The sequence below is a fragment of the Salvia hispanica genome, chromosome 3, assembly GCF_029641045.1.
Source record: "Salvia hispanica isolate PSC_SH4W2 chromosome 3, Shi_PSC_v1, whole genome shotgun sequence".
Lineage (NCBI taxonomy): Eukaryota > Viridiplantae > Streptophyta > Magnoliopsida > Lamiales > Lamiaceae > Salvia > Salvia hispanica.
Genome location: NC_142694.1, coordinates 54,806,348 through 54,878,436, shown reverse-complemented (window position 1 = coordinate 54,878,436; position 72,089 = coordinate 54,806,348). Strand labels below are relative to the sequence as shown.

Genomic DNA, 72,089 nt, shown 5'->3' with positions numbered 1-72,089 from the left:
ATCTCATTTCTCTCTATTTTTATCTATATTAAATACTCCTCTCTATCATTACTTACACTCACCTCATTTTAGTGTTAACAACTCAATTTAAACTATCCATTTCCTTGTTCCAATTTATTTTATAATTTCAAACTATATGGCAAAAAAAAATTAACGGAAAAAACCGTGAAACCACGAAACCGAACCTAAACCGCTACGAACCGTCCAAAAACCGGCGGTTCCGAACCGAAACCGAAACCACCGGTTTTCGAACCGAAACCGAAACCGTGAAACAGCCTCACGGTTCGGTTCCGGTTCCATATTTCCCAAAACCGGAACCGGCGGTTCCGAACCGAAACCGTCGGTTTATGAACCGTGGGCAGGTCTAGAGTCCAGATTCATCCCTTCATATTTTGTATATAACTCTCCCGTCCCCAATTAACAGTCCACTTTTGTTATTTTCGTTCGTCCCCTATTAGTTGTCCACTTGTACTTTTATCATAAATGGTAAGTAGGCTCCACACCACTAACTTATTTCATTCACATTTTATTATAAAACCAATAAATAAAAGTGAGACTCTTATTCCACTAACTTTTTTAACATACTTTCCTTAAATTTCTGTAAACCTGTGCCGGAATGAAATTAGACAATTAATGGAGGACGGAGGAAGTAGTTGTTATTTTATCTAGACTTCTGAATTTGAATTTTGTTACTTTGTCTATAGGTTACTAATATATATAAATTTTAGGGATTGAGAGTAACTCATGTTTAAAATTCTGATTTTTGATATCCAAAGACTATATTTACTTTGTTTAATTATATGGGATAATGTTTATAGTTGTTGGACAAACAATATATGTATACTTAGATGACATGTGGGGAATCGATTATCGATCTACATATTAATCTTGAATTGACAACATTATAATTATTATTTAAAAAAAGATAGATCTAAGACCAGTGGCAATATAAGGATTCAACTAATTTATTTGAAGTTATTAGCTAAGATTAACGATAAGTTAGTAATCTACGTTCACATAATACACGTACGCATTATATTTCAAAGCTTGTTATATTTCGTGCTCTATTTATATGTGTGTTTGAAAAGTCGATGATATTTTGGCAATATTGTATGTTTGAAAAGTCGATGAAATTATATACAATCGCGTAACCTTTTAAATTACTATTTCTTTTTGATGATTGGTTAATGGAATTGACATATGAAGCATCGCAAGTCATAGCATTTAAATAATAGTCCAACACATAGTTGACTTGATAGTTGCCAACTTGCCACGCACATCTGCTCAATTGTATATTTACTGGAGCAATATTAACACTAATAGTACTATTATTATCCATAGTTAAACTATACTCTCTCCATCCCATAAAAGTTGAGTCATATTTCTTTTTAGTCCGTCCCAACAAAGTTGAGTCATTTCCTTTTTTAACAAAATACAAAACATCTAATCACTCTTACTTTTTTCCATCATTTACTTTACTCTCTCTTATTTTTCCTACTTTTTTCATCTATCCTATTTATTTAATATAAATTCTTAATCTCTATGCCCAAATGTTTTGTCTCAACTTTTATGGGACGGAGGGAGTACTATTAATGATGTGGGGTACATTCTCCACTACCACTACTTATATTCTTTTATCTCTTTTATTTTACCAATTACTCCGTACTACTTATTAAAATTCGTGCCAAATCAAATGTTTATAATACCTTTTTAGCGTGGAGGGAGTAATTTTCTTTGTAACTGAATACCTCTGGTCAATAGACTTAAGATTGGTAGCTTCCTAACATGTGAGATTTTCAGATTTTTCATAAAGAACAAGAAATTGAAAAAAATTATTAAGTCAATATTCCAACGAAACTTAAGTGATCTTGTCGATAGTTTAAAATATCTTCTACAAATTGAATTTAAATATATACTTATAATATTTTTCCTTGATTAGATATTACTAACCATTAAAACGCTGAATGTGCAATGCCTAAACAAATCTTTGAAAAGGAATTCTCCAATTTTCAAAACTTCCAAATTCTGTTGTAATAACACTTTAGGTGCAACAACTTTTGTCTTGATTTTGTGCTTGTTCTAGGAGCGTTCTTGCATGAATTAATGTTTTAAAACGGTATAATTACTTTATAGATGTGCTTAGATTACTAGCTTTAGCTTTCCTTAATCTATTATAGGGAAGATATAACCTTTATGTTTATTTAGATTTTGTGCGAGTATTGCATGGGGCCCCCACTCCAGTGTAAACACTGATATGGTACTCTCTCTGTTCCATTAGATATGAAATTTTTTCCTTTTTAGTTTGTCCCATTATAAATGAAACGTTTCCTAAAATGAAAACATCTCTATCTCTAATTTTTCATATCTTACTTTACTCTCTCTTCATTAACTCACTAAACAACATTATATTAAAACTAGTGTCGATTCCCAAATGTTGCATATTTAATGGGACGGAGGGAGTATTTAATTATTGCCAATTTTCTTTAAATACACTACATTAGTTTCCCATTAAATATATTAATCCCTTCGTCTACCATTAAATATCTCAATTTACGAGTATTCACTATAAAGTACTCCCTCTATTCCTTAAATTTAGTCATATTTTTTTATTTCCGTCTGCCCTACAAAATTTGTCATATTTCATTTTTTACCATTTTTAGTAGTGAACTTCATGTTCCACCAACTAATTTCAACTCACATTTTATTATAAACTAATATACTACCCCATTCCACAATAAAATTCACATTTTGTCATTTTGGTCAATCTCATAATAAGAGTCTCATTTCACTTTTACCATAAATCTACTAACTCAATTCACTCACATTCTATCAATATAAAAAAGTGGATCTTATGTCCCACTAATTTTTCTAACCCACTATTTTTTACGGTTCTTAAAACACATGTCCACATAAAAGGTGACTCCTAATGTGCGTGGGACGGAGATAGTATAAAAGTATGACCCACTCGCCACTAACTTTTTCAATTCACTTTCCATTAAATTTCTTAAAATCTGTACTTGGTCAAAGAGCAACAAAAAGGAGGGAGTATTCAATTCAATTTTAGATAAATTTTCTCAATTAATAAAATTATTATTACAAAAGGCGAAATTCATATTCGATTGCCATAATTACTTATAACAAACTCAAATAATTTTTTCAAATTTACACGAATCCAAATAAAACCTATGGAGTACTGTATTGACGAGAGGAGTGAATATTAATTAACATGTTTTTGCTTAGCTTTAGTGGACCACTATATCTATATGCAATAATGCTGACATTGCGATTGTGTGCTCTGAATATTTGAAGAAGTCAAATAAAAGTAGTACCGCCGCTACCTATTCCTTGTTCTATTATTCGTCAAATAAACCATTAAATTCGATTGAATTTTACTCGATTTTATATTTTCAAAATTGGAAAAGTACTCCATTGTCAAATTTGAACAATCTGATTCAATTTCATCCAAAATTTTCCAGTAGAATGTGTACAAAATTTAATTGCATGTCTACAAATTTTAAAGATGCGGTGGTGGTGTACATGTGTACTTACAGAAAAAAAAATCTCGCTAAGAACATTTTTTGTGCTATTAAAGACGCTAATTTGTGTGTCTATTTATACCACCAGTGCTTCATACAATATTGTACTAATTGTTGTGTCTCAGTTAAAATTATGGGACACAAATAGAAGTGTCCTAAAATAAACAAAAGATTAAGATAATTTACCCTTAACTTAAGAACGTTTTCTTTTGTATCCTAAATTATGGTTATTTTTAAAAAAAATTCAAATGCTAGTAATTAGGTCTCAATTTTTGTATCCATAAAAGATAAATTTTTGTAGTGATTAATTAATAGTCATTTAAATTATAAGGTATAATTAAATTTGGGTATGTTCCATAAGAATTTCAAATTATGGAAGATTAAATTACGATATTTAATTTTTTTTCCATTCTCTGAAATACTCAAAACAATGTTTTTCATTAAAATAAGTATATATTTTTTCTTTTACATTCTATTTTTCAAATAAAATATATAAACCTTTCCGTCCTTTCTCTCACTTGCCTCAAGGCTCAAAGTCTCAAACTATCTCCTCTAATTTGCCATCCAACACAATCAACAGAGAAGAAAGAGATGTGAAGGTGATAGATACAAATACAGATACATGCAGGCAAAGTAAGAAAAGAAAAGTCAAAGAAAATAAAATGAGAAAATAGCATTACTAGATGACGACGTTATGTACTCATAGATATTTGTGGTTACCCAATCTAAATATACAAGTTCTTACCAAGAAATTTGGTCTTGATACTTCTCCTCGCAATTGGTACACATGTGAAGATCTTAAATCACTATGATTCTATGAATGCGTCGAAAACATTATTGTGTTGGTGATCTTGAAATGAATGACTCAAAAATATGATAATTTTAAAATATTTAAATATTTAATTACTCCAAATTAAGCGCGTGGTTGGGCTTCGGTTCGATATTATGGGTTTAAGTTAGAGCATAAATTTGGTTTGTTTTAATTACAGAGAAAATTAATAGCACTACAATTTGCTTTGAAAACGTACTGCAACGTCCAAAATGATCTACCCTATTTAATTGGCGTGGAATAATGATCTACCCTAAATCTTAGACTCTTAGGTGATACTTTATAGTATACTAGATAAGGGCATAATACTAGAAATATAAAAGCGTGAGAAAACCAAAACATCCAAAATGACGAAATAAAAGTAGTAGGACTGTAGGAGTATGTGTTAATATTAAAAAGCTAAAAATGAGTATGATTTTAATTTTTTTATCCCCCACAGGCCACACACCCTTCAAGTATTCTCAATTGCAAATTAATGACTTTCAGTTATTTATTTACATGAAAGAATATTCCCATAAATTCGTGGTTTTAGTTATACTTACTATGAGTTTATGAATATGGTTAGTTATGAATTAATTCAACATATTAGCTATAATTCAAAACTTTAGTCTTTATATATTATCAATTGTGGATTAGTATTTCTTAGTTGTGAATTACTAATTCACAATTGAGAATGGCTCATAATTTTGAATACGCTCATTCGAAAATAAATTGTTTTTTTGTTTATAATTCACCATCCAAATATTTTCGGTTGGTACCTTGCACAATATTTTTATTTTATTTTTTTCATTTGTAGATAATTTTTACCTTTATTATATAATGAATAGATAGTTTTAGATTTTCATTTCTAGAAATACATATACTCCATACTAAAAGTTTTTCTTTATTGTTGATATCACAGTTAAAACTAGATTGACGCAAATGGAAGTACTAGTAAAACAAAAGGTTAAGAAAATTTGTCTCCAACTAAAGGACATTTTCTTTTACGTCATATATTGTAGTAGTTTTTCGAAATTTTTCAATGCAAATATTTGTGTTTCTCTTTTATATTATAGGATAAGTTTTTTTTAAGTGATAATATAAAATATACGTGACATTGATCTAAAATATACCTGTGAATTGTGATATCTCAAATTTGATTTCCTTCAAAATACAAGCCCAAGAGTATAAAACAAAGAACCAATACACATTATATTACATAAATATTTTTGTGTAATTTTATATAGTACCTCAGCTGATGAAATTACTGGACTACATTTACAATATTTATCAATTTACCAAATTTTAAAATGAAAGATATTTAGGAATATACTATATGGGTAGTGATAAAATGCAAACTTATATATTGTACAAACTCAAAACTCCTCAACACAGCTTCAACACAGTTTCAACACAATATCAACACAACATCAATCATTGACTACCGTTGAAATTCTGTTGATATTTTCTTGTTGATGTTTTTTTATGATCTATTGATATTTTTTAATGATCTAGATCATAGTTTTGAGTTTGTACCATATTTAAAGTTTTCATATGATCACATTCCTATATTATAGAGTCACATTTTTCTAACTCTTATGTTGTAGTAACATATAAGTATATACGTACATCTGATATTAAATTTTCATTGTGCGTAGACGTAAGTAACACAGAAAAGTCTGACATGAAATGAAGTAAACCCAATCAATAGTTGTCCGACAAGTAAACCCAATTTGACTCGCCTATGAAACTGAAGCACATGTTTTAAATTTTTTTTTGTTCTTTTATACAGTAAGTCTTTTTATTATTTTAACAATAATTTAAAACAATATTAACCATACTATACTAGTTTAACACTTTTTAAAATATTGTACATAATTAATTTGTGGAATCTACTAAAGCTAAATAAATTACACAAAATAAACAACTAAACTAGCTACTCTTTGTTCACTTTTGTCATTTTCGTCTGTCACTCAATAATTATCCATTTTCACTTTTTACTATAAATAGAAATAGGTTGCACATTCTACTAACTAATTGCACCTATATTTTATTATATACAAAAGAGGGATCCATATTCCATTAACTTTTTCAACTCACTTCCCATTACATTTCTTAATCATATCAAAACCAAAGTGGACAATTATCAAGGGACGGAGGGAGTATACTTGTATAAAATAAAATTAAAGAGATTTCGCAAGGCTTTCTCCTCTCTTTTTATTGACTAAATTTTATTCTCAACTTAAAATTTCCATTCTTTTTCTAATTTCTCTGACTGCCTTACGTGGGGTCAAGAGGTGGAGTTGCCGTCCATCGGCATCCGATTATGGAGCTTCCCAGCAGCACTTGTGGACCGGCAGTAGGGTTGCCGACCCCACCTGGGTCCTTCGTCAACATACTAGCTTGCACAATTTTTTTTCTATTTAAGGAGGTTCTTCTTGCATATGATCACATAACCTCAACTCGCAAGCTTGTTTCTCCAACAAAATAGGATAAAAAATGGTATTCCTTCCTATATTCATATCCGTGGTGGTGATCCTCATTGCAAAGTGGGTTCACAGATGGTGCCATCCCAAATGCAACGGCACACTCCCACCGGGCTCAATGGGATGGCCGCTTCTCGGGGAGACTCTCCACTTCCTCACTTCAACCACCTCCCTCGACATCCCTCCCTTCATCCGTCAAAGGATGAAAAAGTAATCAATCATCCATAAACCTTTAATTAAATTATACATTATACTTTTTTTAGTTATGTGAACTTATACATGCATATAATAGGTATGGAGCTATATTCAAGACGAGTTTGGTTGGGGAGGGTGTGATCGTGTCGACCGACGCAGATCTCAACTACTTCATCTTTCAGAAAGAGGGAGTGTTGTTCGAGAGCTGGTATCCCTACACATTCACCCAAATCTTCGGGACCAAAAGCCTAGCCAATCTGCATGGCTCCGTATTCAAGTACCTCAAGAACATGGTGCTCAGTTTAGTCGGCCCCGAAAGCCTCATGACCATGCTTCCAGAAGTCGAGGCCACCTCCAATCGCTACTTGACCATGTGGTCGACCCAAGACACTGTTGATCTCAAGGAAACCACAGCTCAGGTACAGTCAATTTTGAGAATTACTATTCTAAAAAAGAGGAAATAAAATGCACATTATTAATTAATTTGTTTTAATTTGCAGATGATATTTGATCTGACTGGGAAAAAGCTCATCAGTTATGACTCACAAAAATCGAGTGAAGACTTGAGGGGATACTTCGAAGCTTTCATAAAGGGATTGATCTCCTTTCCCCTCAACTTTCCTGGAACACCTTTCCACCGATGCTTACAAGTATATATACATATATATCATTTTTAATAATTTTATCTACTAATTTTGCAACACCTAATTAATTAAGCCATGTTCATAAATTTGATCAGGGAAGAAAGAAGGCGATGAAGATGCTGAAGGATATGCTTGAAGAAAGACGACAAAGGCCGCGACAAACACAGAGTGATTTCTTCGATTATGTGTTGAAAGAGGTGGAGCGAAAGGATACGATGCTTACAGAGGATATTGCTTTGGATTTGATGTTCGTGATGCTCTTCGCTAGCTATGAAACTACCTCTGTGGCGCTCACTTTAGCTATCAAATATCTATCCGAACATCCCTCTTTTCTACAACAATTAACGGTCACTACTAATTTCTTATTACATTTTTTTTATCCCTATAAATGCATAGTACTAATTTTAATTTGGGACGTCGCATTGCAGGAAGAACACGAGGCAATCATAAAAAGGAGAGAGAATCCAGATTCAGGACTAACATGGAGTGAATACAAATCAATGAAATTCACATTTCAGGTGAATATATATTTCAATCTATATATCATAAAATACCATTGAAATTGAATATTTGATGACTATGTGTAGTTTTGCTTGCATGCAGATCATTAATGAAACTGTGAGGCTGGCTAATATTGCTCCTGTGATTTTTAGAAAAGCATTGAAAGATATTAAATTTAAAGGTTAGAATTATAGTATTAATTGTGTGTAATTAAAAGTTAGTAGTCCATTAAAATTGACCCTAACTATATATGATTTGCAGAGTATACAATACCGGCAGGTTGGGCTGTTATGGTATGCCCTCCAACCGTTCACTTAGACCCAAGCACATACAAACATCCACTCGAATTCAATCCATCGCGATGGGAGGCAAGTCGAGCAACTTTGTTTTCAAATTTCAACCATGCAAATTGTAACTATAAATTGAAGCATGTAAAGGAGACGAAGGGAGTACTATAATATATTGTTTGAACGATGTAGGGAGTAGACACACACGTGGCATCGAGGAAGTTCATGGTGTTCGGAGGCGGGTTGAGAGTGTGCGTGGGAGCGGATTTCGCGAAGCTACAGATGGCCGTGTTTCTCCATTGCTTGGTCACAAAATACAAGTAATTAATACTAATTAATAAATCATTTCAATTAATTTGGTGAAATCGTATTAATGTATATATGATATGCAGGTGGAAAGCAATCAAAGGAGGGGAGATTGTTCGAAGTCCTGGTTTGCAGTTTCCAAATGGATATCACATCCAAGTCTCTCAAATTTAGATCATAAACAGAGGGCAATTCTATTTCTATGGAATATTATAACACTAATCGAATAAGTAAAGTATAAGTGTGTGGTAAATGGGTGCTCTCATTAATTCGATCAGTTTATTCAGTACTAAAGAGTACTTATAAGGTGTTTCAGGATGTTTAGGGTTCCGAGTAATGAATATGGCTTTCTGTATTTGTATTTCTATAGATATACTAGTAAGTAGCGAGTTTCAGTATCTATATGTACGATGTTTGATTTACACTTATTTAATCATGCGGCCAGTATTGTAAAAGAAATGCCTTCGTTCTTCTCTCCGTCCCATAAAAATATGTGCACTTTTCATATTCGGCTGTCTCATAAAAATATGAACATTTCCATTTTCGGAAAGTTATATATCTCCAATTCATAACTCGCATGCATTAATTTATTTATAACTTAATTATATGATTATATCACTATGATCAACTATTATAACTCATTAAACACTAATAATAATAATGTGGGTCACCCCATCCACTATTATAACTTATATGACTATGGTCAACTATTATAATTACTCATTAAGATAGAATAGATAGTTGAGGAAGTGGACCCAAAAATGGTTAATAATAGTAAATGAGGTCGTTATTAGTAGGTTTAATCCTGCTAAGTGACACAAGAATAAGATACTGTGTTGGAGTAGACTCTCTTTACGGTCTTGCCTCACAAAGGACACCTAGTCACTAACTAAACTCGTCGCGCGGTCAAAAGATTACATTTTTTAATCAATTAGACCTTGTTTTTTATACCCCAAATCTACCGGTCTTTTTAATCATCAAGAGGTGGTTCATGTCAAATAATTTTTAATTTGCATAACTAACCAATCCTTAATATTGAATATCTAGGCACCCACTTATAAATATATACAACTCTCCTTTTATTGTGCATGCTAGCAAAATACTTATACGAATGTTTATATAATTTATATAATTATATAAATTATATAATTATAATTTTTGGCTGTGATGATTCCAATTAGCCTAAGAAGAAACATAGGAAAGGGTTATGGACTTATGGTCCCTGGATGAAGACCTCAGAAACTATATTTTGAAACACGAGCATGACAGCTGGAGCTCAATTCCTATAAATGCCGGTCAGTTCACATTCGTATACTACTATTATCTTACACTATTATCTGATAAGTGAGAACATTTAGGTTCACAAAGAAATGGCAAGAGCTGTAGATTAAGGTGGATTAATTACTTAAGACCGGGGCTGTAGCGCGGCGCTTTCAGCACGGTGGAAGAGGACACTATTTTGACACTTCATAAATTATTATTTATTAGGAAACAAGTGAGAATTTCATCACATACAAACATGTAAAATTAAAATATGATGGTTTGGTATATATTGGAATCTGATCTGATGTGGGAGTGCAGGTGGTCGCGGATACCGCAACATTTACCGGGAAGAAGTGACAACGAGATCAAAAACTACTGGCATTCTTATCTCAAGAAAAGAGTTGCGAAAATGAACGTTGAGGAATCATCCGACCCTTCATTCAAACACACGGAACAACTGTCATGTGAAAATTTGAGTTTGCCAAAGGTTATTTTTGGAGAGTGGCTTTCCTTGAACCAAGATTTGGGTGATTCTTCTTCCCATATTAACCATACCTCAAATCTTGGAGATGATCCTTTTTTTGATGATTATAATGTCGATGACGTGGCATTCAAGTTTGATTGCCAGATGACCAAATTCCATTAGATTATATTCATAGACACATTAATTAACATGTATACATGAGACAGAGAGGGAGAGAGGGTCACAAGCGGTTTAGTAATTTTTTATATTTATCCATGGCATAATAATTCATATATTGAGTGTAGAAGACAAAAAGAATGATGTAATTAATTTCCTTTTTTCTGGTGAAACTGTGCATATGATGTTCATAGACCATATATAGTGTACTTTTTTTGTTTCCTTTGTGATTTTGTAAGAGGTTATATCATAGTCAAAGTGTGGGTTAAATGTAGGAAATGTGTTTCGTTACTTTCGTATTTCAGGTCAAATAGTACTACTATATTTGCGATGACACCGAAAACGAAACTTGATTAATTCCTTAATTAAAACAGCAATACAAGAGTGTGACTCAATTGAAAATCGCAAAAAATAAAAAATAAATAAAAATAAAAGAACTGAAAAGGAGCAGAAATGAAATGAGAAAGTTTGAGAAGCCAGGGAAGGGAAATCAGATATATGGCAAACGTTGTAAGGTTAATAATTAAGTATCATCTCACTATAAATTAAAAAGACTTTCAAAATAAAACAATGTTTGATTTACACTTGTAAAAGAAATGCCTCCGTCCCTTGTTTATTTCTCTCCATTCCATAAAAATAAATGCACTTTTTATTTTTTGTTGTCTCATAAAAATATGGATATTTTCATTTTTGGAAAGTTATCCTCAATTCGTTACTTATATGCATTAATTTATTTAACTATTTTTTTTCTAATTTATCTTATTTTATTAATTATACATTAATTCAGGTGTCATTTAAATTATCCATATTCATACTGTCTCGTGAAAATGACACTTTGTTTTGTGTCTCAAGACTCAAATGAATTCAAATGGTTTTTTGAATTGAAAAAGTAAAAAAACACTACATATTTTTTCCTACTACAAAAATATGGCTATATAGATAATGTTCCAACCAAAAATAGAAACATATAGATTTTATGATTCAGATAATATGAGAAAGCTCACCGAAGGATAAGATTTTAGCATTGAAGAGACTGCCAAGTAAACAAGGGCCGAAGACGAAGACTTCAAGATTCACTCATTTGGAGTTCATCTTTTGATTGTTTTCATGTTTTCTTTCGTTACTATAGATTTTTGTTACTTTGTCTATAGATCACTAGTCTATAGAATTTTAGGGATTTGAAAGTAAAACTCTTTATGTTTATTTTTATTTTATTTTGGTATGCAAGAATTCATTTATTTCGTCTAATTCTGTGTGTTAATTATGTAGTATGCGTGGGGGATCAAGAGAGTATTCATATGTTAGATTGGAATTGATGGCTATATATATATAGTTAATATCCCCAAAATGATAGACCTAAAAGTGGGGTTTTTTTTAAGGATCTACTTAATGTGTTGGGAGTTATTGTTTAAGATTAAAGTAATCAACGTTGTCCTGTCAACGCCAGTAATTAGGTGACTCGCCCTAATAACCCAGAAATTGTTGCTTAGATATCATAACAATGTTATAAATAGATTAAAGTAATGAACTCATATCCATGGAATTCTCTTATCTCCAATGTTTCCTCAAACTCTCTGTAATAGCTTTTGTTACTTGAATTGTTTACTTGCTATTCTTTCATTTTAGTTAAAACAAATCAAAACCTCATTTCTCCAAATAGTATATGATGCTAAGTATTTGATCACTTGACACTAACATTTATTTATACTAGATTAACACTGTATACTTGCAGTAATAAAAAGTGCATCAACGATTCAAGATTGAGTGTCGTCACGACACGTGAAAAAGGTGTGAATCACGTTGATCCTTTGGATGATCAAAAGGTGTGAGTCACTGTATATGATGCATCATAGATCTATTAATTTACACAAAAATAGATTAATCCACATATTCACGATTCACCTAATGGATCTGACGAGGGACCCATTTGTTAATTTGCAATTTTTGTTGTGCAACTCTAACCCATTCATCATTTATTACTGGGTATTGGAGCAAGTTAAGAGAAGATAAAGACTCAAGATTCACCCCTTCATATTTTGTTTATTGGTTGTTATTACGTATAGACTTATATTTATAAATTTTGTTTTTTTTTCTACGGATAACTAATTTTGTAATGAATTTTAGATATTGAGAGTAACTATTCATATTTATTTAAATTCTAATCATTATTAATTGTTTAAAAAAATTGATAATCATTATTTTTATAAAATATAATGCAATAAAGTAGTGATGTCTTTATTAATTAAGTTAAATTGTCCTTATTGAAATGAAACTGCCGCCCACTCTTCCACAACTACGGCAAATGTACAATTCTAATTGCCTAACCACAGATTACTCAAGAAGGAGAAGAAATTTTGACAGAAGAAGACCACAGATTACTCACAGTTCGTCATTCAACATCTTTAATTTAATCGAATGCAAGGTGAATGTCTTTTATGAAATTTTGACAGAAATTTTTGCAGTCGTAATTTTTATATTCCTTTTTGGAATTGTAGCGCAACTGAATCTAGCCTTCTTTGCAAATGTGTGAATATAAAGAGCCAATTTTGATAGCTGATTGCATTTGCCCTGCTTTGCCGAATGCCTATATGCCGCAACCCGCAATCATAAATCCTACGCGAAATTGCAGTGAATCAACGGGTTTACAATTACAGCTATCAAATTAAAGGGATTAACTTGTTTTTTTACCTTTTCTCTTGTGTTAATCTAATTTATGGAGTAGTATTTATTTGGTATTGTTTCATTTTTGGACTTCTTTTAGATTTTCATGCGTCTCTCATCGGAAAAAAATCGAAGAAGTTGGTGTAGTCAAGAATGACATCTTCTATCTACAGGTATTTATAGAGCTTATCTTTAATTCTCTAATTTCAACTGTTCGATTCTTATGTGAATATTGTACGTAGTAGCCAGACAAGGCGAAATACTTGAATTCACTTCGTTATTCTCTCACTCTATACGACGCTCCTAAAAATTATCATTTCCTTATTCTAGATCTTGGTGCCTTTATTTTGAAGTTCTCTTTTTGAATTTTAGTTAGGTTGCAATTCCAAGTTAAGAATTTGGATGATTTTGGTGCAGGTTAAGTTTCTAAAGACTGTTACATCTAACTGGACTTGGAGTTGTAGAAATAATTTAGTTGGACATGTTTATGGATATCAAACATTTGGATGAGGTAAAATTCTGATTGTCTACAAATGTTGAAAATTGTTTAAAAATTGTGAGGTCGAAGTTATCTCTAAGGATTAAACCGCATTAATTGGGAGAGTAATTTGTTTCTTACTTTCTTTTTATTCTTTTGTAAGTTTTCTTATTGTGACTATGGCTGTTGTTTAATGATTGACATTGTCTTACCTGAGTTTAGTCTTTGTTTGAATATTGCAGTGTAATTGTTGACTTTGGTAGATGGTTAAATCATGGTAAATATGCTCATTTGGATTATGTTTAATCTTTAATCTTCTTCTTTTATTCATCGTATTTAATTTAACTGAGTATATTTTTATGGTGTTTTGTGTATGTGGTTCATCTAGTTCAATATGAGTTTGGAAAGGACTAACGATTAAACCCTTCCAATATCAGTAAGACTTACATGGACAAGGTTATTATATTTGGTTAATCTGCTTTTCATGAATTTTGTTTTTGGTGTCAATTTTAGAAGTGTGTTTGACATGCTATAAGGACTGTGAACTATTGATGATTCTGTTTGGTATCTGAAACGCGTAGAACTAAATCTTACCCATGAAGTTGCTTTATTTGGTTCGTTTTCTATTGCACTTTCGGGAATTTGATGCTGTTTCTTTTTCACATAATGAGCCTGAAAATTTAACTTGCTTCTAGTTTTATATCTATTGAAGATGGATTCAATTTGTATTAGACTTTACAAATATCAATAAACCAATTGAGAATCTTCGAAGCAAGCTTCGTTGTGGTACCACTTCGTGGCTCTAGCGAATATTGTATTAGCTTCTACAGCAGACTTTGTTCTACATGAACTATATTGTTGACTGGCAAACTTTACTTCTAATGGCTACATATTTAATTATGCATTATATGCAGTGAAAATATGATGTATTCAGGAGAAATGTCGAGAAGGCAACTGAAACTGATGACTCTATCAACGATGATAGACCTAAATTAATAAAATATAGAAAGTTTATTTATCATGTTTCTATTTGTTAGTTTCTCAATTACACTAAAGTACGAGATGATGACTATTTGTAGCAGACACTAATTTTGCATCTTTGATGTTATGATGCATTCTCTTAGTTTCTTTTTCAAATGGTTCTTCATTTCCCATTGCATTCGAGGCAACCAATGATAATAAGAAGAATATGAAGAAGCAATAATCAGACTAAACTGCCACTTCTTGTGGATGTAACTGAAAAACGGCAAACTCATCCCCACCGCTTCAACGCTGTAGCTTTTAATTCCCTTGTACGTCTCTCTATGTGGCTGATTGAGTTATAGTACATGATGCATATGATGATGTTTGAATAGAAGGTGCATATATTATTAACTTATTTTATTAATTGCAGCTTCGAGTGTCAGTAATAATGAGCAACGACCCTTATGCAGCAGTGTTGGATGACATGCATTGCAATAAGATTATAGTGTATTTATGGAATTAATGAATTATTTTCTTCTAGTCTAGATTTTTATAAAAGATATGAATAAAAGTGATTTCTAAATAATATTATATGAAATATTTATATATTCATGGAATTAAGAGATAGGAGTCATTTATATGGTTAAATAATGAAAATCATTTAATTGTAATTACAAAATTAATAGTTACATATAAGATTAAAAATTACTCCCTAGAGAAAATTAACATGAAAATTTCTTTATGATATAAACTAAAATTATTAGCTATAAGATTATAGTGTACAGTTACTAGAGAAATTAACAAAAATGCATAAAAACTAATAATATAGTTAAAATGCTAGACATGTGACTCGAACCCATATCAATCATTGGTGGACACAAGAAGAAGGGATAAGGGGCTTAAGCCCCTCCCAAAAGATATTTTTAATCATTTTTTCTACTGCTGTTATTTTCAGATTGATTGAAAATCTTGTTTAGCCCCTGCCAAAATGTGTCATTAAAGATTAAATTATTGGAAAGTGATTAGTTGGAAGGGGCTGAAATTTGAAATTAGAGAATGAGAAAGTATCAACTATCAACAATGGCTGCCAATCGTTTGATGAAGAAGTAGCAAACCAAAGTTACTTAATTGGAGTATAAAATTATTATTTAAAGTAATTCTTAAGCCTTTTTCGCGCTATTTCCCTCATGTGTTAGACACGTTTCTCTAGCATTGTAATTTCTTACAGTAAATAGTTTTATCAATTTAACTTGTTGAAATATTTATTAAAAGATTTAAAATTTGTTTCCTCATTAGAGTGCATTTATATTTAAACGGCTTATTACTTATTAGATGTTTTAATCTCTTATATTTAACAAGTTCTTTGTTTTTAATATTAATAAGAGTGCCATCCTCAATTTGTTTCGATAATAGAAATTTAGGAAGTACTTCCACAAAAATGGTCAAAACTAATAGATATTTCGTTTTTCATTAGTCCATGTCCATTGAATTATTGAATTAATATAAATTTTAATCTATTTGTTATATATTACTCCATAGGTTTGTGTTAAAATGACAACCCCTCTTAAAGTGACACCGTGACACCACTTATACAGCAATATTATAAACGCTATACAGCAATATTCAATACGCTAGACAACAATCTATAGATTGTTGTATAGCGTGTTGGATATTGCTGGACAAGAAAAATTGTTGGCCGAGTTTTTCAACTTTTTTTTTTGCCACGTGACTGCTTATTATTCGTCCACGTGTACAAATAATTAACAAGGAATGGTGGTATGGTGTTATTTTAAGGGGTGATGGCCTAACATGCCCCTTACTCCATATCTCTTAAACTAAAAGATTTCATTGCATATATTTAATGAGTTTTTCAGTGATTCGTAACATACATATCTTGTAGCATTTTTAATCAATAGAAAATGTAGTGTCCAGCGCAGAACTGTCACTTTTAGATAACGTGGGAATAATTTTTAGTTTGTTATAAGGTCATTTTCAAAAATCAGGATTTTAAAACATAGAGATTATTTGAATAATTTTTAGTTCGTTATAAGGTCATTTTCAAAAATCAGGATTTTAAAACATAGAGATTATTTTTAAATCGCTTTAAGTCATCCTTACTAAAATGAACTAAAAATAACTGAATAAAAATCACTTTCGCATTGTCTAAAATTATTCAGTCTAGCCCCTGCGAATAAATTTTTCTGGTGATATATCAATTGGAATGGTTTGCCTGGAACTCCCACCAACTCAGCTAACGGAACAATTGTAAATCCTGGCATACATAGATTTTATATAGGATAAGTCAAATGGGTGAGGGGCCCAAGGGCTCTCTGGTCCCACCGTGGCTCCGCCACTGACTATACTCTCTTTGTTACTAAAAAGTATGAACTATTTCGTTATTAATCCGTTCCAGAATAATATGAACTATCAAATTTTAGAATAGTTAAACAACACATTATTCTTACACATAATTTTATATGTACAACATATAGTCATATATCATTACCTATATATATTACTAATCATGTGGAGTTCATTCTCTATTAACACTATTTACATTATCATTTATCTCTCTTTTATTTTATCAATTATACATAAAACTAGTGATGAATAAATGTTTATATTTTTCGAAGGAGTAATTATTTTTGTAACTGAATACCTCTGGTCAATAGGCTTAAGATCGGTAGATTCCTAACATGTGAGCTTTTTAGATATTTTCATAAAGAACAAGAAATTGAAAAAGAAAGTATTCCGTCAATATTCAAACGAAACTTAAGTGATCTTGTCGATATTTTAAAATATCTTCGATAAAGTGAATTTAAATATATACTTATAGTAATATTTTCCTTGAGCTTTTTAGATATGTTCATAAAGAACAAGAAATTGCAATATTCCAACGAAACTTAGGTGATCTTGTCGATATTTAAAAATATCTTCGATAAAGTGAATTTAAATATATACTAAACAGTAAACACTGTTATATTTAATTGTTGCGATTTTCTTTAAATACACATTAGTTTCCCGCTAAATATACTAATCCTTTCATCTATCATTAAATATCTCAATTTCTGAGTATTCACTGTTAAAGTGTTTCATTCAATTTTAGATAATTTTTTTCAATTAATAAAAAAATTATTACAAAAGTGAAATTCATATTCGATTGTCATAATTACTTATAGCAAACTCAAATAATTTTTAAAAATTTATACAAATCCAAATAAAACATATAAATTCAAATAAAAGTAGTACTCCCGCTACCTATTTCTTGTTATAATATTCGTCAAATAAACCATTAAATTCCATTGAATTTTAGGTGATTTCATATGTTCAAAATTGGAAAAGTACTCCATTGTCAACTTGAACAATTTGATTCAATTTCATTCAAAATTTTCCAATAGAATGTGTACAAAATTTAATTACATGTCTACAAACTTTAATGAGGTGGTGGTAGTGGTGTACATGTGTATTTACAATTTTAAAATAAAACAGCTGAGGACATTTTTTTTGCTATTAAGGACGCTAATTTATGTGTCTAATTATATACCGTATCGCTTCATATAGTGTCCTTATTGTTGGTGTCTCAACTAAAATTAGGGAACACAAATAGAAGTATCCTAAAACAAACAAAAGATTAAGATAATTTGTCTTTAATTTAATAATATTTTTTTCCCTAAATTACGGTTATTTTAAAAAAAATCGAATGCTAGTAATTGTATCTCAATTTTTATGTCCATAAAAGATAAACGTTTGTAGTGATTAATTAATAGTCATTTAAATTATAAAGTATAATTAAATTTTGGTTTGTTCCATAAGATTTTCAAATTATGGAAGATTAAATTATTATAATTTAATTTTTTTTTTCAATTATATTCTCTCATTTGTATGATAATACTGAAAACAATGTTTTTCATTAAAATAAGTATATATTTTTTCTTTTACATTATTACTATTTCAAATGAAATTGATAACCCTTTCCGTCCTTTCTCGGTTTCTCCCACTTGCCTCAAACTATCTCCTCTTTGACAACCAACACAATCAACAGAGAAGAAAAAGATGTGAAGGTGATAGATACATGCAGCCAAACTAAGAAATGAAAAGTCAAAGAAAATAAAATGAGGAAATAGCATTACTTAGATGACGTCGTTATGTACACATAGATACTTGTGGTGGTTAACCGATCAGCGTAGATTTCGCCCAAATTAAGAAAGATGGGATGATTGCAAATTTTTCAAATTAAATTTAGTGATTTAGAGTTTTGTATTTTGAAAATGTGAGATTAGTCATAATTTAACTAAACTTGGTTATTTATTCAAAAAAGTATTATTGATAAGCAGTGATTTAGAGACATAATGTCTCCAAGCCATAATATCCTTATGGCGTTTTGACATAGATATATTTTTTATAATGACTACTTTACCCAATATCATATTAAATGGATACAAATCTAATTAAGGAATATTAAATCAAATTAAATATCTTTATATAAATGCATATTTATTGATTTGATTAGAGATAAGCTACAATCATGCTCGAAACTTTTTATATATTTACATATCATTTTTTTCATGTTAATTTTATACTATATTATTTATTTAAAATCATGAATTCAGATTATAAATTAGTTACTATAATGCATACTAAATTATTATTTAATAATAAAATAATTTGATAACTTCATATATTATTATTTTTTCAAATAAATTTTTATCTAATCAGTTGATAATTTAATTATGAGTTATTTTCTTTTTTTATGTTATACTTTCATAGCCGGTTAATTTTATTTTTTTTTTCAATTTCTTATTCAAATTTGAATTGTATGATTAAATAATAGTAGTAGTTATTATGATGAATCATTTATTTGCGTTATCTTTTGTATTTTTATATTAATTTTCTTAACTTTTGTCACATGTAATATTCTTTTTATATTTTGATTGACAAGTATTAGTTAGACTTCGACTCTATAAAATTATGCTTAGAAAATTAACTTTATAATGTTTCAAAAATAAAAAATTATTGTAGTTTTTAATACGAAAATAATTGGATGAATCAACTTTTCTCATTTTAGATTATTTAATATATCGTACATCAACTAATTATATTAAGAATTAAGAAAATTAAGAATCGTAAGCTCCATTAATAATATCCTTTTTTAGTTAGTAATTTTAATATAAGAAAATGATAAAATTTTAAATATATAGCTTTAAAATGTTAAATATAGGAGTATTAGTTAAGAACATGTGATTTTTTTTTTGAGTTGTAATTCCAGAAATAATAGTAAAAATGAAATGTAAAGAATTAATATTAAATTTTTAAAAATTTTAAAATCAAAATTACGTACTCAATTAGTATTAAAATCAAAACTGCATCTCAAATAATTTTAAAATCAAAATTGCATACTCCAAATTTGTTGCATACTAGCTAACACTTTTATTTTTCTATTTAAGGTGGTTCTTCTTGCATATGATCTCATAACCTCAACTCTAAAGCTTGTTTATTCAACAAAATAGGACCAAAAATGGTACTCCTTCCTATATTCATATCCTTGGTGGTGATCCTCATTGCAAAGTGGGTTCACACATGGTGCCATCCTAAAAGCAACGGCACACTCCCACCGGGCTCAATGGGGTGGCCGCTTCTTGGGGAGACTCTCCACTTCTTCGCTTCAACCACCTCCCTCGACATCCCTCCTTTCATCCGTCAAAGGATGAAAAAGTAATCAATCATCCATAAACCTTAAATGAAATTATACTTGTTTTTAGTTATGCATGTGAACTTAATTATGGTGTTCATGCATACAATAGGTATGGAGCTATATTCAAGACGAGTTTGGTTGGGGAGGGTGTGATCGTGTCGACCGACGCAGATCTCAACTACTTCATCTTTCAGAAAGAGGGAGTGTTGTTCGAGAGCTGGTATCCCTACACATTCACCCAAATCTTCGGGACCAAAAGCCTAGCCAATCTGCATGGCTCCGTATTCAAGTACCTCAAGAACATGGTGCTCAGTTTAGTCGGCCCCGAAAGCCTCATGACCATGCTTCCAGAAGTCGAGGCCACCTCCAATCGCTACTTGACCATGTGGTCGACCCAAGACACTGTTGATCTCAAGGAAACCACAGCTCAGGTACAGTCAATTTTGAGAATTACTATTCTAAAAAAGAGGAAATAAAATGCACATTATTAATTAATTTGTTTTAATTTGCAGATGATATTTGATCTGACTGGGAAAAAGCTCATCAGTTATGACTCACAAAAATCGAGTGAAGACTTGAGGGGATACTTCGAAGCTTTCATAAAGGGATTGATCTCCTTTCCCCTCAACTTTCCTGGAACACCTTTCCACCGATGCTTACAAGTATATATACATATATATCATTTTTAATAATTTTATCTACTAATTTTGCAACACCTAATTAATTAAGCCATGTTCATAAATTTGATCAGGGAAGAAAGAAGGCGATGAAGATGCTGAAGGATATGCTTGAAGAAAGACGACAAAGGCCGCGACAAACACAGAGTGATTTCTTCGATTATGTGTTGAAAGAGGTGGAGCGAAAGGATACGATGCTTACAGAGGATATTGCTTTGGATTTGATGTTCGTGATGCTCTTCGCTAGCTATGAAACTACCTCTGTGGCGCTCACTTTAGCTATCAAATATCTATCCGAACATCCCTCTTTTCTACAACAATTAACGGTCACTACTAATTTCTTCTTAATCTCCTCAACTTGTTACATTTTATGTCCCTATAAATGCATAGGGACGTCGCGTTGCAGGAAGAACACGAGGCAATCATAAAAAGGAGAGAGAATCCAGATTCGGGACTAACATGGAGTGAATACAAATCGATGAAATTCACACTTCAGGTGAATATATATTTCAAGCTATATATCATAAAATACCATTGAAATTGAATATTTGATGACGATGTGTAGTTTTGCTTGCATGCAGATCATTAATGAAACTGTGAGGCTGGCTAATATTGCTCCTGTGATTTTCAGAAAAGCATTGAAAGACATTAAATTTAAAGGTTAGAATTATAGTATTAATTGTGTGTAATTAATTAAAGATCAGTAGAATTAAAGTGGAAGCCCTAAGTATATATGTATGATTTGCAGAGTATATAATACCGGCAGGTTGGGCTGTTATGGTGTGCCCTCCAACCGTTCACTTAGATGCGAACACATACAAAGATCCACTCGAATTCAATCCTTCGCGATGGGAGGCAAGTCGATAAACTTCGTTTTCAAGTTTCAACCATGCACATTGTAACTATAAATTGTAGAGTGAGACGAAGGGAGTATAATATATTGTTTGAACGATGTAGGGAGTAGACACACACGTGGCATCGAGGAAATTCATGGTGTTCGGAGGCAGGTTGAGAGTGTGCGTGGGAGCGGATTTTGCGAAGCTACAGATGGCCGTGTTTCTCCATTGCTTGGTCACAAAATACAAGTAATTAATACTAATTAATAAATCATTTCAATAATTTGGTGAAATCATGTTGATGTATATGTGATTTGCAGGTGGAAAGCAGTCAAAGGAGGGGAGATTGTTCGAAATCCTGGTTTGCAGTTTCCAAATGGATATCACATCCACGTTTCTCAAATTTAGCTCATAAACAGAGGGACTCAATTCTATATTATAATACTAATCGAATAAGTAAACAATATTAGTGTGTGGTAAACGGGTTCTCTCGATCCATCATTAATTCGATCAGTTTATTATTCAGTACTACTAAAGAGTATTAAGGTGTTTGTTTAGGCGAGTAATGAATATGGCTTTCTGTATTTGTATTTGTATTGATATATGCACGATGTTTGATTTACACTTCTTTAATGAATAATGATTCAGCCATTATTATAAAAAGAAATAGTACTTTCTTCGTTCCACGTTGTTTAACTGAAAATGACACTTGTTTTGGATCTCAACACTCCAACGACGGGATTATATTTAGGAAATAAAAACCTATTTTTAATACTCCTTCCATCCCATATAAATAGGGACTTTGGTATGACACACCAGAATTAATGTATAATTGATAAAGTAAGACAAAAAATGAATGGTAGTTAAAATAATGTTAGTGGATAGTGAAACCTACATTATTATTAGTTTTAATTATAGTGATATGCTTATAAATAAATTGATTTATATTGGTAATGAGTTAGATGATACTTTTATAAATGAGGATAGATTATTTTTATGGAACGGACAAAAAAAAAGTGTCCATATTATCGTGGGAATGAGGAATATATTATCTCCTAAACTTTCTCTTTCACTCTTCTCTCTATTATTTTTAATCTAAATAATTATGTTAACTCTTTTTAACAAAAAAAATCTATCACAATTATTTAATTTGGTGCAATTTGTAATAACATTGTGTTAATTGCTTGATTATTAAGATTTCTACTTATTCCATAAGTGCTTGTTTGGTAGAGATGTTAAGATATCATGAGATAATAGATAAGATGGGCTTTAAGATAAAATTTAAGATACAAATTCAGATAAGAAATTAGTAATACTGTTTGGTAGCTAAAGACAAAAATCAAGATTGATTTATAGATTAGATTTGCAATTACATTTTTGCCCTTATAGTATGAATTTAATTATGCAATTGTGTTTTTGCTAATTTAGTATGAATTTAATTTAATTCTGCAATTGTGTTTTGCTAATTCGAAGCAAATATATTTAAATTTCTAATATGGTGAACTACTATTTAACTAAGAACTAAATGAGCGTAATCACCTCATCAAAATCAAAATTCAAATGATAAACCCTAATAAAAAAAAATAGGTTCAACTTACATAATTAAATCATCACAACCTCTCACCATAAATGACATTGGATCACTGTTGTTCAAGAACATTTATCAACAAATAAACCAAAATCCAAAATTTTTTAAAAATCCGCAAATCGAAGAACTAGGGTTAGGAAAAAATAGAATCGGATCGGAGCTCCAGCAACGGCTATGGATGGACCTCGGCCGTGGAGAACCTCCATTACCACCTCATACTACCACCACCACCCAAATTCGATGCCTTAACCACGAGAGAAGACATGGAGTCACCACCACACCAAATCTGATATCAAATCGGTATAATAAAGTAAGAGAAATGAGGAAAATAGTAGTTAAAGTAGTGTTAGTAGGTAGTGAGACCTATATTATTAAATTGATATGACTTTCCAAAAATGGAATTCACATATTTTTGTGGGACGAACGAAAATAGAAAGTGCACATATTTTTTGGAACGGAGTATTGAAAATAGGTTTTATTTTCTAAATAGTGGATTCAGAAAATGTAGTATGAGTGATTCATTCCGCTCAACGGAAGTCAAATGGTTTTTTTTTTTAAATTGGAAAAACACTCTTAGAAAAATATGGCTATAAAAGGAAATCATACATGTTCAAAAAAATGTGAGCATGTTGGCTTGATTTGGCTAGCTAAAACTTAAAAGTCAATAGTTTAGTTTAGGAACAAAGCGGAAAATAAAATGCTAATAATTCTTTATTATAAAAAATACAGAAAAATATTTAGTCAGAAAAATATTTAGTTGATGCTAGTTAACATTTTACAATTTTAATGTGAAAGAAATCCGTAGCAAGTAGTAGCAGTATATTATGCTTAGTACCAAAAGACAAATTTTTATGTTAACAGAGTAAAAAAAAATAAAGAATATAACAAAAAATCACGTTAAGAATAAGATGCAATATAGAACACAAAAAATACTGTTAGTATTTTAGGATAAATAATATGAGCAACATCGCGTGCAGAACTATGATACAAGTAACCCACCTAACAGATTTAGCACTAGCAAACTTCCCGCAGTTGCACAAGTGAACATCTTCAAACCATCACAACATTTTAACCAATTACCTCGTTGTAAAAGTCCTTTTTACTAAAGCCGACAGCCATGTTAAACCTTGTTGCATAACTTTCTGATCTTCCTGTCATGGTTTAACATAGCACTCACACTCTCAACTACCAGAATGATCTGCAAAATGCAGAAACAAATAAATATAGGAGGGAGATGTGAATGTAGAAAATCTAATGATTTCATCTTAAATGGTTCTATGGAAATGGAACTTGTGAAAATTCCGTATTGTAAAATCCTAAGTAGATTTATACCAATGTAATCTTTCATTTATATTCATTAAGCCACTCTAATACATCACCAAAAGTGAAAAAGGTGAGACCAATTTGCAAGAATTGGCTAACTGGAGAAACTTAATCCACCAGTCATGTGATTCAAATATGGTTGTTTTTAAAAAGTGTATTACTCGTAAAATTGCTGCGGTAATCACTGAAAATTTTCCGAATGGATCAAGAGGAAAAAGAATATACAGATACATTTCTTCTCGTGTTCAAAAAATGATGTATGTTCATTAATCATTACCAAGAAACAATATTGATAAGTAATTACCTGGAAACAAGCATATCCGATTGCAGTCGCAAAGTAAAAGTTTGCATTCCCAGTCCCCTGCATTGTATAACAAGTTAATAACAAGCAGAGACACTTAATTTGCAAGTACATGATATTATGCCCAATTCCCAGGAAAAGGTTATGCAATATCCATCTGCACGTACCCTCCAAATCCATAGGTTGTGCATTACAGGGCTGAGAAGAGAGATCCCAACATATCCACAAAAGAGGAAGAACGTAAACTGCATCTCTGTGCCCAAATGATTTTTAGATGTCAGTTCATGGTAAGGAAGCTCACAATCAAACTTCACATGAAAGTGCATCCAGAGAAAGAGGGCAACTAACCTTCTAACTCATTAACAAATAGCACCAGTAAACTCAAATATAAAGCCGAGTCCCCAACCTAGATAAAGCAGAAGTAAAACAAGATATTAATATTAGTCAATAATTGTGACTCAAACGATAAATGAGGATTCCTAAGTATCAGTCGAACACATCAACAGAGAAACCAAAACAATGCTAGGTTTAAATTTAACCATCACTTAAGTCTTTAAATCCTTGTCCAACCAACTATTTCTCCTTGTTCATCCTTATTCAACTGACTGCAACTAATCTAAGATTAATTTTGCACCTCAATACCTAGTTTTCAGTCAGTAGCACAACTGAACTAAACTGCAGCAACGAGCAGTTGCACCAATTGAGATTGGGATTTACTAGTACCTGCTCCTTTAGATATTCTTTAAAACTAGAATTCAACTCAATGTATCATTAGCTGGTTCCAATCAACAAAATCTGTCATAAACTGATGGAGCATTCTAAACATGTAAACAGCAGAATTGCAAGAACGTTTGAATGCATGGCTTCAAGTACGGGAATTTCAGTCCTATCTGAATATCATTCTCTTATTCATACAATTTCTGGCACTATAAGTTTTTCCAAGAGTGAGGATCCTGCATCCTAGATAGTTCGCTTTTCTCCATGCTGTGTAGCAAGATTCATAAGAACATTTAACTCCTAACTCAATTAATGGACTGTATGAATATCTTATATGTCTAACTATATACATAAAAAAGAGTAGTCATCAATTATCGGGCATAATTCTTGTTTGGGCATGGAGAAAACTGGGAGTGGTTATTGGTTTTATTTTCCTTCAATAGTAACAAAAAGTAACAGATGCTGGTTCCATTTTCTTTTTGAAAACTCAGAAGTAAACACTAAATAAATAGTTGTTCAAACATCAAAGCATAATTTATACAAGCAAAAAAGATACTCCATCCCCAAAGAATATGCACTTTGGGTTCGGCACGGGTTTTAATGTAAAATTGGTAAAGTAAGAGAGAGGTAGAGAGAAAAAGTAATTAAAGTATTGTTAGTGGAGAATGAGTCCCACCACATTAGAGAGAAAAGAGTAACCAAAATTAGAAAGTGCATATTCTTATGGGATGGACTAAAGAGGAAAGAGTGCATAATCTTGTGGGACGGAGGGAGTAATAAACAGAGAATTGGTCATAAAATAATGTCCGCACTAAAAATAGAAACATTTAGATTCTATGAATTAGATAAAATGGGAAAGCTCACCGATGGATAAGATTTTAGCATTGAAGAGACTGCCAAGTAAAGAAAAGCCAAAAAACATGGCCTGTGATTTAGCCGTATAGCTAACGGCAATATCATGAATAGGATGTTCACATGAAAAACTATCAGGAAAAAATTCCTGAAAAAATCAAACACTTCCGCAAAGAAGTACCTGCAGTAAAGATGCAAATGTGTTATGGAAGTTTGGAAAAAAACAAACTGCTACGCAATGCACATTTGACAAACAAAACACTCACTCAGAACTCACCATAAGACACCAATATTTGGAGACAAATCCTCAATGGCAAGAATAAATCCATATGTCCTGCAAAATGGCACCGGCAGTAATCAATGAGTTCGAGAAAATAGATAGGCCAACATATCAAATCTTAGGTCTTCAGTGGACAATGATGAGAGAAAAAAAAAAAAGCAAATATATAACAAAGTATAATCAACAAAATCCAATAGGTAAAGCACATTCAATTAAATATTGCAAAGATCAAAGAAATTATTTCAACCACAGCTAAGCAAAGGGGGTAGGGAAGGGGTCAAATTCTGCCAATACTTCCAATACAGTTAGGTAAGAGTCCAAGTAAAAGTAACAAGTTGAGAAATCATAATATGTCATTCGCTATACTATCAGGAAACACATGGACCACAACAGAGATCCTGAATAGATATTCAGGTAGATGTTACATAAAGATGTGGGCTTCTTGGGGATGACCAGTTATCAGTTGATGCTTGTGTTGAGAACATTTGACGCGCATGCATGGCATAAAGCATAGCTACTATTTCATGTTGATACTCCTAAATAATGCTAAACCAAAACAAAAATTTTAACCATAATAATATGTATTTACATGCAATGTTTACCTCTTAAACATCTCCCCAAGACCACCATACTCTTTCATAGAGATGGCACACATAATTAACACATAGGAAGTCCATACAAATGCCCAGAAGAAGAAGATGACAACTCTCCACCAAGAGAAATTTGTTTTAGAGAATTTATCATTCAGTGACTTGAGTTCAGCATGATCGGCTGATCTCTTTTCTCCACCTTTTAGATTACTCTGCGCAAAAAGTTTTCTTGGGGGTGCATCAAGACCATAACCCAACAAAAAAACCACCTAAATGGGAGCAAAATCAGTGAACGTTCTTTAGCATTTGTCTGTGCTAAAAAATTACCGCTAGCTAAATAATAAATTTCTGCCCCAACACATACCGGAATCACTAGAACTATGGGATACAGAGACAAATGTGATGATACAACCCACCCAAAAGCTGCCAATGGTACTAATCCTGCATATATCAAAAGCAAACATATAATATAATCCACATTACGTCAAAACTTAATAATGGTGTTTATTTTTAAATTTTGGTTTATCGTACAACAATAGTAAATGTGAAGTGTACTGAATGAGGTCAACCAACGTAACACATACAAATTGAAATTTGGGACACAATCAAAGAGTTGTATAGTATTACTACTAAAGTGGAGTACTAATTAAGCCTTTCATGACAATATACATAAGACAGCCTCGAAAGCTTTACAGAAATCGCAAAATAAATGTGTAGCAGTTTAAAATTATTAATATCCTAGATCATGAATGCAGAAAGAAGACAGGTTGCTCACTTCATACCTGCAGATGCTCCATAAAGTGACATGACAACAAACATATTTTCTATAGCTGAAGTATTGAAACCAATGCAAGAGACGATTGTGAAAGGGTTCCACAAATACACAAGGGCAGCAACATCACCAGATGGCACAGCCTCTATAAACAAAATTTAAAAAATAAAGTAATTTTTATTAGTTTCTGGATGTGCTATTGAAAAAACTTAAATGATCAATACAATGGCAGCGTGTTCAGTTACCATCGCCTTTGAACAGCTTATCAAGGCCCAATGCTTTCCAATTGTGAAGATGTGATCTTACAAGACTGGTCCCAGTTGCACGAATAAGGATTGCGCTGATAAAATCTGCAACCACAGAAACCAGACTGTATCCAAAAGTGTGTTGATTTTTTACTGAGCTTAATGATATTCGCACAAAAAAATCCAAATACAGGATGTGAAATTGGCACAGTTTCGGTTGCGAAGAAAGAAGATGAAGACGTGCAGTACATGCTGCATGAATTCTACATCTGGTAGCCCAACCCCATCCACACAAGAAAAGGCAAACTAATTTGACATAGTTGTGTGGGTAATAATAGTTTTACATTACAATTGTCAGAGAGCCACTTCCGAGTGAAGGATCATGTGGCATTTTAAGTGATGAACCAGAAAGATGAAGGGTGGAGCATTGTAGCATGGTGTGACATAATTGTGTTGGCATGGAGAAATAACATACTCCCTCTGTACCACAAGAGTATGCAGTCTTTCCTTTTTAATCCGTCCTACAAGAGCATGCACTTTTAAATTTTGGAACACTTTTCTCTCTATTGAGTGGGACCATTCTCCATCAACAATACTTTAATTACTTTTTTTTACTTTTTATCTCTTTCTTACTTTACTAATTGTGCATCAACACCTATGCCCAACCAAAAGTGCATACTCTTGTGGGACGGAGGGAGTATCTATTCTATCACCAGTAAATAAAAGCTCCACTTGATTCCTCTGAAACTGCTCAGAAAGATGCAATGCATCAGAATCACCAATGATCCTAACTAGCATTCTAAGTATTTCTGATAGAATTAGAAAGTACAGGTTACAGCCATGTGTGACAAAACATGACTGCTTTACAGAGTGGACCATAAGCCAGAGAGAGAGAGAGAAATTGATAGGAAGCCAATACCTGCATAACAGTTCACTAGATAGCCCTCCAATTCTGCATCACGCAATTGAATAATCACTAAAATGACTCAACATTGATGATCAAGTCAAGCATGAAGTTATTCAAAGTCTGTTCAATACAAAAATTAAGGGGGTGATTACTTTTTAACAGTAAGAGGCCCAAGAATCGAGAGCAACAAAGGCGACCCATGGTACATTGAACCTGTTTATCACACCCATAAGAGTAGTCTTACCACAATAAAAATCCAAAACAAAACAAAATATAAGTTCATATACAAATGCAAGCACAAGATGAACTATCACAAACCAGAATAAGGAGACATTGACAATTGCTTTAGCCAGTAGCCTTCCGCCACTACAAGAAAAAAATAAATTTGAATCGAACTTATTACAGATATAGTAACATCACATACATGTAGGCAGCTAATACAGAGAGATAGTGAGAGAGGAAATACGGCGGCGGAGGCTGGTGAGCGGAGTGGAGACTTCGGGGCGTGAAGAGAGGTTGAGATTTTTGGAAAAATAAGTTAAAATTAGTCTGAATAATACAGAAGCAATCGCCCATTTCCAAAACCCTAATTTGTTTCTCCAACTTCCAGTTGTGCTTCTGTCCTCCATCGATTTATTCTTGGAAAAAGCTTCTACTTTCCTCAGATCAGGGCCTGCAACAGTGATTTCTGCTAATGTCGATAATTGTCGAATTGATTGAGAACCAGAGATATATAATTTTATATGTATGCAAAACTGGTGAACATAAATTTTGTGCCCAAAAAAGTGGAGCAAATCCTAAACTTCCAATTTTAGTCTTCTTAACAATTCAACCATGCCAGATTACATATTGCTAGATCGATCGAAGCTCACTATCTGTTTCCATATTGAAGAAATATAATTTTACCAAGCGGATGTTGTTCGACTGAAACGGAGAGAGGCGGCGGCCTCGCAGTCGCTGGTCTCCGTCGAAATGGAGAGGTGCGGCGTGAAATGGATGGGAGGGAGAGGGAGAGGGAGAGTGAAGTGGGATGGTCCGATTGGGAAGGAGAGTGAAGTGGGATGGTCCGATTGCAGAGGTGGCTGAGGCGGGCTCTCGCACCAAATCAATTCCAACAATTTGAATTTAATTTAATTTTTTCAGAGTGAAACAGAAGCGTACAGATGGACCTACAAGAAAATTTAATTCCCATATTACCCCTCGTTCTGTGCAAAAGGTCAGCTCAGTCTCCACAATTACACAATTGCTGAATATCTGCAGCATATTTCTACTAAAATTTGCCAAATAAATTAACTTATCACTCACAAAATTAATTCACTTCTCAGTTCTCACGCAAACTCCGATTCCATTCTCCTCGAATTTACAAGAAGTGATCGGGTAAATGGCTACTGATCAAGGAGCTATTGAAACGTTCATGAGCATTACCGGAGCCGATGAAACCACCGCTATGCAGAAGCTTGAGGTGGTTTTTAGCATAAATTAGTGCCATAATTTATTTTCTATTCTTCTGTTGATTCGATAATATTGTTTATGCTCTTCATTTTCTTTCTGAAAATGTTATGTGTGATCGCAATATGTGGCGTTGTTGGATTGCAAGCTACGGGAACATATATGTATGTGTGTAAATATATTGGTAGCATATTAGGGGCTTCTTGGTATGATGGAATGGAATGAGGAGGGAATGGAATGGAGATGGGAATGGAATGAAGATGGGAATATTCATGTGCTTGGTGAATGTAAGGTTTATAAATGGAATGGAATTGTTATTCCTTGATTGATTTCATTCCTATGTTGTACAAAATAATATATGAATGGAATGGAATGAAATATGAATAAAATTAAAATGTTGATTCTATAAAAAAAATATTTATTCAAAAATATTTTTGTCAATATTTTGGATCATATAAATTTGTACGACACACGTAATTGAGTGTGTGCATATGTGGTGTATGTATGTGTTGAAGTGTGTGTGTGTATGTGGTGGTGTGTGTGCGTGCGTGCGTATTTGTTGCTGTGTGTGTGTTGTTGTGTGTGTTGTGTGCTGTGTGTGTTGCTGCGTGTGTGTGTGTTGTGCGTGTTGTGTGTATGAGTTGCTCTGTGTGTGTGTGTGGTGTTGTGTGTTCTGTGTGTTTTGCTGTGTTGCTGTGTATGTGTTGTGTGTGAGTTGTTGTGTGAGTTGTTGTGTGTGTGTGTGTGTTTTGCTATGTGTTGCTGTGTGTGTGTTGCTGTGTGTGTGTGTACTTGTTGTTGTGTGTTGTTGGGAGGGAGGGGGGTGAAATAGAGTGGAATGGAATGGCCATTCCTTAGCTAAATGGAAGGAATGACTATTCCCATGTGGAATGGAATGGTGATTCCAAGTGGAATGGTCATTCTTATGGAAATAAAATACCAAGTAAAGGAATGGAATGGAGGTAGGAATGCCATTCCATTCCACCATACCAAGTAGCTCCTTAGGGTTTTCTTTTGTTCAGATTTTGTTTTGTGAAATTTAGTAAATGAGTTATAGGGAAACTCACGTGCTAAAATTTTGTTTCTGTGTCGGTGGGGGAGCAGTTTCGTATTGAGATTGGATTTTACTGACTAAAGATGTATTTTGTTCGAATTAATCAAACCTTTTGTACTCGCAAAGCCACGTTTTGGTGGTGGTGATGGTTTATGTGGGACGAAAAACATTGAATAAGGTTTGGCAGTGATGAGACTTTTATTTTGTTTTAAACTAATCATTATGAGATGATTTTGTGGAATAATTTAGACTCTTACACAAGGATTTGTAACTTGCTAGTTACTTATATGAAAACCAGCATTCTTCTTTTATGCTAAAGCATGGTGTGTTTGGTATGCATCATGCAGTGAAATAAACAAAGTTCTGAAATAAGTTCTTGATAGGAAATTAGCAAATAGTACCTCATTCGTTAAGTTTTTTTTGCTTGAACTAGTTTGTCTCATCACATAAATACTCTAGTAGTTTTAGACACCAAAACCTAGGAGTCAACAAGGCAATGAATTTAAGTTTATGGCATCTACTATGGAAAAATAATGGAGCAGTTGAAAAATCAGTGCAGATGATGCAGTTTATTTTTAAAGTTTGTTCCTATTCAGGAAGAAAATTCTGACGATGATGAAACCTAGAATACATGGATTAAGGACATGCGCATGTTGATAACGAGAAGATCCATCTCCTGACTCCCCCTTCTGCTCATGCGCGCCACAGACTGATAATATCTTGAAGCAACCATGTTTCTTAAACAATAGCTATTTCCTAATATATCATTTTAGTTTAGTCAAATGTCTGAGGGCTAAATGTCTAATTGCTTGGTTGATCAATGTCTCATCCTAGCTACTTCACCATCTCTGTTATTATATTTGGTGAAGCTTGATTCAGTTCTATAAAAGGCTCAGATGCTGGGGTTTGCCCCCTCCCCCATCAAACCCACCACATTAGCTAATGTGTATGTGATGGCCGATCAATATCCTCCTGGCCTCAAACTAGGAGATTAGTATTTTTCATTAGCTACTATCATGGGGAAGTTCAAATTATTGATCAAAAATCTATGTCTGATAGAAGGTATTCCCTCTACAGCCGAGCCATCAACCTACTATCTACTTCTTGGTAGAAAATAAGTTTTTTTTACATTTTTAATCTCCAATGATAAGTCGCCTCATCTTTCAAATCATTCTTTCAGAGTTTAAGTGAGTTATTTCATTTTTCCATAAAGGTTTAAATTATTTGTTCAAGGAAATTTTGTTTTTATATTTGGTTGTTTCTCACTTACAATATTGTTGGATGCCAATTATCTGACTGTTTGTTATTTCTAAGTCATTTTTGTTTCACTCTTCTATCTTGGTAGAGCAGGAGCATCTGGGCAACCTCAATGAAGCTGTCAATGCCCATTTTGCAGAAGGGGACAGAAACTTGTTAGTGGCTCCACCTTGGTTCGTTGTATCTCTTGTATTCTTTCGTTCTGTTTGGTTGAAGATACTTAAAAGCTAAAAGTTAGTATGGGTCATTATGGTCAAGGTAATTGCTTACTTTGTCTGCATACAGAACTCAACAGACATCTTTTACGTCTTCTCGAACTGAAGGCATGCATATTGATGCTCCTATGTCATTTGAGTCCAATAGACCTCGACCTTCCTTATTACCATTTGGGAGAGACTTAAATCCATTCTCACTCCTTGATCCCAACTTCAATAGAAATACTTATGACAGAGGTGATGCTTCAAATCGAACACCCTTTGTCTCACATCCAAGAGAGGTGAGGGAGATCCCAATCGAGGTGAAAGATGAGACTGGTGCTACTGGTCGTTCTGTTGGTGCTCCCACATTGAAGATGTAACTGGATCTACGCACGAACATATGCAGAAGTACGTGGAACAGTCATAATAGATGATGAAGATGATGACAAACCCTTTTCCAATTTTACCACCTACACATGCTACCACACATGGGATTGGATATAGCTCCAGGTTTTCTGAACCAAGTGCTCCAACAACTGTTTCCTCATTATGGAAATGATGTAGAGGAAGAAATGATACGTGCTTCCATTGAGGCTTCCAAGCAGGAAGCTGGATTGTCAAGTCAGGTAGGTACCTTATTATGAAATACTTTTAGTCAATGCTAGCCATCCATTCTGATACAGGATTCTAAAGACCCTGCTCCTGTGCTGACACAGTCCCACCCAGAAGATGCTGAGTTTGCAGATGTCGTTTCCTTACCATTGCTGGTTTTCTCTTCTTCTGTCTGCTATATTTTTCTAACCCTGTTGCTGCTCAGTTAATGGAAAATTGGTACTAGACTGCAGAGCGGGAAAAAGCTCTGAGGGAATGAGAGGGGAAGGCTTTACCCTCAAGAGAAGTTCAGATATCAGGGACGTCAGATAGGAGAGGGATATTATCTGCAAATGGGAGGTGAGCCTGTTCTGTGTCAATGTGGTTGACAAACTACAGTTTGCATGAGACCGACTACATGTTAAGATTTTGCTCATGATAAAAAATTTATTGCCTGGAGTCAGATAAGCTATTAGTATCTGCAGGCAATCTCAATTGGAGGTCAGAAGCACAACTTTGCCAGATGAAGCTGAGGATGTGGAAGATCTACCACTGGTCAGACCTAGGAGGAGATGTGTGTCTTCAGCCCGTATCGATACTGACGAACATAGTGAAGACGTTGACGATACACCACCTTCGAGTCCTCCACCAGAAAATAATGTTCTCGGCCCCACCAAATTAGAAGTGAATTCCCATCTGATGAGGTTACTTCTTTTTTAATAAAATTTATAACTCTTTAACTCATATCTTCATTTCATCTCCAATGGAATAGCATGTATATTAGGAATCCAGTACAAGGGGATTCATGTCTTATACCGGATTAAACTTTCAATTCATAAATACATAACCACGTTCTCTCAGTAAGTGGTGTAAATACTAAACTACACATAGCAACATAACACTGCTCTAATAAATTAAATTAGACAACATTGACAATTTGGTGGTATGAAGTGCTTATTTCCTGAAGGATGCATGTCTTCTTATTGTCCAGAAAAAAGAGAGACAATTAGCTGCAAAAGAGGCATCGATCCTTCCCGGGGAACCAACTCCGGATGATGAGAATGTCGTTACCCTCCTTGTGCGGATGCCTGATGGAAATAGGCGGGGGCGACGTTTTCTCAAGTCAGACAAGCTACAGGTAATACGTTAGTGGAAACGTATATCTGCTCTCCTAGGCTAAAATATATAAGTGTTAGATGCAGACACATTTCCACATCTTGATGTGTATATAAATAATATAACTACTCTTAAATATTTTAATTACCAAAAAGGAATTTTATCAGCATAAAATGAGGTTTAAATCCACTATTTATTGGTTTATATTTAAATTTAGGTTTGGGAGGTAGCAAACCACGTATTTAAATTGAAGTGGTCATTTTGGATTCGTGTAATCCATAATATTTGTTTACTCTTCTCTTGGTGTGCCTTACTTAAGGTCATGCATGGTGGGAATAAAATGGTTAAAACCACTACACATACCCATTCATGTGTATACGCTTCATTTTATTCAATGTTCTTTTCCCTTTCGGGAAAGTTTGTCGTATTCCTTTTCGGGTTGTATAAAAAAAATTAATTATTAATTTATAACATCAAAATAATAATATTAATATTGATTAATAATAATTGTATAAAGAGTGAGGAGAATGAGAGAAGATATTATAATACTATCACTTTTGATACTAGGTTTGTCAATGTCTAAAATATCATTTATGACACAAATGGAAAAATGAATTTGTTTAGAGGGTATTTCGGGGTGAAAATTGTATCAGGTACCAAATATGTGATTTATAGGTATCAAAAACGATATAAAATAAAGATCAGTTATCATTTATATGCGAAAGTAAAAGATCATGTACCATTTATGTAGTTCACTCTAGGATTTAACCACTCTATCACTAGATCGGCTCACACACACACACATGATTTCTACGTATGGGATGGGTATCAGTTTTGAGCCTTGTGGGCTCTTTCATTTCGTATCACCACTCATATCTTGGGCCACCTGTGGTTTTCTAAGTTGAGGCTGTCTCCCATCTCACTTGCTTGGAAATTTTGTTGTTGGAATAATGATCTTTTTTTAGGCACTCACTCTTTCTCTTTTTGTGCTTCCCATTTATGATTTCTTCTGAAATGCATGTTATCTAATGGAGTACTAAGATTTGCATTTGACATTTTAATTTTATTTCAATTCATTGGAAGGCTATAATTGTGGGCATCGATTTTTGACTTAATTAATCAATCATCCGATGTCTTGACTTTTTTTTAAATATTTATAACTTATGGGATGAATTTCAATATTCAAAAAATATGTCATAATATATGAAATAGAGTGAACTACAAATATGGTCCCTGGAGTATGGGTTTATCTCGCTCATAGTCTCTGGACTTTAAAAATATCACCAGACATCCCTGGACTAAGGGTTTATCTCGAAAATGGTCTTTTTTCACTATTTTCGGTTGAAAATACCCTTTTGCGGGGTTTTATGGGGTTTTGGTAATTTGATCTTTTTATACTTTTAACATTTTAAATCTAATATTATTTCAGTTATGTTAAATCTGATATTATTTCAAATTTATCATTCTTCTTCCTTTTTATCATCATTCACTTTGTTTCTTTATTTCAATATTAGATTTAATTTTACAAAATTAAATTTTAAATTTTAATTTTTAAATATCAATAAATTTTTTAAATTATAAAAATTATTACTCCGTAAATAACAAAAATTAATAGTCATAATCAATATTTAATAGTGTCTAATATTTAATCAATAAGGTATGATAACGCCTTAGTTTTAATCAATATTTAATAGCTTTAATCATAAACAGATCATATAACACAATTTATTCTGAAATAAATATGCATCTAATGTAAAACTAATATAATTTTTGTTTATTAATTTGAAAACAATCAAAATTTACTAGAAAATTTCAACAAAAATACTCCTATATAAAAATTTTAGTCAACTTCATAATATTCAATCACAAACAATTATAATAACCGTACGAAGGCTAAATAGAATAGCTCTTATTTTTGAGATAAACCCTTAGTCCAGGGATGTCTGACGATATTTTTAAAGTCTAGGAAGTTAATTCTTTTTATTATAATTATAAGCGGAAGAAGTGAAAGGTTTTGAAAGAAATTAACTTCTATTTTTCTACTAGAAATATATGTTATTTCATAGCTTATAATCATCACATTTCTTTCTTTTTCTCATAACATTCTTTGTTGAATATTTTGTAGAGATTTGATCTGATTTTAGATACTCTCTCAACTCTCTATCAATAATAGTTTAATATGAAATTTGTTTTTTATGTCATGATTTTTATTATATAATAATAATGTTTGTTTACATTCTCAATTTTTCATATTTAATTTTGTTACTTTAATACTATCTAAATCATTCAGTTATTTTTATTATTATTATTTATTTTGCATGCCTATTTTTAAAATTTGTTGTTATTAAGTGTGTTGTATATAACACAATAGTCATAAGTTTATCTGAATTGGTCTAATATTAATTTAAAATCTATTTATTTACATTATACAACTAATTCTAATATGAGTATTATTTTTTATTATTATGTTATGTTTATTTGAGCATTAAATTAATGTTATAACTATTATAATTGGAATCTTTAGTTATAGGCGGTGTAAGTTGATTCATTTTTTCTTCGTAGACCTTAATTAAATGATGTTTCAAATGTCCCTATTTATGTATTGTGAACCAGAGCTCTTCAAATTTTTAAAATTTGTTATTTTATTTATAATTTTTATATATTGATATAGTACTAAAACTAACTATTTTATACAACAATGAACTCAATATACTTATTAATTTATTAATATTAGAGCATAAAAATCTAAGTTGCACCAAACTTTATAGTTAGACTAATTATGCTAATATTAAACGAATATAAACACATTGACTCATTATAAAAAATCCCAAAAAAAAGTAAATGAAAACTAATAAAAACTAATGTAGGGACGTTGGGCCATGTGTCGGAGGATAAAGTAACAAAACTGAATAACCCAATTAGTAAGGTGAGACAAGAAAAAACAGTTAATAATAACATATTTAACCGTGGGAGTGCCAAATCAATCAAGAATTACATAAATAAAAAAGAGAACAAGAGTATAAAAAGGACGAAATCTAGGAGAAGATCCTCTGCTATGTCTCAACCACAGCAGAGGCTGCTGTGCACCAAATACGGCAGCGTTTCATTGCCAATTCATCTTCAATTTCATTTTTATTGTATAGGTTGGTCACTGTTCGCTGTCTTTTTTCATTTAGTTTTCTATTTTTTTTGTTTCTTTACTTATTTATTCCCTCAATAAGGTTATTATGTCATGGGAATAAAATTAGGTGTCGCGCCCAAAAATTAATTAAAATTCGAACTTTACTGTACCTTTATTTACTTGTAAAATAATTGGGAAAGTTCAAACTTTATAAATGAATACCTTTAAATGTCTACATTTATATAAATACAATTCAGAATAAAATATCTAATCCTAAATAATCAATTTAAAATTTTGAGTGATTATAATTTAAAAGATAGTGTTATACTAATAAGCTGCAAAATTAGAAGGAAAAAAACATGCGGTGATGAGCATAATATTCTTTATCCAATTGATCATTTATAGGAAGAATAGTTGCACCAATTTATTATTGTAGTCGATTATTGATGTCTGTGCAATAAAATGAAACAATGGGGAAAAAGGTGATAAGAAAAATAAGAAAAGAAATAAAAGAAGTTGCAACTAAATTTTTATAAGAACTTTATAACTTACTTGAAGAATATTTGAGAAGCAGATTTTAAACAATAAAAGTAGTAGTATATGATAATAATGGGAAAAGATGATTTATTCAATAAAAAAAGAAGAATTGGCAATGAAACGCTGCCGTATTTGGTGCACAGGTCAGATCCTCCCCCCGAAATCTGAACGGTCAAGTTCCCAAAAAGCGAGTGAGAGAGGGCGCACGTGTGACACCACCTGACTTCCCCCCAAAAACATTTTCAACGGTCATATTTCACCGACATCTTAACGGTCACATTTCTCACCCATTTCCCACCGTGGATCCAAGGTAAACGCAGCTGAGTTGAATAGTTGAGTATATAAAAGCTCAGTTGCGATTGGCTTTATGGCTTTTTGGGTAGTGGGTGGGGTCTTGATAAACCATTGATTTCTGCCAAGACATGATGACCCTTTTGTTTCTTTTCTTTCATGCTTGATTCAATTTATTTATGACTTCCTGAAAATTGCGGGGTTTCGTTTGAGGGGGGGCGGGTTGAATTGAAATTGGCATGGGCGGTTTGAAGGCCGTGTTTGGAAGCATTGATCATCATTCGTTCTCTGTGTTTCTCAGCTGCAAAATTGATTGGAGATGCGAATGCTGCGTTACTGCTTTCTTGCTTGGTCTCATGGAAAATCGCGTTTCATGCGAATGAGTTTTCAGCTTTGAATGTCGAGGAATCCGATTCTTATTTTTCTTTTCTTTTCCTAGATAGGATTGAATGTTGAATTCTTTGATTCTTTGATTTGGTTGTTTTTCTATTTGTTTATCAAAAATTCTTTCGATTCTTTGCTGCACATATCATTTAATCATCTTTCAGCATTCATATAGGACATATAAGGCATTTATAAACACACACACTGACACGATTTGTTTAGACATCGGATTCCCATTTTTTCCTTCTTTCTTGGTTTTTTTTAAATTTCCTTGAAACTCACACACACTCACTATAGCACACATTGTTCTGTTTCTCTTGATTTCTCCTCATATAATACAATTCTCTTGGCATATAAAATAGTGAATGTAAATTTTTCTCATAGTTTGGGAAGTATAGGATCATAGAGAAACATAGAGAGGAAATTTCTGATAAAAAGGGTGAGTGTATTAGGAGTTTAGACAAGGGAGAAAGGAAAAAAGCAAAGGAACTGGAGGTTTTAGGGTGTGAAGAATGTTGGCTGGTTGTTCTTCTACATTGTTGTCACCAAGGCATAGATTGAGGAGTGAAGCATCTGCACAGTTTCAAGCTTGCCATATCCCTGCCATGAGCACACAGAGGTTGGATTTGCCATGTAGCTTCGGGCGGAAAGAAGCGTCACGGCCACAGCCAGTTAGGCAGGTTGGGATTTCAGTTGATAAGGGTATTGAGTCCAAGAGTTCTCTGAGGCAGAACATCAAGCTCCCTCCTGTTGCAGCAGAGAGAGGGGGTGAGTTTTGGGGGAGGAGTAAGAAGAGATATGCAGCTACAGATGAAGGGAGTACTTACATGGGCAGAGTGAAGAAGAGGAAAAGTGGCAATGGGGAATCTGTGGAAGAATCAGGTCAGTTTATGAGCAGTGATGATTACTGGTTACATGTTGCTACACCTCAGGTGCCTTTCTCTCTCTCATGCTCAGGTGAGGAGAGAGACGAGAGGGGGTGCTTCGACCCGCCTCCTCTCCCGCCTTTGTCGAACATCCCTTGGTTTGATTCTGTTGTGACTGAGGTTACTGATTCAGGGATGTCTAAGGATGTGCATCCTCACAGGGAGGTCTCAGCCTCGGGTTCTTCGAGCACTTCATCGGGTAGTCACAGCCTGGCTCTTGGGTTGGGCAGTAGTAACCCCACGCTCGAGCGTGAGGCCGCTGGCAATGGCTCGTCTTCTCGCAATCCGAGCGAGGTTGTGGCGGGGCACAATGGGAGTAGCCAAAGGGAGCATGAGTGTGTCGAGTTGATCAACTTAGTTGTGGCTTGTGTTGAGCAAATAGGCTCCAAGAACATTGCTGCAGTCAGCCATTGCCTTGCTAGGCTCGGCGAGCTTGCCTCCCCGCGAGGATCCCCTCTACACCGCCTCATCGCCTACTTCACCGAGGCCTTGGCCCTGCGCGTTGCAAGGCTATGGCCTCAAGTGTTCCACATCACGCCTCCTCGTGAGCTTGAGCACGTAGATGATGATGCGTTGAGGGTCTTAAATCAAGTGAGCCCGATCACCAAATTCGTGCATTTTACTTGCAATGAGATCCTGCTGAGGGCGTTGGAAGGGAAGGACAGGGTTCACATCATTGATTTTGACATCAAGCAAGGGCTACAGTGGCCTAGTTTGTTCCAGAGCTTGGCTTCTAGAGCAAGCCCTCCGAGCCACGTGAGGATCACAGGCATTGGTGAGTCGAAGCAGGAGCTGATGGAGACAGGGGATAGGCTAGCCGGTTTTGCTGAGGCGTTTAATCTCCCCTTTCAGTTCCATCCAGTGGTTGATAGGCTAGAGGATGTGAGGCTTTGGATGCTTCATGTGAAGGAGAAGGAGACAGTGGTGGCGAACTGCGTGTTTCAGCTGCATAAGATGCTATACGAAGGCAGCGCGTTGAGAGAGTTTTTGGGGTTGATCAGAAGCAGCAATGCTCAAGTGGTTGTAATGGCAGAGCAGGAAGCAGCACACAATGAGGCAACTTTGGATGCGAGGCTTTTCAATTCACTCAAGTACTACTCGGCCGTGTTTGACTCCATTGATTCGAGCCTCCCCTTGGAGAGTCCGGCAAGGATGAAGATGGAAGAGATGTTCGGGCGGGAGATAAGGAACATCATAGGTTGTGAGGGGCGACAACGGTTTGAGAGGCACGAGAAGTTTGACAAGTGGCAGCAGCTGATGGAGCAAGGAGGGTTTCGTTGCGTTGGAGTTAGTGAAAGAGAGCTGCTTCAAGGGCAGATGATGTTGAAGATGTACTCTTCTAACCACAATTATAGGGTGGAAGTGCAGCAAGGGTCGTCCTCGTCCTTGTCTCTGACCCTGAGCTGGTCGGATCAGCCTCTTTACGCTGTGTCAGCGTGGGCTCCGGTTAATGGTGGTGGAGGCTCGTCGTCGTTGTTGCCTCGTTGATGGTGGTCGTTGCCATCAGTCATTATTTTGAACAGAAATAGATACGATCTATTCTTTGTAGGTAGAGAAGTGGTATTGATCATTCTTTCATTTGTTGCAGATATCATTTGTTTTGAGGTAGCCAAGAGATATACTATAATTTCATAAATAGGTTTGTAGTTGTCTTTTGGTTTATATTCTTTGATTCTTTTCTGTGTCTGTTGAGTTTAGTGATCGATGTATTTTCTTTCAAGATTATTGAAGCTGTCATAATGTATTATTAGCATGAGTTATTTGATTAATGAACAAGTTCTATGTTGGTTTCTTCATTTGAATACTTGATTGTTTTACCTTGTAGATTAATTACTTGCCTCTCGATATCCTTATTTATTGTGCAGTTTATATTTATTGTTAGTATAAATTTCTGATTTTACCTCTTAGGATATTATCAGGCGAATATTTCAGTAATTATAGGTACTAAAGCCTATCAATAATGAAGAAACATGGAGTGATGCTAATAGATAAAATATGAAAGTCTATAAGCCTATAAGCAAATAGCATGACATTAGTCATAGATTGCACCTTCCAAAATTACAGAATCCGTGTTCAAATGCGAAGTCAAGAATTTAATAACTGTGGACTTTTAGGTCGGTGTTGTCAAAAGTAATTATAGTATTTGCAGTAGGATTTACATGAGAGAGATAAATGAATTAGAAGAACGGTGATGAAAATTAGGGATAGATAAGTGATTGTTTAGTAAAGTAATATATCAGTGTCGAAAGAATTGACAAGAACGGTGATGAAAATTAGGGATAGATAAGTGATTGTTTAGTAAAGTAATATATCAGTGTCGAAAGAATTGACAATATCGAGAAAAATAAAAGTGAGGCTTCTATATTTTCTTTAGAATAAAGAATATAGCAGCTTTTAAAGAATTAAATAAAAAAGATTAGGACAAATTAACATAATTATAATTGTGGGCGTTCAAACGAGACACCAAAATATAAGTATCATTTCTCGCATTATATTCATTTGAGTCACATAATATGATATATCATGTCAAAATATGATGTAACAAAACTTCCATTATAAAATAACAAAGTCTTTTTTTTTTCATACATGTGTAGATAATGCATCAAAGATCAATTTGTGTCTTTTATCTAGTCAAATTGATAATTGGTGCGTTCTCATCGACACCTTCGTCGTCAACTATTTTATCATACTTATGTGTTGCATTGGATGCTGTAATAAGATAAGCTATTTATTATCTATGGAGTGAACTGGACATTGGACTATGGGTTTATCTCGCTCATAAGTCTTTGGACTTTAAAAATATCGCAAGACATCCTTGGACTATGGGTTTATCTCAAATTTGGTCATTTTGCTATTTTTTTATACGAAAATATTCTTTTGAGCATTTGGGCAATTTGGTCTTTTTACACTTTTAATATTTTAAATCTGATATTATTTCAGTGATGTACTATATCTAATATTATTTCAATTTTATCGTTCTTCTTCCCTTTTCTCATCTTTTACTTTGTTTCTTTATTTCAATATTAGATTTAATTTTATAAAATTAAATTTTAAATTTAGATTTTTAAATATCAATAAATTTGTTTAGTTAAAACTATTAATTCATGGACACTATAAATATTGATTAAAACTATTAATTTTTGTTATTTAATATAATATTCAGCTGAATTGAAGAAGCACAGTAAAATAATATTAATCATTATGAAAAAATAAGAGCTATTCTATTTAGCCTTCGTTCGATTGTTATAATTGCTTGTAATTAAATATTATGAAGTTGACTAAAAATTTGATACTACTAAAAATTTTATATATTAGTATTTTTGTTGAAATTTTCTAGGTAGTTTTGATTGTTTTCAAATAAACAAACGAAAATTATATTAGTCTTACCTTAGATGCATATTTATTTCAGAACAAATCGTGTTATATGATCTATTTATGATTAAAACTATTAAATATTGATTAAAACTAAGTTGGCGTCGGCATACCTTATTGATTAAATATTGGACATTATCAAATATTGATTAAAACTATTAGTTTTTTTTATTTAATAACTAATAAAAATTTATTGATATTTAAAAATTAAAATTTAAAATTTAATTTTATAAAATTAAATGTAATATTGAAATAAAGAAACAAAGTGAAGGATGACAAAAGGGAAAAAATGATAATTATGAAATAATATCGGATTTAGTACATCATTGAAATAATATCATATTTAAAATCTTAAAAGTGTAAAAAGACCAAATTGCCCAAATGCTCAAAAGGGTATTTTTCATATTAAAAAATAGCAAAAGGACCAAATTTGAGATAAATCCTTAGTCCAAGGATGTCTAGCGATATTTTTAAAGTCAAGGGACTATGGACGAGAGATAAATCCATAATCTATGGACCATTTCGTAGTTCAGTCTTATCTATAAAAAAATAGAAACAATGCAAAAGAATGGTATGAGTTAGTGCAACCAATTACCAAATAATTTTGAATTTCACTAATCATATTATAGAGGACCAATACACTCCGTACACACTTAGGGCCTATTTGATAAGCATGCAATGCCTAGATATAGATTTGTTTCTATACATTTCAAAGTGTTTGGTATTAAAGAAAAGCTTAACTCAAAGCCTAGTAAAACAGAAAGGCATGTCTCGGCCCGGCCATAAATACCTTGTTAGAGCATCTCCAGTGCACGGATGTCCCATTCGAACATCCACTAGGACTTCCCAAAAACACCTTCTGCCACGCCACAATGGCGGACGTCCGTCCGCCCGTCGCCAGGATATCTGAGGACGTCCGGTGTCCTAACGGGACGTCCGTGTCCGACTTATTTTGTTCCAATGGCGGACGTCCCGGTCGCCCGTAGCAGAAGTTCGACCGGACGTCCGCCATTGGAGATGCTCTTATGCTCATTTATGTAACCCACAAAATTGGTGGGTTATGTAACTATACTCTCGGGATTTCCGATGCTACCCTCCCTCTCCCACAGATTGATCCCCTCCTCCCACGATTCTCCCTCTTCTAGTCGATTAAGTTCTTACCACCGGCAAGATTACCCCATTCCTCTGTCACGACGATGTCCAGATACTCCTGTGACGGCGTTAACCACGACGGTAATGTTAACGATTTCGGTGGCCCTTCAATTTCTGGATTATATTTCATTCCGCAGCCTCCGTCGGAGCACAACCATCGACGCATCGCTGGCCACGCAGATTCATGGCATGAGTTTCTATCGTGGTTGACCAATTTTTCCATCTGATTTTTTCCGTTCAAATGGTTCAACCGATTCTTCTCTTTGATTCTCCAAGGCAGTGATGATGATTTGATTAATTTGAGCATATTTGATTTTTTAAAAAAAATTGCTTGAACTAGTTGAAGATATAACATCTGCCGTGTTTTTTTTTATTCTGGATTCTCAATTTTTGGGAGGTAGCTTTGTTCTTCGACGAAGGTGGGTATTATTTTATATTTTTATTCTTTGATGTGTTGGTAATTATTTACGTGAAGACTTGCCCCACTAATAAGTAATAGAGTGAACTTCAAAAATGGTCCCTGGACTATGGGTTTATCTCGCCCATAGTCCCTGGACTTTAAAAATATCGCCATTAGTCCTTAGACTAAGGGTTTATTTCGAAATTGGTTTTTTTGGCTTTTTTGGTACGAAAATGTCCTTTTGGGGGGTTTTGAGGGTTTTGGGCAATTTGGTCTTTTTACAGTTTTAACATTTTAAATCTGATATTATTTCAGTTATATACTAAATTTGATATTATTTCAAAATTATCATTCTTCTTCCATTTTGTCATCCTTCACTTTGTTTTTTTTATTTCAATATTATATTTAATTTTATAAATTTAAATTTTCAATTTTGATTTTTAAATATCAATAAAATTTTTAATTAAATTATTAATTCATGGACACTATAAATATTGATTAAAACTATTAAATTTTGTTATTTAATATAATATTCAACTGAATTGAAGAAGCACACACAAATAATATTAATCATGATGGAAAAATAAGAGCTATTCTATTTAGCCCCGTTCGGTTGTTATAATTGCTTGTGATTGAATATTATGAAGTTGACTAAAAATTTGATCCTACTAAAAATTTTATATAGGAGTATTTTTGTTGAAAATTACTAGTAAATTTTGATTGTTTTCAAATTAATAAACAAAAATTATATTAGTCTTACATTAGATGCATATTTATTTCAGAATAAATCGTGTTATATGATATATTTATGATTAAAGCTATTAAATATTGATTAAAACTAAGTCGTTCTCATATTGATTAAATATTATACACTTTCAAATATTGATTATGACTATTAATTTTTTTTATTTAATAATTTTTGTAATTAAAAAAATTTATTGATATTTAAAAATTAAAATTTAAAATTTTGTGAAATTAAATCTAATATTGAAATAAAGAAACAAAGTGAAGGATGACAAAAGGGAAGAAGAATGATAATTTTGAAATAATATCAAATTTAGTACATAACTGAAATAATATCATATTTAAAATGTTAAAAGTGTAAAAAGACCAAGTTGCCCAAACCCCCCAAAACCCCTCAAAGGGGCATTTTCGTACCAAAAAAAAGCCAAAAGGACCAATTTCGAGATAAACCCTTAGTCCAGGGACTACTGGCGATATTTTTAAAGTCCAGGGACTATGAGCGAGATAAACCCATAAACCCATAGTATGAAAAAGTAGAGGGTATTAATGTCAATTCCCTCTCATTAAAATCATCTTAAAATTTTAAATTTACGTAACTCTCCCGATTTAAATTAAAGATAATTTTATCAGGATTCCAACGAGAACTCAATTGCATATGTTCCAACGTCGTTCGGATGATGAAATTTGATATTTTTTATTTTAGTTTTCGTAAATGTTGATAACCAGATTTTTATCAACAAATACATCAAAAAATCTCAATAAAATTATTTAAAAATCTCAATAAAACCATGTAAAAATCTCAATAAATATGTGTTGATATTTTCTTATACTAAGTTGACATTCTTATGTCATATTTTTTATATTTGTAATACACTATGTTGATATACAAAAACATTCACGAAAATTATCATATGATAACATAATGACGATATTACCCTTTTGTTGATATTTTGTCTACTATTTATTGAGATTCGTAAGATTTAATTTCATTCACTCATTTTAAAATCTAAGAGTGACGATTTGGTCTTGATTTTAGATTAAAGTGCTATTAACATTAGAATATGACCAAAAAAGTAAATATATAAGCATTTCAAAATAAGGATATATATGTCATTTCATGTATTATCTAATAAAAAATCAAGATAATAAAAAATAAGAATATATACGAAGCTCACATTCGTTATCTTATTTTACATATCATCCCACCTTTGTTATTAAACGGGCCCTTAGAGTTATAATATCCTGCTTAAAAGAGTCGTTAGATGTAGAGATGTGTGGTGTTGATTTCATCAACTGGGTTGCATGCGAGAGTCTTTTTGTTGCATAGAAGGTTAATTTGGTTAGTTCATAAATCACACCTACTCATCTGAAATAGAAGGCGCTGGATTAAGCAATCACTCCGTACACGATCACCCATATTCATTTCAATTCCAATCTTTCAACTCTCTCTCAAATTCATCCAAAAACCTCTTCTCTCTGCAAAAACCCTAGCTTAAATCCGCCGATTCTGATAAGGTATGAGCTAACTCCGCCGTAAGAACACACGCACTCACACCCAGAAAACAGAGTAATGCGAGTAAATGTACGTAACTTGAGAATTTAAGGGGAATGAGCAGTATATTAATAAGAACTTAGAAATTAACAACGATACAAATGGAAGACGAAAGCTAAATCCCTTGGATCATAATCCTTAGGCCAATAACAATCACACAGCTAGCATGCTTAACAAAACGGTGGTCCCCTCTATTTATAGATCATCTTGCCGTCTGCTCCCCATCCTCTCTCCGTCCATAACGATCAACGCCGTCACCTTTCATCATAGCACACGCCTTACTCCTTCTCAGCACACGCCTCCCTCACTTTTCAGGCCCACACGTCCTTCTAGAATGCCAGCTCGGATGCTCCTTGTACCTATTATTCTCTTCACTTATTTTCCACGTACTCCTATAATCAAGATGCATGCGATCACACGTCCCCCTTTAGCAATGCATGCATCAATAATCCACCCTTTAAGGTTCCTTGTCCTCAAGGAACCAAGGGAAGCGAGCTTGATATCATCGGCAAATTCCCACGAGGCGTCCGCCGGAGAATGACCGACCCAATGGATGAGCCACTTTGTAGCTGCATGATTACGACGCTTAACCATTTTGCGCTCAAGTATTACCTGCGGAACGCTCTCCTGAATCTGAGATGCTGGCGGGAGGTCGGAGCTGGGACCTGCAGGTGGCGCCGCCTCCTTCAATAAAGACACGTGGAAGACGTTATGGATGGTGGCAGTATCCGGCAGCTGCAGTTTGTAGGCTACCTTTCCTATCCTCTCCAAAACTTGATATGGCCCGTAGAATTTAGGCTCAAACTTCTGATGGTTCCCCTTAATTGATTTCTGTCTATAAGCCCTTAATTTCAACCAGACCCATTCTCCCACCTCAAACTCCTTGTCCACCCTGTGTTTGTCCGCCTCTCTTTTCATTCGATCCGCTGCCTTGTGCAAGTTTCGTTTGAGTACAACGATCATTTCCTCCCTATCCCTCAGCGCAACATCAACCGCCTCCACCCGCGAATCTCCAGGTAGATATGGAACGTGGAGAGGCGGAGGAAACCCATACAACGCCTCAAATGGCGTCATCCGAATCGAGGAGTGATACGATGTGTTGTACCAGAATTCTGCCAGCCCAAGCCAATGTACCCACGAATGAGGCCTCTCTCCAATCATACAACGAAGGTAGCACTGCAAACACCTATTAACCACTTCCGACTGCCCGTCGGTCTCGGGATGATAGGCCGTTGAGTAGAGTAACTCAATGCCCAATAGTCCAAAGAAGTCCTTCCAAAAGGCGCCCACAAAAATAGACCCTCTGTCACTGATTATTCTGATCGGCATCCCATGAAGCTTAAAAACAGAGTTTAGAAAGACATCAGCGACTTGCTTGGCCGAAAAAGGATGAGCTAGAGCCATGAAGTGGGCGTATTTGCTCATACGATCCACAACCACCAATATTGCATTTTTCCCTTGCGAAGTAGGTAAGGCTTCGATGAAATCCATTGTCAAATCAGTGAACAATGCCGTTGGTATCGGCAATGGTTGGAGCAGTCCGGACGGAGGAGAGTTTCCCGACTTATATTTCTGACATACTACACATACCCTCACAAATTCTCGCACGTCCCTCAACATCTTCGGCCAATAGAGCAGCGAGGAAAGGCGTTTGTAAGTGGCTAACCCTCCAGAATGCCCTCCTATTGCTGACGCATGAAACAAAGAAAGTACTTGAGCCCTTAGCTCCAAGTCATTTCCCACTACTAACCTTCCCGACCTCCTCAGTTCATTCTTCCGCCACTCGAATTTAGGATGAGATGTGGGATCCTTCTTTTTGTCCTCGATGACCTGCATAACCTGAGCGTCCCTAGACCACGAGGCACGAACCTTTGCAACGAGCTCGAGGGGAATAACGTAAGATGTGAGCGCATACAACTCTGTTTCTGGTACCCGAGATAATGCATCAGCCGCAGAGTTTTCAGCTCCCCTTTTGTAACAGATCTCATAGTCAAACTGCATAAGTTTCGTCATCCATGCCTGCTGCGTGGGGGTGGTTAACCTCTGCTCCAAAAGATACTTAAGACTATGATGGTCAGTTAGAATCACGAACTTCCGACATTGGAGGTAATGGCACCATTTCTTCACCGCGAGCAATATGGCCAATAACTCCTTCTCATAAACCGAGAGAGCTTGATACCTTGGAGACAACACCTTGCTAATATACGCAATGGGGTGTTTCTCTTGCATAAGGACAGCCCCAATCCCTACTCCGGAGGCGTCAGTTTCAACTATAAAATCACGTGAAAAATCGGGTAATGCCAAAACAGGGGCTGTGGTTAGAGCCACCTTGAGCCTCTCAAAGGCTTCCTGAGCCGTTGGAGTCCACTTGAACTCACTGCCCTTGACAACATCGATCAACGGTCTAGCTATCACACTGTACCCCTGCACAAAACGTCTATAGTACCCTGTTAGACCGAGGAAACTACGCACATGTTTCACGGTACGAGGCTGAGGCCATGCCAAAACCGCTTCAATCTTTCCTTGATCAGTAGCCACCCCTGCCTTGGAGATCACATGGCCGAGGTACTCCACCTCACTACACCCGAACGAACACTTGGAGCGTTTAGCTAGAAGGTTGTGCTTCCTCATCAGTTCCAGCACAAGCCTTAGGTGCTGCACATGTTCCTCTCGGCTGTCACTATACACCAATATGTCATCAAAGAAGACCAAGACAAACTTCCTCAAAAATTCGCGAAACACCGAATTCATAAGATTTTGAAACGTGGCCGGGGCGTTTGTCAATCCGAATGGCATGACTAGAAACTCGTAATGACCTGCGTGAGATTTGAAGGCCGTCTTGTGAATGTCCTCTGGAGCCATACGGACCTGCCAGTAGCCGGATCGGAGGTCGATCTTGGAGAAACAAGCCGCTGATCCTAATTCTTCCAAGAGTTCCTCAATCACCGGAATCGGGTACTTATCCTTGATGGTGATAGCATTGAGGGCGCGGTAGTCCACACACATACGCCACGTTTCGTCCTTCTTCTTTACTAGGACAATGGGACTTGCGAACGGGCTTTGGCTAGGGCGGATCACTCCTGTCTGCAGCATCTCTGCTATCATAGCTTCAATTGCATCCTTTTGTTGACTCGCGTATCTGTAGGGCCTTATATTTACTGCCTCAGCTCCAGTTCTGAGGGTGATACGATGATCATGTTCCCGTTGAGGTGGCAGGCCTTGGGGCTCCTCAAAAACTTCCTTAAACTCCAGCAAGACATCGCTTAAAGCCGGCCAAAGATCCTCCTGACTTACACTGAAACAGGACATCTTTTCCCCTTCAACCGCAGTCATTATCTTACTGATCTTAACCTCCTCCTCCTCTAACATTTGCTCACTCCACACCTGCAAACACTGTAATTGATTTTCCGGAGTAGTCCCCTTTTCCCCTGTCAATCGCACCTCCACACCGCCCAGCATAAAGACCATACTCATGTCACTAAAATCCCACCATATGCGACCCAAAGTTGCCAACCATTGAACTCCTAAAATCAAATCGTAAGTCTCAAGCCCAATGATAAAAACCTCCGTCGCAAACCGTGTCCCCTGCATCTCCCATGAAAACTCCACGCACCTGCGATTACACCTCAACACCTGACCATTCGCCACCTCTACAGCCTTGGGAGGGACTTCCTCGGTTTCGCATTGAAGTTTTTCTGACATCCGAGAGCTCAAGAAATTATGAGTGCTCCCGGTATCGACCAACACCTTCAAGGATTTTCCACGACTTGCTCCCCGAATGCGCATGATCTGTGGCGCCTTCGTCCCCCACATAGCATGGAGAGAGAGTTGTATTTCCTCCAGACTTGGCACCTCCTCTGGTTCCTCAACGAACGGCTCCTCTTTCTCTTCAATCTCCACCTCCCCTGCCATCTGCATTACAAACGCCCCTCTCCTAGAGCATACATGATTAGAAGTGAATTTCTCCGGGCACCAATAACACAACCCTTTCGCCCTCTTCTCGTCCATCTCTTTTGGGGTTAAACGGGGCCGCATACTCCCTCCACGACCCTGTTCTCGTGGTGCCGAATTTCCAGAAAACCCTCCCTATTTTGAAGTCGTGGGCGTCACTGCCAGTGACTTAGTACCAGAGTATGTCGCAGCTCCCGATGGTCCCCCAATCGAGCTCACCCTCGACTTTCCTCCCAATGCTCGCACCGTGAGTTCCTGAAGTTTGGCTAAGGAGAACGCCTCTGCCAGCCGCGCCGGTTTGAACATTCGAACGGGCATCTGCAGCTCATCAATCAGTCCGGATAAAAAGAAACTTAAGGCCTGATCTTCTCGAATACCGGTACGTGGATACAGCTCGTCGAACGCCTCCATATAGTCTTGGAGTGATCCCGATTGCCTCAAATTTCTCAGATCAGCCAGCGGATCTGCGTAGGCTTGTGCATCGAAACGAGCTCCCAACGCAGACACGTAACACTCCCAGTTGGTATACGCCGCCTCACCCTGCAAATTCATAAACCCCCTATGCCATTGCAAGGCTTTGCCCTCCATGTGGATCGCCGCTACACGAACTCTTCCCTTCTCCGGCACTTTCGCCACCTCAAAAAAGAACTCCGCACGCATCAGCCACCCCTCGAATCCGTCGCCGTCGAATTTGGGAAACTCGTAGCGGGTTGATCTTCCCCACTCCTCCTGTGGATCCTCCTTTCCCATACCACCCGGCCCCTCTCCTTCCTCCGCCTTCAACGGCAGCTTCCGGAACTGGCTGCTCATCACCGTGAATGCCTGCATCATCTCCGCGAACTGGCCATCCAACTTGTCCTGCCGTTCAATCAAGCGATCCATCACCTCATGCACCACCTCGGTCACCCTCCTATCCACCACGTCCATCAGCTTCCTCTCCGCTTCCGTCACAGATCTCGTGCTTGGCGTAGCCATGTCCGGAGACCGACAGCTCTGGATACCACTTGATAAGGTATGAGCTAACTCCGCCGTAAGAACACACGCACTCACACCCAGAAAACAGAGTAATGCGAGTAAATGTACGTAACTTGAGAATTTAAGGGGAATGAGCAGTATATTAATAAGAACTCAGAAATTAACAACGATACAAATGGAAGACGAAAGCTAAATCCCTTGGATCATAATCCTTAGGCCAATAACAATCACACAGCTAGCATGCTTAACAAAACGGTGGTCCCCTCTATTTATAGATCATCTTGCCGTCTGCTCCCCATCCTCTCTCCGTCCATAACGATCAACGCCGTCACCTTTCATCACAGCACACGCCTTACTCCTTCTCAGCACACGCCTCCCTCACTTTTCAGGCCCACACGTCCTTCTAGAATGCCAGCTCGGATGCTCCTTGTACCTATTATTCTCTTCACTTATTTTCCACGTACTCCTATAATCAAGATGCATGCGATCACACGTCCCCCTTCAGCAATGCATGCATCAGATTCTCACATCATCGGCGAGAACGAAGTCGCGTTTTTTATAACTGAATTTCGAACCCTTCCAGAGGCCGACGCCGGTGAAACATCATGAAAAGGTAAATTCCTGCCGTTTATTTGTTAGTAAACATCACGAAAAGGTAAACATCACGACGTTCACGCTTTTTGAATTCTTGGTTGATGGTAATCTTCTGTAAATTGTAGGGTTTATGCAATTTGTCTATATTGTATCTGCTTCTTGCGACTGATTATTTGCACGATCGATGCTTTTCTGACTGAATTCTACTATTTGAGACTCGTTTATTGTGAAAGATGTCTCATTTTTAGCATAATTTGTTTTGCTCTTGCTCGAGCTTTAGGTAAAATATGCTTAGTTCACCTTTAATGTCACTATTAGGAGGATTAAACTTGCTTATTGTGGTCAACTTTATGCGTTTGAGAATTTGATGAATTTCCTCTTTCTGCTCATCGGTGGTTTTATTTAAAGGGAATCAATTTGCGCGCATAAGTTTGTGTTCAGTACTCTTTGTCTGTTAAATATTTTGTTTCTTTAGATGGATGCATTGAGTTTGCTATAGACGAAATTATATTTGATAATGCTTAATATGTTGCTTAATTTTTCCTTTTGACTTGCTTATATGTTTAAACTTTAGCTTAGTTATTGCGATTGTGAACAACCAAAATGCATAATTATTCAATTACTATTGTGCTTAATTAATCATTTAATGTGTTTAATATGGTTTAACCGTTGCGTATTGCAATTTTTTGGATATTACTATTAGTTTTGCTTAATTTGGTTCAGAATGTGCTTAATTTGGTTCCGAATTTGCTTAATGTGGTTCAGAATGTGCATTACTTTTACAGAGAGTTCTTGTCCGAGAAATGCGATTCGGGCCACTGCTGCAGTTCTCATTTAACGACCTACATGGCACACTTGCGTACTGGATATTGGCCAATCTTCAGGTTGCGAGTAGCAGCATCACACTATCTGGAAACCATAGCTTGCATATTGATGCCAACGATGTCCATGTCACACACTTGGCTTCCCGAAAGGTTGTCTACAACTCATTGTAGACTAGGCTATAGTTACTGTTGAGACTGATTGTAGTTCACCTCGTGTAGCTAGATGTGTTGTGTTTTAACAAGTTTTTAAATTTTTTATTGATGTAGCCATTTTGTGATAGTACATTTTGTTTTGAACAGCTAATGTTAGAATTCTAAACTAGCTGCAAATGTTTTGGAATACACCACTTTGGTTTTTTTGCTTAAGTGTGTTAGCGTTGCTTAATTTCTTCTTCAGTGTGCTTAATTTGTTTAAAATTCGGCATAGATGTCTTTTTGACGTATAAAGTTGTATGCTTTGCTTAATTTCTTTTTCCTTTTGCTTAACTTTTTTTGAATGTGCAATTAATCGTGCATTCAATGCATTGAAATTTGAAGCTTCAAAACAAGGTCTTTTTTTGAAGAAATAAAGGTTCAGTAAAAGTAATGCACATATATGATGCAGTATGCTATATTGCATTCCGTATGGTATATGTTGAATATCGCGACACATATATTGTTGTGCATAATATAGCATTTTTCATGAAAAATGTGGCAGATTTCTGTCCAGAAGTTGCAAAGCAGAAATATATTGATGCACAACACAAACTGACGAATTCTCTAATTCCATTGACGCGATTTTTTGGATGGAAATCGAGATTCACAGTTCGAATTTTCCACAATATATAAAAAATAGAACTACGGTGGTGTGAATATGCGAAACATCTTTAGAAATAATCTATGTAAATAAGTTTTTTGTTGAGACGATAATCGAAGATTGGGAAAATCTTCTCCGGCCGTAAAATATAATTAAATCTTTGCAATCAACCATACAAAAAGGAATATTATAACTTACCATGTTTTACACCTCCATTATCGACAGTTTAGGAATTTACCATAACCGAATAAATAGTAACTCTCAATAATAACCTTTTTGATTTCAAATATGAATTTCAAATAAAGAGTCAACTACAAAAAATTTCACTGGACTATGAGGTTCTATAAAAAATGGTCCCTGAACTTTAAAAATATCACCAGCAGTCTCTGGACTAAGGGTTAATATCAAAAATGGTCCTTTTGCACTGTTTTGAGACGAAAATGCCCTTTTGAGGAGTTTTGGGGGGTTTGAGTATTTTGATCTTTTTACACTTTTAACATTTTAAATCTGATATTATTTCAGTTATGTACTCCCTCCGTCCCAGAAAAGTTGGCATACTTTGAAAATGGCACGGGATTTTAGGAGGTTTTGTTTTGTGTGTTAAATGGAGAGAGAAAATATAATTTTTATATTCATGTGAGAGAGAACTTTTTCCAAAAAGGGAAATGTGACATCTTTTGTGGGACAAACTAAAAAGAAAAGTGTGCCAACTTCTCTGGGACGGAGGGAGTACTATATATGATATTATTTCAAAATTATCATTCTTCTTCCCTTTTGTCGTCCTTCACTTTGTTTCTTTATTTCAGTATTATATTTAATTTATAAAATTATATTTTAAATTTTGATTTTTAAATATCAATAAATTTTTTTAATTAAAACTATTAATTCATGGACACTATAAATATTGATTAAAACTATTAATTTTTGTTATTTAATATAATATTCAACTGAATTGAAGAAGTACAAAAAAATAATATTAATCATGATGGAAAAATAAGAGCTATTCTATTCAGCTTCCGTTCGGTTGTTATAATTGTTTGTGATAGAATATTATGAAGTTGACTAAAATTTTTATGTAGGAGTATTTTTGTTGAAATTTTCTAGTAATTTTGATTGTTTTCAAATTAATATACGAAAATTATATTAGTCTTAGATTAGATGCATATTTATTTCAGAATAAATCGTGTTATATGATCTATTTATGTTTAAAGCTATTAAATATTGATTAAAACTAAGGTGTTGTCATATCTTATTGATTAAATATTAGCCACTATCAAATATTGATTATGCTATTAATTTTTGTTATTTAATCATTTTTATAATAAAAAAATTTATTGATATTTAAAAATTGAAATTTAAATTTTAATTTTGTAAAATTAAATCTAATATTGAAATAAAGAAACAAAGTGAAAGATGACAACAGGGAAGAAGAATGATAATTTTGAAATAATATCAAAGTTAGTACGTAAATAATATCATATTTAAAATGTTAAAAGTGTAAAAAGACCAAATTGTCCAACCCCCAAAACCCTTCAAAAAGGCATTTTCATCTCAAAATAATGCAAAAGGATCGTTTTTGGTATTAACCCTTAGTCTAGGGACTGCTGGTGATATTTAAAATCCAGGGACCATTTATAAGATAATCTCATAATCCAGGGACCATTTTTATAGTTCAATCTCAAATAGAAAATTGATAGTGATGTGGAATATTAGCAGGCATCCGTCCCCAAAATTGAATGGCCTATATTGGTTGTAAGTCGTAAGCTTGAAATGTGATATTTTTAAAGTGCAACCTCATATTACATCATTATTTCCATCACACAAACATATTATTTCCATCATGCACAAATATTAGTTATAAATATTATAGTACGAGTATTTTTTTTTGTCTTACGTATTGCTATATGCCCTTAACGACCTCACGCCTTTCCAAATTACACTAGTAGATATAAAAGAAATAAATAATTTTTTCCAAAAAATATGATATACTGTTAAAACTCACTATTTTTTACAACAATGTATCAATTTAAAACGCAATGTACTTCTTAATTTATTACTATAAAAGCATGAAAATATAAGTTGCACCAAAGTGAAAATAATTTACATAGTTATATAAAATCCTTAAAACGAGACATCTGGCCATGCGTTGGAGAATAAAGAAACAAAATTGAATAAGCCAATTAGTACGGTGAGACAACTAATGGTAAGTGGTAACACTGAGAAAACTTACTCCAAACTTACTCGTTCAGTAACTTTGTCTAATTTTACTATTTTCAACACACAGAATTTATCCCAATTAGAATCTTTCAAAAAATAGACATTAAATAAACACTTTATGAAGTGTTGGTGGTGTAATTAGACACACAAATTAAAGTTCTTAATAGCATTAAAAGTGTCCTTATCCAATTTTTTTTTTGTGTAGTGTAAATAAAGAGTAAAATGATTAAAAATTTGATAAGAAGTATTATATTTTTCTTTTTAGTTTGTTCATAAAATATATAGTAGCATATTCTTCCGTCTTTTAAATTAAAATATTTTAAAATAATATGAATTTTAATATATAATTGATAAAGTAGAGAAAGATAAAAAATAATAAAGTCTTATTATCGAATAATGGGTCTCTAAAATAAAATAAAAAAATCTACTTTTGAGAGTCGGAAAGGAAAGTTTCTCTTAGAGCATCCACAATAGCGGCTAGCCGATTCGCGTCGCTAGCCAGTCGGCTAGCCGAACCATTGCAACTGGCCAGCCGAGAATCGGCGAGAAAATCGGCGTGGGCTAGCCGATTCGCGTGCGCTGGCCGCCATTGTGGCGTGCCGATCGGCCAGTGCCAATTTTCGTTTTTTTTTTAAAAAAAATATGAAAACCTATGTATACGCGATTTTAGTTTCATTTTCATTTGCACCACTTGTTTTAACGAGTTTTCTCTCTCTCTAAATTTCTGTACAAGAGCAACATCGAGCGATTAGTAGCGCGGGTGGTAGCAGTGGTGGTAGTGGCGGTGATAGTAGTGGGGATACTGAGGAGTACGAACGGCAGATGAACGAGGCTATGGAGGCCTACATGAACCGCCGGCTAGAGCGGTACATGGGAAGGGTCGAACAGCAAGCGGTACCTCGCCCTCCACCGGTTGTCCACCGCCGAGCAGTGATTGATCGGAATCACGTAGCTGCACATCAGCGGCTATATGACGACTACTTCGTTCCGGACCTGCGGTTTCCAGCAACCATGTTCAGGCGACGTTTTAGAATGCGCAGGGAGTTGTTTATGCGTATCGTTGACGTTTTGGAGCGTCGATATCTTTATTTCCACTTCAGGCACAATGCGGCTAGCAGACCCGGCCACACCCCTATCCAAAAGTGCACGACGGCAATCAGGCAGTTGGCCTACGGAGGCGCGTCAGACATGTGGGATGAGTACCTCCATATCGGTGAGACGACTTCTCTGCAATGTCTGAAGTTTTTCTGTCAGGGCGTGATTCAAATTTTCGGTGAGCAGTACCTTCGAAGCCCTACCCCCCAAGATTGTCAGAATCTGATGCAGATGCACGGGGAGCAGCATGGGTTCCCCAGGATGTTAGGCAGCATAGATTATATGCATTGGGAGTGGAAGAACTGTCCAACTGCCTGGAAAGGGGCCTACACGACCGGCTACAAGGGAAAGAATCCCACGATGATCCTCGAGGCCGTAGCTGATTATCGGCTGTGGATCTGGCATGCGTACTTTGGGGTAGCCGGGTCGAACAACGACCTCAACGTCCTCAACTCGTCGCCCCTCTTCAACGAGAAGTGTCAGGGCATCGGTCCAGCCGTCTCATTTGTGGCCAACGGCAACCGGCATGATATGGGCTACTACTTGGCGGATAGGATATACCCTAGGTGGCCTGTCTTTGTGAAGACGATCAGGCACGCGGCGGATGACAAGAAGGCCTACTTTGCAGAACGGCAGAAGTCGGCGCGCGAGGACGTGGAGCGCGCATTTGGTGTGCTCCAGTCTCGATGGGCGGCAATTAAGGGTCCAACACGTTTGTGGGATGACAAATGCGTTGCTGATATAATGTACGCCTGCATTATCACGCACAACATGATCGTCGAAGACGAAGGCGTACAACTGACTAGTTGGGCCAATGACGATGAAGCCGGTCCAAGCCACGGAACGGCCACCCCTAGCGTACGACGTGGGGTACCTCACGATGAAGTCGGCCGCCTCCAGGAATATGCCGACATGCGCTAAGTGGATGCTCATATTCAACTCCAAAAAGATATAATTGAAGAGTTGTGGGCACGGAAGACTGCACGACGATAATTTTTATTTATTTTTTTAAATGAATGTACTTTTTTTTAATGAAATGAATGGATTTTCCCGTATATGTCTCGTAAATTTAATTCACTAATTTAATCGTAAATTTAATTCTGTAAATGTAGTTGTTTTTTAATTATTTTTATTGCGACTGGCCTATGGCTGGCCTATTTGAGAAAATGCTGACGTGACAGGTGGATTTTTAGTGTTGCTGACGTGGCAGTGAGAGAGAGTGGTTGGCCTATGGCTGACCTATAGCTGGCTTATTCTTATTGTGGATGCTCTTATATTAGTAGTATAAAAGTCTCTTTATTTTATTAAGAGTGAACTACAAAAATAATCCCTAAACTATGCGTTTATCTCGCCAATGAACCCTGAACTTTAAAAATATCCCCAGACAACCCTTGACTAAGCGTTTATCTCGAAAATGATCATTTTTCACTGTTTCGTGACGAAAATACCCTTTGGGGAGTTCGGGGGGGGTTGGGCAATTTGGTCTTTTTACATTTTAAATCTGATATTATTTCAGTTATGTACTAAATCTGATATTATTTCAAAATTATCATTCTTCTTCCCTTTTGGCATCCTTCACTTTGTTTCTTTATTTCAATATTAGATTTAATTTTATAAAATTAAATTTTAAATTTTGATTTTTAAATATCAATAAATTTTTTTAAATTATTAAATTAGTATTAAATAACAAATTAATAGTTTTAATCAATATTTGATAGTGTCTAATATTTAATCAATAAGGTACGACGACGCCTTAGTTTTAATCAATATTTAATAGTTTTAATCATAAATAGATCATATAACACGATTTAGTCAACTTCATAATATTTTTAGTCAAATTCTCCTAAACATTAGATGCATATTTATTTTGGAATAAATCATGTTATATGATCTATTTGTGATTAAAACTATTAAATATTGATTAAATCTAAGGTGTCGTCGTAATTTATTGATTAAATATTAGACATTATCAAATATTGATTAAAACTATTAATTTGCTATTTAATAGTAATTTTAATAATTAACAAAATTTATTGATATTTAAAAATTGAAATTTAAAATTTAATTTTATAAAATTAAATCTAATATTGATATAAAGAAACAAAGTGAAGATGGCAAAAGGGAAGAAGAATGATAATTTTGAAATAATATCAGATTTAGTACATAACTGAAATAATATCAGATTTAAAATGTAAAAAGACCAAATTGCCCAAACCCTCTTAAACCCCCTAAAATGGTATTTTCGTCACGAAACAGTGAAAAATGACCATTTTCGAGATAAACGCTTAGTCCAGGGGTGTCTGGGGATATTTTTAAAGTCCATGCTCATTGGCGAGATAAACGCATAGTCCATGAATTATTTTTGTAGTTCACTCTTTTATTAAAAATAAAATATTTTTATTCTTTAATCGTTCGTACTTTCACTTTTCATTCACTAACAAAAATATTGTACAAAATCTCATTACGAAAATATAGAGTTTATATTCAATGACAGAGAAATAGTACTACTCCAAAACAATATAAAAGAGTTAAAAAATACCCAAACGGTCAAGTCCCCAGAAAGCGAGGGCGAGAGGCGCACGTCTCTGCAGTTTCCCTTCCAACGGTCATATTTCACCGACATCTTAACGGTCACATTCCTCAGTCTCACTCATTTTCCCACCGTAGATCTTCATCCAACGCCCAAAAACCCGCCCTCACTCCCCCCGATCTTCACTGTAATCCAAGGTAAAAAACCAACGCCGCTATGTAGAACAGTTCAGTATATAAAAGCTCAGTTGCATTTGGCATTATAGCTTTTTGGGTGGTGGGGCTCTTGATTTCTGCCAAGAGATGATGACCCTTTTGTTTGTTTTCGTCATGCTTGATTGAATTTATGACCTCTTGAAAATTGCGGGGTTTCTTTTGGGGGGCGGGGGAATTAGAATTAGCATGGGCGGTTTGAAGGCCGTGTTTGGAAGTATTGATCATCATTCGTTTTCTGTGTTTCTCAGCTGCAAAATTGATTGGAGATGCGAATGCAATGCTGCATTACTGCTTTCTTGCTTGCTTTGATGGCAAATCGCGTTTCTTGCGAATGATTTTTCAGCTTTGAATGTCGAGGAATCCGAATGTCATTTTTCTTTTTCTAGATAGGTTTGAATGTTAAATTCTTTGATTTTTTGATTTGGTGGCGTTGCTGTTTTCAATTTGTTCATCATAAATTCTTTGCTGCACATATCATATAAGCATCTCTGAGCATTCATATAGGACACACACACACACACTGAGAGAGGAGAGGTTTGTTCCATTTGTTTGGACATCGGATTCCCATTTTCTTTCATTCTTTCTTGGTTTTTTCATTTCCTTGAAACTCACACACACTCACTGTAGCACAAATTGTTCCGTTTTTCTTGATTTCTCCTCATATAATACAATTTCTTGGCATATATAATTGTAAGTGTAAATTGTCACATAGTTTGGGAAGTACAGAATCATAGAGAACCTGGAGTGGAAATTTCTTATAGAAAAGGGTGAGTGCATTTGGAGTTTTAGAGAAGGAAGAAGGAAAAAAAAAAGTGAAGGAACAACACTATTTGGGGGTTTTAGGGTGTGAAGAATGTTGGCTGGTTGTTCTTCTACATTGTTGTCACCAAGGCATAGATTGAGGAGTGAAGCATCTGCACAGTTTCAAGCTTGCCATATCCCTGCCATGAGCACACAGAGGTTGGATTTGCCATGTAGCTTCGGTCGGAAAGAGGCGTCGCGGCGGCAGCCAGTTAGGCAGGTTGGGATTTCAGTTGATAAGGGTAATGAGTCCAAGAGTTCTCTGAGGCAGAACATCAAGCTCCCTCCTGTTGCAGCAGAGAGAGGGGGTGAGTTTTGGGGGAGGAGTAAGAAGAGATATGCAGCTACAGATGAAGGGAGTACTTACATGGGCAGAGTGAAGAAGAGGAAAAATGGCAATGGGAAATGTGCAGAGGAAACGGGTCAGTTTATGAGCAGTGAAGATTTCTGGTACCATGCTAATGCACCTCAGGTGCCTTTCTCTGTCTCATGCTCAGGTGAGGAGGAAGGGGAAAGAGGGTGCTTTGACCCACCTCCTCTCCCGCCGTTGTCTAGCATCCCTTGGTTTGATTCTGTTGTTACTGAGGTTACTGATACAGGGAAGTCTAAGGATGTGCATCCTCAAAAGGAGGTCTCAGCCTCGGGTTCTTCGAGCACTTCCTCGGGTAGTCATGGCCTAGCTCTTGGGTTGGGCAGTAGTAACCCCACGGTCGAGCGTGAGGCTGCTGGCAATGGCTCGTCTTCTCGCAATCCGAGCGAGGTTGTGGCGGGGCACAATGGGAGTAGCCAAAGGGAGCATGAGTGTGTCGAGTTGATCAACTTAGTTGTGGCTTGTGTTGAGCAAATAGGATCCAAGAACATTGCTGCAGTCAGCCATTGCCTCGCTAGGCTAGGCGAGCTTGCCTCGCCACAAGGCTCCCCTCTACACCGCCTCATCGCCTACTTCACCGAGGCCTTGGCCCTGCGCGTTGCAAGGCTATGGCCTCAAGTGTTCCACATCACGCCTCCTCGTGAGCTTGAGCACGTAGATGATGATGCATTGAGGGTCTTAAATCAAGTGAGCCCGATCACCAAGTTCGTGCATTTTACCTGCAACGAGATCCTGCTGAGGGCGTTGGAAGGGAAGGACAGGGTTCACATCATTGATTTTGACATCAAGCAAGGGCTACAGTGGCCTAGTTTGTTCCAGAGCTTGGCCTCTAGAGCAAGCCCACCGAGCCACGTGAGGATCACAGGCATTGGTGAGTCGAAGCAGGAGCTGATGGAGACAGGGGATAGGCTAGCTGGTTTTGCTGAGGCGTTTAATCTCCCCTTTCAGTTCCATCCAGTGGTTGATAGGCTAGAGGATGTGAGGCTTTGGATGCTTCATGTGAAGGAGAAGGAGACAGTGGTGGCGAACTGCGTGTTTCAGCTGCATAAGATGCTATACGAAGGCAGCGCGTTGAGAGAGTTTTTGGGGTTGATCAGAAGCAGCAATGCTCAAGTGGTTGTAATGGCAGAGCAGGAAGCAGCACACAATGAGGCCACTCTGGATGCGAGGCTTTTCAATTCACTCAAGTACTACTCGGCCGTGTTTGACTCCATTGATTCGAGCCTCCCCTTGGAGAGTCCGGCAAGGATGAAGATGGAAGAGATGTTCGGGCGGGAGATAAGGAACATCATAGGTTGTGAGGGGCGACAACGGTTTGAGAGGCATGAGAAGTTTGACAAGTGGCAGCAGCTAATGGAGCAAGGAGGGTTTCGTTGCGTTGGTGTTAGTGAAAGAGAGCTGCTTCAAGGGCAGATGATGTTGAAGATGTACTCTTCTAACCACAATTATAGGGTGGAAGTGCAGCAAGGGTCGTCCTCGTCCTCATCCGCGTCACTGACCCTGAGCTGGTCGGATCAGCCTCTTTACGCAGTGTCAGCATGGGCTCCGGTTAATGGTGGTGGAGGCTCATCGTCGTCGTTGCCTCGTTGATGGTGGTGGTGGTCGTCGTCAGTCATTCTTTTAAACAGAAACAGATACAATTGATTCTTTGTAGGTAGAAAAATGATATTGATCATTCTTTCATTCGTTGCAGATATCATTTGCTTTGAGGTAGTCATGAGATATAATTTAATGCTACATAGGTTTGTAGTTTTGTTTGGTTTATATTCTTTGATTCGTTTCTATGTATTTGTTGCATTTAGTGATCAATGTATTTTTTTTCAAGATTATAGAGGCTGTCATATGTAATAACATGATTAATGGAAAAGTTGAATGTTGGTTTTTGCGTTGGAATACTTACTTGCCTTTCGAAAATTTTCTTCTCCGTTGTGAAGGCTCAAGCAAAGCATAACTTATCAACAAAGGACTCAAGCGAAACAATGCTAAACTCAAGTGATAAACTCACGAATATAAACGGAGTATCTGAAATTGTATTATTGTATAAGTCAAGTGATAAGCTCATAGAGTCATAGGAAGATAAGCTGTTAACGAAGAATTAAGTAAAATGAATACTCCATAGTACTCCTAATTTAAATTCGTAACATGAGTATACCGTATCCTTAAATTCAAATTCAAATTGAAGGTCAATACAAGTTAATTATCAAAATTCCAAGTACAAATCTAAGCTCCAAATATATTCCTCCTATCTCAGTTATGGACCTTACAAAGGATCGCGCTCTCGAGGCTTTTTTTTTTTTTTCTCGTTTTCAAGCACATGTTTGTCTTCAAGGTTCAAGCTCTGGTTTTCTTAAACGATGTTATTTGTTGAACTCCATAGGTGATTTGTAATCAATTTGGGAAAGACTTCCAGAAACTTAAATAAGTATTTTTTATTCTTTTTTAAAAATTTCATCGACATTTATCTTAGTTTGCTCTGATAAGTTACTACTAATATTTTTAAAATTTAATTTATGAGTACTCCGTCCGTCCACGAATAGTAATCTCGTTTTTTTATTTTAGTCCGTCGCAAATAGGAGTCCCGATTCATTTTAACTATAAATGATAAATGAGTTGTCATGACCGCATTTTGTTAAGAATAGCAAATGCAGGTAAACCGTGACTAATAAGGGGGATTAAAGAAGCGGAGAATGAAAAAGGGGTAGAACTTAAGAATACGCACGAATGCCAAGTCAAGTGACATCATAAAATAAGAGTCAAGTATTCAATTACAAGGACTTAGAAGTACAATAAGCAATCTTATACAAATAAATCAGAGTTTCGATGATGATAGAGAGTAAATTCTTCTCTTAGCAAAATATAACGGAAAAAGTCCTTACTAAACGACCTCGTATAAGAAGACATGATTCGTTGAAAGATCCACTTGATTATTCAATTAACATCGACTTCGATCGTAACTCTTTCACCTTGACGTTCAACCTACACATTTAGAAATACATGCAGGGCTGAGTACAAGAGTACTCAGTGGACACGTGTCGAAAATCAAAACATACAATATATAAGTTGTCAAACCATCAACAGGAACACACGGGGGGTTTTCTTAAAAGGCTCGTGCTTACTAAATTCTTTGTGGGCTTAAAGTTCGTCTGCAGACCAAGTTCTTCAAATTCATACCATATCTGAGAGTTTTGTATTGAGAAGGTGGCCACCTTCCACGGACACCATAGCCGGCCAACCCTCTTGGATGGCTTACAACCCTCGGGCACATTATTCCGAATAGGATTTGCAGTCCTATTGGGAACCGAATTCGTTATAAAGTTTTGGGGTCGCCAAAACCAACAGGCATACAACCCCACAGATAGGCCTAAAAAACAAACATTTTATGGCATGATAACAACTTGAAAATAATAACAGCTCCATTTTGAGAAAATATGATATTCCATAATTTCACAAGTATTTGATTTATAACCACACTAATGTGTTGGATATTAAAAGAAAGTCCACATGATACATTTATTCCTCAATTAAATTTCTCTCGCGTTGGCCTCACTTTGCCCTCGAGCAAAATTCCCTTTAAAAATAAATAGTGTAGCACGCTAATTAGTACTTGAAATATTTCTCTTGAGAAAAGAATGTATGCATCCTACTGGATAACACCTACTATATCTTAGTCTTGTCTCATAGAATCTCTAATCCTTTCTCGGGCTTTACTAAGTTTAATTATTCACTTAACTAAATCCGGAGAAATTCTATTTTCTCGAAATAATTGCTTGGGTAATTATTTAATAAAATACGGATCTTGAAAATCCCTTCTATTTCTTTCTTCGAATTTTCTTAAGGCCGCCCAAGGCATCGCAGTGCAATGCATGTCGGCTCCTCACTTCCCCAAATTCATCACTTTCCATCTTCAGAAACTTAATAACTTATCCAGGAATTAAATCAATAATCAAGCTCCAAACCGGATTTTACAATTAGTTCCAACCCTAAGTAAATCAATTAGGCTCAGTCTATTAATTAAATGAGGCAGTCCAACTCCTAAATTTTTCGGCCCAACTGCTAAGTAATTAGAGCCTCTCCTTACTAGCTCAATGTAAAAAACTAGGGATGTCAATCTAGCCCGAAACCCATGGGTTGACCCGAATTATCCGGTAAAATCATAAGGTTAGAGCCGGAAAATCACAATCCATATTCAGAAGCGGGCTACACGGGCTAACCCGTTCGGGTCGGCGGATTATGCGGGCTAGCCCGGGTGGGTTGCGAGTTAGCCCATGGGTTGAGCATTTAATTTAAAAATATAATTATAATTTTGGATTATATACTTATATGAAGTATATTTGGTAATATCAATATTAAATACAACATTGATATGAAGAATATATGGTAATTATATCTTCTCTATCAAATTGAAAGTTATGGCTATATGAAATGCACGATTTCCATTTAATTGTAGTCAGATTTATGTGCGCTATTAATTGAACGATATGTTTATCTATTTTTGTTTCAATTTTCAATTGCTATTATTTTCTTTCTCTCGATCACTTTGATAATATTTTACTATTTGCGACAATCTGCTTTTTAATAATTTAGAATAATGGATTGGATAGAAAGTAAGTAACATATAAGATTACTATTGACCCGAATAGCCTGTGGGTTAGTTCGAAACCCGAAGATTTAGGGTTAGGGCCGAAAATTTATAACCAAAAAAATTCACAGCCCGAATTACCCGCACCCAAATAGCCCGACAACCCGAGTAAATTGGCCCGAACCCGAGCGGGTTAGCCCAATTGACATCCCTATCAAAAACTAATACTTGGCCCAACAATTAAATAAAATCAGCCCCAAATTGTCAACTAACATACTAATGGAATAGGCCCAAAAGAAAAACCCTAATATACTCCTTCCCCATCGGTTCTTCTCCCTTCTCAATCTTCCCATGTATCTATCTATCTATACATATATAAAGCCACGGTTTTAACTAGCTCACTTTTCCCTCGAATTTTAATAAAATTTAGATTGATCATATCATATAATTTTTACTACATATTTTATAAACATTTATTACATGTTTTCATTGTTTTAATACATGAAAAATAATTTCAGATCATCAAAACAACTTTAAAGACTGATGTAAATGAACATGTAAGATCCGATAGATATATTAATAAGTCAGTGTATGAAATAGTTTTTAAAAATTACTTTTTAGCTATTAAGCCAAACGATCTGAAATAGTATAAAGTAAACTTGTGCAAAATGAATGACATAAGTAAAGCTGACAGATTCTTGATTCAATTACAAGCAAAGGAATATCCACCATGAAAAAGGAGTGTACATTTCACATTCATTTATACATCTATCATTAACAATAGGATATCTTCAGATTTGGTCTTTAACCATTCAATCCACTGAAGTCCTACAGAGAAACAAAAGTGAAGTGAATACCAGCAATTACCAAGCAAACATTCTTATACAATTAGAGGGTCAAAGGCAAATATAAACTCCAATATTAACTTCTGGAGCACATAATTGGTAGGGAGTAATTAGAAATATACTGACCTGATTTTAATTGACTAATTCAAGCATATATTTAAAATTAAATCTCATCTATCTATCTATACATATATAAAGCCACAGTTTTGGCTGGCCCACTTTCCCTCCAACTTTAATAAAATTTGGATTGATCATATCATATATTTTTTACTCATATTGTATAAACATTTATTACATGTTTTCATTGTTTTAATACATGAAAAATAATTTCAGATCATCAAAATAGCTTTAAAGACTGATGTAAATGAACATGTAAGATCCAATAGATATATTAATAAGTCAGTGTGTGAAATAGTTTTTAAAAATTACTTTTTAGCTAATAAGTCAAATGATCTAAAATAGTGTAAAGTAAACTTGCGCAAGATGAATGAAATAAATAAAGCTGACAAATTCTCGATTCAATTACAGGCGAAGGAATATCCACTATGAAAAAGGAGCGTACATTTCACATTCCATTATACATCTATCATCTACAATAGGATAATTCCAGCTTTGGTCTTTAACCGTTCAATCCATTGAAGTCCTACAGAAAAACAAATGTGAAGTGAATACCAACAATTACCAAGCAAACATTCTCATACAATTAGAGTGTCAAAGGCAAATATAAACTCCAATATTAACTTCTGGAGCACACAATTGGTAGGGAGTAATTAGAAATATACAGACCTGATTTTAACTGACTAATACAATCATATATTTAAAAGTAAATCTCAAGAAATATAAGTTGGCAGTTACACACCTTAACAATTTGATAAGTACATACTTATTGTATATAGTCCAATACTAAGTTTTACATGACAAATAATAAGGCCACAAGTTGCAGCAAAACCAAGATATTCATCCTACTAGTGTTGGGAGCAATGAAGACAAACTAGCCACACATGCTAAAGAAGAAAAACCGTAAGATTAATGGTGTTCTCCGATAGTCGGTGATAGTCCGTCTCTGAGATGATGAAGATTGGATGTCGGATCCTCCTCCCTTCTTCTTCCTTCTTTTCTCTCTAATTTCCGTCCAAAACCATCACCCCAGAATGCTCAATATATGGGCATTAAATACTCAAATTAAACTTCCCTCTACTACTTTGTAAACTACCACGTGTGTGGCTCTCTCAATTGCCCAATTTCATCCTCATATTTGTTTCCCAGAATTGTTATGTCTCTCTCTCATTTATATACAAATTTTGCAGTTCAACTGTGGGAAAGGAAACCGCCGCAAGAAACTGTTGATTTGCAGTTAGAGTTGCTACGCCCAACCAGGCAGAATGATGACAAAAATTGCCTGACCGGGCGAAATACTTCTGGACCTTCTATGCATTAAGAGATAGAACCCAATCGTGTGGTTGGTCAGTACTGTAACAGACGTCTCCAAGCATGTTTCCAGCTCCATTTTACACTCCATTCCACTTCCTACAGCAAAAAATACACTTTTGCGAGCATCAAACCACGTTAAAACAAATAAAGCTATAGGAATAAAAATGAACATTTTGACTCACATCACAAAGCTAGGTGTGTTAGAGCATATGAAATTTCTAGAGCAAGCAACAAGATAATATAAGCTCCCTTGATTATGTTCTTGAAGATAAGGAGATATGCATTTAAATTTACAGTTTTATTATCATAATAAGATAGTCTAAAGTTTTACTTATTTTGTTGCAGGGGACTCGGATTCATACAAGTTTCCTACATGATATAATGCATAAATTCAAAGACCAAATCAAAGAAAACAAAGTTTATGTATTCGCAATTTCTTTGCGAATAAAAACCGTGTAACAAACATAATCACTAAAACAATAACCGCCTATTTATGAACTCAAAAACTGAAGTTTGTGAAGTGGAAGACTTAAAATTAATAGAACATGTCTTCCAGTTCAAAACTTTCAACGAGGTGGCAGAGATAAAAAGAATTGTAAGGAGCCACTATTCGGTAGAATTTCTTTTTCCTTTAGTGATTTTTGTTAAAGCTTTATACAAAACATATAGAAATTTAATTTATTTATTGTCACAAATATAATGGGTGTTGTGGTGGATACTGGAAATGTGGTGACACAAGGAAACTATAAACTCATAGAGTTGCATAATGGATAAGTAAGACATGTTGTGCTTTTATATATGTTTTAACCACCTACTGAGTAACATGTGAATTTTTTTTTAACTAGGCATAAGAAAATTTCATGCACATTGTGGGGGGACTATATAGACAAGGTGGATTTCAACCGGCGGGAAATTGAGATGAGCATAAATCTACAAGCATATCTCTCATATCTTATTATTTAGTCTATTATTAATTCATCATATCTTCCCATATATTATTTTCTTGTTTAGTAAGTTAGGGTACTTCTATTATAAATAGGAGGTATTTTTATCGTTGAGAATCAATGAATGAATAGCAGAATTTACGTCTCTTTTTTTTTTATAAAAGAGGCTCAAACCAAAAGATGGTGAGCAAGAGTTCAACAACAATTCCCAGCAAAAAACAAACCTACCAAGACCAACAAAAAAACTAAGCACCAACGTAAAACCAAAAGTAAAAACAAACAACCGACCAAAGCTCACACCACAAGCAAAAGCCACCAAGCAAGCAAGGCCAACAAAGCAATACATCAAATTGAGGGCAAGACGAACCTCATTATTGGTCTTTGATTGCAACCTTAGCCTTATGCTTGATGTCAGTCCATCTTCTAACCCGGCTCTCAACTCCTCAAAAATTTGCTACGGTAAAAATGGAAACTCTGGACACCATCCTTTAGCCATGAACCTAGCCTCCACAGTAAGAGTCTCTTCTTAGTTTCCCAACTTGGGACAATCTTCTCGGAAATAATTTTGTTCCTAAGCCATCAAATGGACCATGCTCTCACATAGAAGAGGGAACACCACAGTTTTTTTTTTTTTATCAAATTTGATGAAAGGAGCGTCCATCCAGCTGAGAAAGCACGAGACCGGGTCTTTGGAAAAACAAAGAGATAAATTCCAACAGCTACACCATAAATACCACAACCTACTAGAACACTTGCATCCGAAAATGACATGATCAACAGTCTCAGACTCTTCTTTGCAAATGATACATAAGTTATCTTCAATCCCAGGGAGCCCAAATCTGAATAATCTCTCCTTTGTGTTGAGCCGTCCTTGGACACTATAAACACACTAGGAGTTGTGCACGTGGTGGAGCAACTTTCTTCCATGCTAGTCTTCCATGACCTACCCGATTGATTGCTCACGATCCCGCTCAAACGGGTAACCTGCAAATAAAAGTCAGAAACAAAGAAAGGCTTAGAATTATCAAAGGCCCAAACTCTCTTATCGCTCACTCTCACTGAAGGAAGTGTGATCCACGGCTAAGTATAGGCTATTGACCAATTCTTCCTCCCAGACAAACAACCTTCTTCTCCAAATAATCTTCCACACCCATTTAGTATTCTCCCATAGCCCCATGTCTCCATTGAAGCTTGAGTTGTCGACGGGATTCTATCTCTCATAACTTCTTGTTTTTCGTTTTCCTCATCGTGATAAGGAAAACCCTTATCACTTTTTTTAACATTTCTTAAAACTCGTGTTGTTAAGAAATAGAGTGAACTACAAAAATGGTCCCTGGACTATGGGTTTATCTCGCCCATAGTCCCTGGACTTTAAAAATATCGCCAATAGTCCCTCGACTAAGGGTTTATCTCGAAATTGGTCCTTTTGACTTTTTTTGGTACGAAAATACCCTTTGATATTATTTTGGGGGGTTTGGGCAATTTGGTCTTTTTACACTTTTAACATTTTAAATCTGATATTATTTCAGCCATGTACTAACTTTGATATTATTTCAAATTTATCATCCTTTTTCCCTTTTGTCATCCTTCACTTTGTTTCTTTATTTCAATATTAGATTTAATTTTACAAAATTTTAAATTTTAATTTTTAAATATCAATAAATTTTTTTAATTATAAAAATTATTAAATAGCAAAAATTAATAGTTATAATCAATATTTGATAGTGTATAGTACTATGTAATCAATAAGGTATGACAACGCCTTAGTTTTAATCAATATTTAATACAGTAGCTTTAATCATGATGGAAAAATAAGAGTTATTCTATTTAGCCTCCGTTCGGTTGTTATAATTGCTTGTGATTAAATATTATGAAGTTGACTAAAAATTTGATCCTACTAAAAATTTTATATAGGAGTATTTTTGTTGAAATTTTCTAGTAAATTTTGATTGTTTTCAAATTAATAAACGAAAATTATATTAGTCTTACATTAGATGCATATTTATTTCAGAATAAATTGTGTTATATAATCTATTTATAATTAAAGCTACTGTATTAAATATTGATTAAAACTAAGGCGTTGTCATACCTTATTAATTACATAGTACTAAACACTATCAAATATTGATTATAACTATTAATTTTTGCTATTTAATAATTTTTATAATTAAAAAAATTTATTGATATTTAAAAATTAAAATTTAAAATTTTGTAAACTTAAATCTAATATT

At 34.9% G+C, this 72,089-nt stretch overlaps 4 protein-coding genes, 1 long non-coding RNA gene and 2 pseudogenes across 10 annotated transcripts; 6 read left to right on the top strand and 1 right to left on the bottom strand.

The window, feature by feature from the left end:
• The first annotated feature begins 6,813 nt into the window (after positions 1-6,813).
• Positions 6,814-9,222, top strand: LOC125216559 (cytochrome P450 87A3-like). Of its 2 annotated transcripts, none has more exons than XM_089067675.1 (9): positions 6,814-7,040; positions 7,123-7,444; positions 7,526-7,675; positions 7,765-8,016; positions 8,098-8,187; positions 8,273-8,351; positions 8,432-8,538; positions 8,650-8,777; positions 8,850-9,222. In XM_089067675.1, the coding sequence occupies exons 1-9, from the start codon at positions 6,844-6,846 to the stop codon at positions 8,935-8,937; spliced, it is 1,413 nt and encodes a 470-aa protein (XP_088923801.1). In that variant the 5' UTR covers positions 6,814-6,843; the 3' UTR covers positions 8,938-9,222. The 2 variants fall into 2 exon arrangements, with proteins under 2 accessions (XP_088923801.1, XP_088923802.1); XM_089067676.1 differs by having other exon boundaries at positions 8,432-8,542; positions 8,654-8,777.
• A 3,724-nt stretch (positions 9,223-12,946) lies between these two features.
• LOC148931096 (uncharacterized) lies at positions 12,947-14,111 on the top strand. The gene is made up of 3 exons (XR_016136861.1): positions 12,947-13,088; positions 13,162-13,500; positions 13,745-14,111. It is a non-coding gene; the product is annotated as an uncharacterized LOC148931096 (long non-coding RNA).
• A 6,172-nt stretch (positions 14,112-20,283) lies between these two features.
• Positions 20,284-22,596, top strand: LOC148931095 (cytochrome P450 87A3-like). The gene is made up of 9 exons (XM_089069271.1): positions 20,284-20,480; positions 20,570-20,891; positions 20,973-21,122; positions 21,212-21,463; positions 21,544-21,633; positions 21,719-21,797; positions 21,886-21,992; positions 22,095-22,222; positions 22,294-22,596. Exons 1-9 carry the CDS (start codon positions 20,284-20,286, stop codon positions 22,379-22,381), a joined length of 1,413 nt encoding a protein of 470 aa, XP_088925397.1. The 3' UTR covers positions 22,382-22,596.
• A 920-nt stretch (positions 22,597-23,516) lies between these two features.
• On the bottom strand, positions 23,517-30,664 carry LOC125216408 (uncharacterized). 4 transcript variants are annotated; one of them, XR_016137280.1, is made up of 16 exons: positions 30,455-30,664; positions 30,015-30,221; positions 29,867-29,914; positions 29,701-29,761; positions 29,561-29,593; positions 28,642-28,766; positions 28,407-28,541; positions 27,989-28,065; positions 27,637-27,893; positions 27,032-27,088; positions 26,767-26,935; positions 25,534-25,591; positions 25,353-25,438; positions 25,189-25,245; positions 24,561-24,759; positions 23,517-23,847 (listed from the first exon to the last, which is right to left on the bottom strand). XR_016137280.1 is itself a non-coding variant. In XM_089069044.1 (16 exons), exons 2-15 carry the CDS (start codon positions 30,175-30,177, stop codon positions 24,682-24,684), a joined length of 1,404 nt encoding a protein of 467 aa, XP_088925170.1. In that variant the 5' UTR covers positions 30,178-30,221; positions 30,455-30,664; the 3' UTR covers positions 23,517-23,847; positions 24,642-24,681. The 4 variants fall into 4 exon arrangements, 3 of the variants coding, with proteins under 3 accessions (XP_088925170.1, XP_047974065.1, XP_047974066.1); XM_089069044.1 differs by having other exon boundaries at positions 24,642-24,759; XM_048118108.2 differs by lacking the exon at positions 23,517-23,847 and having other exon boundaries at positions 24,442-24,759.
• A 125-nt stretch (positions 30,665-30,789) lies between these two features.
• Positions 30,790-34,800, top strand: LOC125211986 (plant UBX domain-containing protein 8-like; annotated as a pseudogene). Its single transcript, XR_016136451.1, has 6 exons — positions 30,790-31,010; positions 33,402-33,463; positions 33,594-34,131; positions 34,222-34,272; positions 34,344-34,456; positions 34,582-34,800. The product of XR_016136451.1 is annotated as a plant UBX domain-containing protein 8-like (transcript).
• A 4,221-nt stretch (positions 34,801-39,021) lies between these two features.
• Positions 39,022-42,267, top strand: LOC125213407 (scarecrow-like protein 28 pseudogene; annotated as a pseudogene).
• Positions 42,268-60,742: 18,475 nt separating this feature from the next.
• Positions 60,743-63,942, top strand: LOC125213404 (scarecrow-like protein 28). Its single transcript, XM_048113930.2, has one exon. The coding sequence runs from the start codon at positions 61,742-61,744 to the stop codon at positions 63,647-63,649; it is 1,908 nt and encodes a 635-aa protein (XP_047969887.1). The 5' UTR covers positions 60,743-61,741; the 3' UTR covers positions 63,650-63,942.
• The last annotated feature ends 8,147 nt before the right edge of the window (positions 63,943-72,089 follow it).

What these genes read in the sequence shown, in the direction of transcription:
- LOC125216559 (XM_089067675.1), top strand. Translation starts at nt 6,844, where the DNA reads ATGGTATTCCTTCCTATATTCATATCCGTGGTGGTGATCCTCATTGCA. An exon ending in TCAAGGAAACCACAGCTCAG is followed by an intron (nt 7,445 to 7,525) that starts GTACAGTCAATT and finishes TTTAATTTGCAG; the next exon opens with ATGATATTTGATCTGACTGG. An exon ending in CTTTTCTACAACAATTAACG is followed by an intron (nt 8,017 to 8,097) that starts GTCACTACTAAT and finishes GTCGCATTGCAG; the next exon opens with GAAGAACACGAGGCAATCAT.
- LOC148931095 (XM_089069271.1), top strand. Translation starts at nt 20,284, where the DNA reads ATGGTACTCCTTCCTATATTCATATCCTTGGTGGTGATCCTCATTGCA. An exon ending in CTTTCCACCGATGCTTACAA is followed by an intron (nt 21,123 to 21,211) that starts GTATATATACAT and finishes AAATTTGATCAG; the next exon opens with GGAAGAAAGAAGGCGATGAA. An exon ending in CTTTTCTACAACAATTAACG is followed by an intron (nt 21,464 to 21,543) that starts GTCACTACTAAT and finishes GTCGCGTTGCAG; the next exon opens with GAAGAACACGAGGCAATCAT.
- LOC125216408 (XM_089069044.1), bottom strand. Translation starts at nt 30,177, where the DNA reads ATGGAGGACAGAAGCACAACTGGAAGTTGGAGAAACAAATTAGGGTTT. An exon ending in TCTAGTGAACTGTTATGCAG is followed by an intron (nt 28,767 to 29,560) that starts GTATTGGCTTCC and finishes TTTTGGATACAG; the next exon opens with TCTGGTTTCTGTGGTTGCAG. An exon ending in ACTTTATGGAGCATCTGCAG is followed by an intron (nt 28,066 to 28,406) that starts GTATGAAGTGAG and finishes TGATATATGCAG; the next exon opens with GATTAGTACCATTGGCAGCT.
- LOC125213404 (XM_048113930.2), top strand. Translation starts at nt 61,742, where the DNA reads ATGTTGGCTGGTTGTTCTTCTACATTGTTGTCACCAAGGCATAGATTG.